This window comes from Myodes glareolus, chromosome 17 (assembly GCF_982192425.1).
Source record: "Myodes glareolus chromosome 17, mMyoGla1.1, whole genome shotgun sequence".
Classification (NCBI taxonomy): Eukaryota; Metazoa; Chordata; class Mammalia; order Rodentia; family Cricetidae; genus Myodes; species Myodes glareolus.
The window spans coordinates 64,518,439-64,590,527 of NC_142042.1; the positions used below are offsets into that span (position 1 = coordinate 64,518,439).

At 40.2% G+C, this 72,089-nt stretch overlaps 1 protein-coding gene, 5 long non-coding RNA genes and 1 pseudogene across 6 annotated transcripts; 6 read left to right on the plus strand and 1 right to left on the minus strand.

Moving 5' to 3' along the window:
* The first annotated feature begins 19,560 nt into the window (after positions 1-19,560).
* Positions 19,561-22,321, plus strand: LOC146891305 (late cornified envelope protein 1E-like). Its single transcript, XM_085677989.2, has 2 exons — positions 19,561-19,713; positions 21,634-22,321. The coding sequence occupies exon 2, from the start codon at positions 21,657-21,659 to the stop codon at positions 22,113-22,115; it is 459 nt and encodes a 152-aa protein (XP_085534115.2). The 5' UTR covers positions 19,561-19,713; positions 21,634-21,656; the 3' UTR covers positions 22,116-22,321.
* A 392-nt stretch (positions 22,322-22,713) lies between these two features.
* LOC125414728 (NADH dehydrogenase [ubiquinone] flavoprotein 2, mitochondrial pseudogene) lies at positions 22,714-23,469 on the minus strand (annotated as a pseudogene).
* An 8,975-nt stretch (positions 23,470-32,444) lies between these two features.
* LOC148119490 (uncharacterized) lies at positions 32,445-34,144 on the plus strand. The gene is made up of 2 exons (XR_015735192.1): positions 32,445-32,574; positions 33,534-34,144. It is a non-coding gene; the product is annotated as an uncharacterized LOC148119490 (long non-coding RNA).
* An 8,030-nt stretch (positions 34,145-42,174) lies between these two features.
* Positions 42,175-43,862, plus strand: LOC146891304 (uncharacterized). Its single transcript, XR_014997835.2, has 2 exons — positions 42,175-42,277; positions 43,240-43,862. It is a non-coding gene; the product is annotated as an uncharacterized LOC146891304 (long non-coding RNA).
* A 7,087-nt stretch (positions 43,863-50,949) lies between these two features.
* LOC146891303 (uncharacterized) lies at positions 50,950-52,625 on the plus strand. The gene is made up of 2 exons (XR_014997834.2): positions 50,950-51,046; positions 52,018-52,625. It is a non-coding gene; the product is annotated as an uncharacterized LOC146891303 (long non-coding RNA).
* Positions 52,626-57,909: 5,284 nt separating this feature from the next.
* Positions 57,910-59,575, plus strand: LOC148119491 (uncharacterized). Its single transcript, XR_015735269.1, has 2 exons — positions 57,910-57,986; positions 58,948-59,575. It is a non-coding gene; the product is annotated as an uncharacterized LOC148119491 (long non-coding RNA).
* Positions 59,576-66,700: 7,125 nt separating this feature from the next.
* LOC148119492 (uncharacterized) lies at positions 66,701-68,370 on the plus strand. The gene is made up of 2 exons (XR_015735194.1): positions 66,701-66,770; positions 67,747-68,370. It is a non-coding gene; the product is annotated as an uncharacterized LOC148119492 (long non-coding RNA).
* Positions 68,371-72,089: the final 3,719 nt, after the last annotated feature.

The following is a 72,089-nucleotide window of genomic DNA, read 5'->3' on the forward strand; positions in this document are numbered from 1 at the left end:
AAACAAATCAGTCACCACGTAAAACTTAAGGAATCAAATTCAGTGAAAATACACCAGCAAAAGAAGATTCTAGTTAGAAATCAGGAAAAAAAATAAATAAAATGATTTGGAAATGGAATGTGTCATTTATCCATGCATAAAATTACTGAGTTTTATTTTGTGCCACTCATTGTTCTGATAATAGGATAGATAGTGATAGCTGATAATAGGATAGATAGATGGATGAATGGATAGATAGATAGATAGATAGATAGATAGATAGATAGATAGATAGATAGATAGATAGATAGATAGATAGAGGATAGATATAGCTGATAATAGGATAGATAGTGACAGCATGGGACAGACCACCAAACAAAACACAGATACTGGCTACTAAGGAATTGAGTTTATAGCACAGAAAAATGCATGATTAATAGACATAATGTTAAATTATCTAACAGATTAAATACACAAGCCTCTTTGGAACTAAAAATAATATAACAATGTAGCCTCAGAGATGGTAAGTAAGAAATCAAGGCATCATAAAAATGTAAATACCAAACTAAATGTGTAGGACAGAGGGCTCACAGGAAGGCAGAACTGTGAACCAGAGGCAGTGGGAATGGCATCCTAAGGTAGAGATCTGAATTCAGCACCACTATTCAAAGTTGAGTGAACTTGGTTTAGGTGATTTTCTTACTATTCAATTCCTGATCTATAAAATGTAGCTAACAAGTTATACTTCTGGTCTGGATCACAGTAGAGATAAAATTAAATATAACTTAAAATATCTCACATATTATCAAGCACTAAAGATATATTTGCTTTTGGCGGTGAAATTTCAGCCCTCTGGGGAGAGGAAGAGGAAAGAGGCAATGCTTGGAGAAATGTGTGGCTACCAGGGAAGCAGAGTCCTACCTCAGAGTTGGATGACCTAAAGGGATGCAAATACGGGAATTCAGAGACACTTTAAGGAGGAAGAATTTAAGGGTTGAAAGAATGTGGAACCAGAGAGGAGCAGGGATGAGTGAGTTGGTGTGGAACACAGTTTAGGAAGACTCTAAGTCTAGGAGCAATAAAAGATTCATGAGGCAGAAAGTTCATGTGCTTTGATGGGTGCTTAGTGTTAAAGGACAGCAGGGACATTGTGAGTGCTCGTGTGCACTCTGGCCTTGCAGAGCGACTTTACCCTGGAAGGGTTCTCTGGATCAGCTACAGGAAACAAAATACAAGAGAGGAGGCCTTGTGGTCAATTCAGAATACTATTCAGGCTTGTGACTGGGTTGGATCCTTATTCATAGACAGGTATCCTGGCTTTACATGGCCCGAAGGCAAAGTCAGGGCTGAGCAATGTTAATCATCCACACCCGTAGGCTCTTGCTAGCATTCTTCAGAGGCTTGTTCGATCAGTAAGCCAGGAGCTGTTTCCAGGGCACATCATCTCATTCCTCTCACAGCAATGCACAGCTTCTCATTTCAGCTTGTGGGGTCCAAGTTCTAAAACCAAGAATGGCGGAGGGTTAGAGGAGCTTGGTAGACTGAAAAAATTTCAAGAGATGGCAGATAAACAAGCATGGCATACTTTATGGACTAGCACCCAAGCCATTAGAAAAGCACATGCCAGCCTATGTGGGCCACACACAGGTAGATACAGCCACACACAAGGACCACTGGTACATAGGCATAAAGACAAACACTCACAGTGAGACTGGTGAGCACAAAGTCCTCTACCGAAGCTCACAAATTGGGGCTTTTTTTTTTTTTTTGGCCAGGAATAGCTGTTTAACATTGCTTACTCTTGGGTTCCCCAGACATTCAATGTCAATCATTTTACCCATCTACTATGACCACCATTGGGTATCTCAGCCCATGACAGAGACTTACATCAGCACTACATTGTCTACTTGCCAACTGGCCCTAATGATCCTCTGATAATCCTGCAATGGGATGAATTTCTGGTGCACTGCATGTTGAGGAGAATCACTGATCCCAAAGATGGCAGATATTACAAACATGTTTCCAAATTCTTAGATACTGTCTTCTGGAGACAGAGTGCTACGGACCAGCTCAAGGGAGCCACTCAGACCGTAAGGGAATCAGGGCGAAGGCACAGGAGAAATCAGGATACGGCGAGGAAAAGTGACACACAGACACTCTTAATGTTTTTGAGACATGCTGGTGTGATTTACTTACTTTAGTGCAGGATTATATATTATTACAAAACAAAGGACTTGGCAAAGGCATACATCATCAGATCATAAAATAAAAAAGAACGGCATAAAACAGTTTTTTAAAGAGAATCTTTAAAGATGCTTTGGCATGAGTACAAGGACTTTTGCTTTCTTACATTTGTAAAGTTACCCCTTTTTTTTTTTTTGTTATTAGAGAGACCATTGTTCTTGAGTTAGCCCAACTTTATCAGCTTGTACCAGGTGGCTGACTTGGGCTCAGCTAAGTGACCTTGTGTGTCTGGGTGAGAAAGAAGAAGGCTACTATCTTCCTGGAAAACTTTTTGAGACTCATTTTGTACCATTAATCTTAACTCCTTTTCCTTTCCAACTCTCAGGGTCAGATGTTATAATTAGCCTAGGTTTTCTGGCCATAAGGAAGGTTGTATAGGCCTCCTGTTAAGTTGTACATAAATGCCTAATGCTGTTTTCCTGTAGAAGGCGTCTAAGGTTTTTTCTGCTAAGATTAACTCCTTTTATTTTACATCATCAAGGAATCGTCCTAATGATGATTTTGGCAATTTCCAGAACTGGCTACTTTTTTAAGGCTTTAATTAATAGTGGAGCAGAATCCAAAAATGTCCTCAGCAGTCTTGTTTATATCCACAACTGCCTGGAATAGTCTGATTTGTTAGCAATATGTAAGGATCACAAAGAACACACAGACAAGGGAAAAGACACACATATGGCTCCAAGGACAGCCAGGTCGAGTCAGTACTAATGGCGACTCAGGTAGCATTACACCACAACTGGTTGCCAAGGGACCGCCTGGAACACACAGCTCCTTGAAGCACCAATCCCAATCCTGCCGGCAATATTTGCCCATCCAGTCAGCATTTCTGCTACACTGGCGAGACAGCCGTGGATGTAGCAGGTCCCCGTTTTTTATTTTTAAAATGTAACTTGAACACATCCTGTTTCACTTGGGTTACTGAATTGAAAAGACATTTAAGGAGACAGGGAAACAGGAAAACCAGCAACAGTATTAGTAAAATCATTATTTTAATGAGGACAAAATACTGTATCCAATTTAATGGATTTAAAGCCTTAATTTTTGACTTAATTTTATTAACCAAATCTTGTAAACTTTTTATTTGTAAATGAGCTTGGCTAATAGTAGAAATATCTTTTTGTAATGTAGTTAAATATTATTATTTTGTTAGATACCTTGTAAATGTGTTTTTAACGTGTTTTATGGCTCTGAATAATTATAATTTAGTGGTGTGACACAGATTGTTTTAAAGCTTTTATGACAATGTGTGGATAGAGTAGTTTTTAAATTAGTAATGTTCTGTCCAAGAACAAGGACCACTTTTTTTGATATTTTTGAATACATGGTTTAATAGGCATAGATGAGACCTGCTCATTTTCCTAAGGTCTGCATCTGAATTTTTTAAATCCATCTCTTACCAACATTTTCCTTATCTGGGCTGTCAGTAAGAAAAGTTCCATAGCCTGAACTTAAGCAAATTTTTTGGTACCTTTTCAGAGAGTGTAATGCAAATAGGCAAGGAATCAGAACGTCCCTCAAAGGTTAGTAACGAGGACGAACTAATTTTTGTGTCAGAGTCCTGAGCACCTCCCAGTCTCCTAGTATCATTAGTTAAAATCCTGATGGGCTCTTGATCTAGCCAACCAACAGGTTGTAAAACTGGGGGATTAGGAACATAGGCCCAATAAGCCATTCCCTGTACTGTAGGGGGAGCAGATATCAAAGCTAAAAAGGCAAGAAAGTACAGGCTAGGTTTTAGGGGTTATCCCTGCTGAATAAGCAGACTTTCAGCTTCCTTGACAAGGCGTTTAATTTTTGTCTAGGTGATTTTTGGAGCCTGTGACGCAGTTGCTCTCATTTTTCTCATTTGACATGTCAGATATCTCGTCTGTCTCTGTAGCTTTCTCTTTTTTTGCTGCCTCTCCTGGCGTTGGCTGGACGAGCCTGTCTGGTATCCAGATGGGGGAGTCGGCATCCTGTGGAAATACATAAGCATACCCTCGCCCCGATGTTATTAGAACGTCTGGTCCCTTCCATTGACCAGACAGAGATCTTTCTGTAGAACTTTGGCAGGACAGAGTTAAACTCACAGGTCCAATGTACCATTGTAGGTGTCAATCCTTTATCATTAGTATTTAAATGATTTAATACAAATAAGGTATGTGATAATAAATGATGAGGAGCAAAATATTTATGTGCTCTCTGAAAGTTTTTAATTTGTAATTTTAATGTTTGATGTGCTCTTTTAATAATTACTTGGCCCTGAAGGCTATATGGGATGTCTGTAGTATGTACAATGTGTCATTGTGTACAAAAAGTCTCAAAAGCTTTAGAAACATAAGTAGGACCATTATCTGTAAAGGTGTCTATAAAGAAGTTATTATTATAATTAGTTAATAATTGTTAACATTATTATGGAAAACATCCTGCTAAGAAATTTTTTTTGTCCCTTTGAGAGTAAGGGGTGAGGGTCCTATATTTTCCCAATCCTCCTGGTCCTAAGGGTCAGCTCAATCATAAGCTAGCTTTGTTAACTTTGGGCAAATTGTTTCTTATAATTACAGATTTTTAATACATCTCTTTTGACTTAGCATTTTAACCAGGGATAATTGGGTGATGTATTCTTTTAACTGCTTTCAGCTGACTTTGGGGCGACGTTGTCGAGGGTTAACAAAGGTGAAATGCTAGTAAAGAAGAGAAAATTTTAGAAACATTGGACTTTGTTGAAGAGCCAGGAGGCATTCACATCGGCTAGACTGGTCCATATCAGTTTTTAGCAAGTCCATGGTCCACAGTCATTTAGAGCAGGTTGTAGGCAGCAATTAATGTTTGTTTGTGTCTGCCAACCAAGGAGAAACCTGTAGAGACAAATTTATACTAGGAACAGAAGTTAATACATTTAAAACTTTTAGGCCCATTATTTGTCTTTATCTGTAAAGGCATTTCTATGATTTGAAAACATAAAGTGAGATATTGAATAACATCCTTAATAGCTTCTCCTGTGTGTGTTGAGGCAACTATGGAAAAGTATCAACAGTCATATGCATATAGCATAACCTTCCAAAGGAGAGTACATGTGTTACATCCATTTGTCAGATTTTTAGAGGGAGTAGACCCCGTGGATTTATTTTAGTGCTGGGTGGATGTTGATGAGTAAGATTACCTGTCAAGCAATCTGCTCGAGAGAGATGAAATTTTTGTTATAGTGCTTTAGCATTGACATGAAAAGCTTTATGAAAAGCTCTCGCCTTCTTCAAGGTAGAACTTATTATATATATGAATATATATATTTCATTTTAATCCATTGATCAATTATATTATTTCCTTCATTTAAAGGTCCTGGCAGAGCTGTATGGACTTTTATATGTTGAATGTAAAAACAATTTTTTCTCTGCCAAATTAAATGTTGCGATTGCTGAAATAAAAGGCACATAGGGCTGGGACTTTTAATAGGTACAGCTACTTCTAAAATTCTGAGGGTATTAACATCTGTAGAATCTGATATTAGATTAAATGTTGTCTTAGATTCGTCTGTAAATACATTTGGGGCCATGGAAATAGGCTGTGATAATGTTATTTCAGAAAATATTACAGGATGCTCCTTAAAATAACATCTAAATTAATTTATATCATCTAACAACTTTTGAAAATCCTTCAAGATCTTTAAATTATTTTTTCTCAATTTTACCTTTTGTAGAATAATTTGCTTCTCACAAATTTATGCTCCTAGATAATTTATGATTTTATCCTTTTTGTATCTATTTTCTTGCGGACTTTGAAACATTGGGTATGCTGATTGCAGCTCAGTTCTCACCTCTTTCCAAACGCTTAGATAAAATGTGCTTTTGGAGCTGTCCTGACCTCCTCCCACATAAGGTGGAGGGGTGGAGGGTGTTATGGGGCAAAGCGTCAGTGCTTTTAAACCTCCTTTCTCCTTTTTTCTCATCCTTTTTCTCAGTTTTGCCTTTTCAAATTTGCTTACAATTGCTTGCAGTTGCTTATCTGACTCTTTTAACTCAGAAAGGTCCGGGTATAACTCTCCCCATTCCTGATGATTCCTTTTACTGCTTGTCTTTTCTGACTTTTTTAATCTTTTCTCTTGCAACATTTTCAGCGCTGCCTGTCCATTTTTTACTGCTTTACTGTAATATAGATCTTTCAGACAGCCTCTAATTAACTTCCAAATTGACTTGACCCCTCCCTTAAGGATCCAAACTGCCCTTGCTCTCATTTATTCCTCAAAACTTTATTAGGTAAATTAACATAAAGTAGCAGTAATAGTTGAGCAATTCTTTGTCCCTGGTTTCACCATGACCTTAATGTCATTTTCTATGTCTGCATCTATGACACCTGACACAACCTTAGAATTCTTTTGATAGTTGAAACTTTTTCCTATAAGTTCCACAGTTTGTGGCAACAATGTTACTTTCACTGATGTGGGTACTAAGGCAATGCCATCCTATTTAGAAGGAATCATATCCTTTGAGCTAGCCAAATCAAGGCCAGCATTACCTGGTGTTGCTCTAGGCAACTCATGTATGGTAAACTCTGGAGCCTCAGGATTTAAATTCCTGGCTCTGATTTCTTGACTGATTTTTCCTTTCCCTTAAGGATCCCTTGCTTAAATGCAAAGTCTAGGTCTCTCCCCTCCTTTCCCACAATGACATCGAGAGACTTCCTGAAACGGCGAGCCAGGGTGCAATGGCAAAAAATTTCTTTTAAGTATTTTGTCTTATCTTCCAGATTCTTTAAACATAGCAGTTCATTAAGAGCCTAAAAAAATTGAGTGCAATTGATTAGCACCCATATTTAATTGATATATTTTTTTTTTACTTTTGTTTTGTCGACTTGTGAAACTGCTTTTTATTCATTCCTTATTTATGGAATGGGCAATAAAATTCCCGCTTTGATAGTGGCTGCTCCCCCTTCATTTCCAGGGAAAAGTAATTAACCCCCACTTTGCCGCGGTTGCCTTCTCTCTATTTACAAAGAGAGCTCTTAATGAATTTTGTTTTAACAGCAGACGCTTTCCTTTTATTTATAGGAAAAGCAATTAATCATTCCTACTTTAGTCGTAGGATTTCCATTTATTTGAGAACTATTTTCCCCTGCTTTGGTCACAGGATCCCCAGCTTACCTGAGGACTATTTCCCCTGCTGTTTGTTCATGGTCTGGACCAGGTACTGACAGCAGGTGTTGCACTGGGGGTCATCTTACCCAGTGGTCAGCATCGTTGTTATCCAGGTGGAGACATCATGGTGTCGCATAATCTTCTTTGGAGACCTTGGGTCACTGTTAGGATCTCAGAGTCTCCGTCTAATATAAGCCTTTTAACCTTTATTTTAAATGCCATTTTGTACAGATTTTTAAAGTATTTAGGGCTATCCAGGTATCTCTGATTAGGCAAACTTTATTATTTTTATTAACTTATATTTTTAACAAACCAATAATATATACCATATCTTTGTTAAAGTAAACCTGTAAATTAATCATTTTTAGTAAAGACAATGAGGCTAAAACCTAATCATAAACAATATGAAACGTTTTATAAGTATTTGTATTGTATTTTTAAGACATAAAAATTCTCAAAAATTATATGAGTCAGAACATTTGAATATTTTACTGCAAAAAATAACTGTCAAGATATTAGAAAGTCTTTACTTAGAAAAAAGACGAATCTTAAATATAATTTCTTTGCTGAATGTGGAGAAAGCATTATTTTAGCATAAACAATTAATCAGTGATTATATTAAAGAAAACAATATATACCCAAATCAATATATGCTCAGGAAGTTTTTGGCAAGATATGGCAAAATCATATGATGTTCATAGGACAGAATTTTTGAGACCCTTACTCTGTTGAGTATACTCACCTCATATATTTTTTACTGTCATAAAGCTACACAAGCATGCATAAAAGAAATAACCATGACCTTTTCACAAGATAAATCCTTTTTAAACCAGAATTGACCATTAAACATTCAGATATAAGAAATTACAGCAAACTTCTTTTAGCCTCTTATTACCTTTTATAACATTTTATATACCTTTTGTAATTTTTAGGTTTGACTCCTTTCTTAATATTTGTTTCATTAATTAAGCCAGACACTTTTAGACAAACCCCTTTTATTATTTTTATTTATTATTATCATTATTTTAGCCCTTTTGCCCTTGGTGGTTTTTAGATAATATAGAAGCCTAATGTATCTTTAACATTTGTTTTTAAATTAATGTTTTTTAAAGTCACAAGTTGATATAATTTAAAACTTTTTATAAGCAGTATTAGGACAGGAAAGAGTTAGGAGAAGAAATTGCTGGCCAGCGGAAGAAACCTTGAGTGTTATCACAGTGAAAAATTTAACTCAGAAAAGAGAAGAAGCATAGAAAATGTCCTTTAGCTGCTAGTGCCTTTTTAAAATTCCACATTAACTTTTCTCTGATCATAATTTTAGACTTTTTATTTTATATTTGCCTGGTTTTTATTTCTATTTTTATGTTTATTTTTATTCTTATCTAAGAGCGTTCCATCCTTATGGAACTTAGATTTACATTCATTCTTCCAGTGCTTTCCCTTTTTGCATCGGGGACAAAGTCCGGGAGTTCCCCTTTGCCCTGCTCCTTTTTGCCCTGCTCCCCTGGGCCTCCTGCAGTCTTTCTGCATGTGCCCAGGTTTCCCACAATTATAACAAGTGAGAGATGAGGTGTCTCTTACACCTCCTTCATATGTCTTTTCAATATTGGCGCTGAATTTCCAATCCTTCATTGCTGCAGCATAAGCCATTCCTTGGACTAATGCTGATAAGGCATCTCTCATAGATTGCCCCATGGTTCCTCAGGATTACTTACACTGTGACCGGCAAATCTTCCGGCGGGACTGCAGCTCCCTGGTAAGAGCCGTTCCTGAAAACTAATAAAAGGAAAAGAAAGAAAAGAGAAAGATTACCTGTCCTTCAAGTCCCTGTTCGGGCGCCACCTGCTACGGACCAGCTCAAGGGAGCCACTCAGACCGTAAGGGAATCAGGGCGAAGGCACAGGAGAAATCAGGATACGGCGAGGAAAAGTGACACACAGACACTCTCAATGTTTTTGAGACATGCTGGTGCGATTTACTTACTTCAGTGCAGGATTATATATTATTACAAAACAAAGGACTTGGCAAAGGCATACATCATCAGATCATAAAATAGAAAAGAACGGCATAAAACAGTTTTTCAAAGAGAATCTTTAAAGATGCTTTGGCATGAGTACAAGGACTTTTGCTTTCTTACATTTGTAAAGTTACCCCTTCTTTTTTCTTGTTATTAGAGAGACCATTGTTCTTGAGTTAGCCCAACTTTATCAGCTTGTACCAGGTGGCTGACTTGGGCTCAGCTAAGTGACCTTGTGTGTCTGGGTGAGAAAGAAGAAGGCTACTATCTTCCTGGAAAACTTTTTGAGACTCATTTTGTACCATTAATCTCAACTCCTTTCCCTTCCCAACTCTCAGGGTCAGATGTTATAATTAGCCTAGGTTTTCTGGCCATAAGGAAGGTTGCATAGGCCTCCTGTTAAGTTGTACATAAATGCCTAATGCTGTTTTCCTGTAGAAGGCGTCTAAGGTTTTTTCTGCTAAGATTAACTCCTTTTATTCTACATCATCAAGGAATCGTCCTAATGATGATTTTGGCAATTTCCAGAACTGGCTACTTTTTTAAGGCTTTAATTAATAGTGGAGCAGAATCCAAAAATGTCCTCAGCAGTCTTGTTTATATCCACAACTGCCTGGAATAGTCTGATCTGTTAGCAATATGTAAGGATCACAAAGAACACACAGACAAGGGAAAAGACACACATATGGCTCCAAGGACAGCCAGGTCGAGTCAGTACTAATGGCGACTCAGGTAGCATTACACCACAACTGGTTGCCAAGGGACCGCCTGGAACACACAGCTCCTTGAAGCACCAATCCCAATCCTGCCGGCAATATTTGCCCATCCAGTCAGCATTTCTGCTACACTGGCGAGACAGCCGTGGATGTAGCAGGTCCCCGTTTTTTATTTTTAAAATGTAACTTGAACACATCCTGTTTCACTTGGGTTACTGAATTGAAAAGACATTTAAGGAGACAGGGAAACAGGAAAACCAGCAACAGTATTAGTAAAATCATTATTTTAATGAGGACAAAATACTGTATCCAATTTAATGGATTTAAAGCCTTAATTTTTGACTTAATTTTATTAACCAAATCTTGTAAACTTTTTATTTGTAAATGAGCTTGGCTAATAGTAGAAATATCTTTTTGTAATGTAGTTAAATATTATTATTTTGTTAGATACCTTGTAAATGTGTTTTTAACGTGTTTTATGGCTCTGAATAATTATAATTTAGTGGTGTGACACAGATTGTTTTAAAGCTTTTATGACAATGTGTGGATAGAGTAGTTTTTAAATTAGTAATGTTCTGTCCAAGAACAAGGACCACTTTTTTTGATATTTTTGAATACATGGTTTAATAGGCATAGATGAGACCTGCTCATTTTCCTAAGGTCTGCATCTGAATTTTTTAAATCCATCTCTTACCAACATTTTCCTTATCTGGGCTGTCAGTAAGAAAAGTTCCATAGCCTGAACTTAAGCAAATTTTTTGGTACCTTTTCAGAGAGTGTAATGCAAATAGGCAAGGAATCAGAACGTCCCTCAAAGGTTAGTAACGAGGACGAACTAATTTTTGTGTCAGAGTCCTGAGCACCTCCCAGTCTCCTAGTATCATTAGTTAAAATCCTGATGGGCTCTTGATCTAGCCAACCAACAGGTTGTAAAACTGGGGGATTAGGAACATAGGCCCAATAAGCCATTCCCTGTACTGTAGGGGGAGCAGATATCAAAGCTAAAAAGGCAAGAAAGTACAGGCTAGGTTTTAGGGGTTATCCCTGCTGAATAAGCAGACTTTCAGCTTCCTTGACAAGGCATTTAATTTTTGTCTAGGTGATTTTTGGAGCCTGTGACGCAGTTGCTCTCATTTTTCTCATTTGACATGTCAGATATCTCGTCTGTCTCTGTAGCTTTCTCTTTTTTTGCTGCCTCTCCTGGCGTTGGCTGGACGAGCCTGTCTGGTATCCAGATGGGGGAGTCGGCATCCTGTGGAAATACATAAGCATACCCTCGCCCCGATGTTATTAGAACGTCTGGTCCCTTCCATTGACCAGACAGAGATCTTTCTGTAGAACTTTGGCAGGACAGAGTTAAACTCACAGGTCCAATGTACCATTGTAGGTGTCAATCCTTTATCATTAGTATTTAAATGATTTAATACAAATAAGGTATGTGATAATAAATGATGAGGAGCAAAATATTTATGTGCTCTCTGAAAGTTTTTAATTTGTAATTTTAATGTTTGATGTGCTCTTTTAATAATTACTTGGCCCTGAAGGCTATATGGGATGTCTGTAGTATGTACAATGTGTCATTGTGTACAAAAAGTCTCAAAAGCTTTAGAAACATAAGTAGGACCATTATCTGTAAAGGTGTCTATAAAGAAGTTATTATTATAATTAGTTAATAATTGTTAACATTATTATGGAAAACATCCTGCTAAGAAATTTTTTTTGTCCCTTTGAGAGTAAGGGGTGAGGGTCCTATATTTTCCCAATCCTCCTGGTCCTAAGGGTCAGCTCAATCATAAGCTAGCTTTGTTAACTTTGGGCAAATTGTTTCTTATAATTACAGATTTTTAATACATCTCTTTTGACTTAGCATTTTAACCAGGGATAATTGGGTGATGTATTCTTTTAACTGCTTTCAGCTGACTTTGGGGCGACGTTGTCGAGGGTTAACAAAGGTGAAATGCTAGTAAAGAAGAGAAAATTTTAGAAACATTGGACTTTGTTGAAGAGCCAGGAGGCATTCACATCGGCTAGACTGGTCCATATCAGTTTTTAGCAAGTCCATGGTCCACAGTCATTTAGAGCAGGTTGTAGGCAGCAATTAATGTTTGTTTGTGTCTGCCAACCAAGGAGAAACCTGTAGAGACAAATTTATACTAGGAACAGAAGTTAATACATTTAAAACTTTTAGGCCCATTATTTGTCTTTATCTGTAAAGGCATTTCTATGATTTGAAAACATAAAGTGAGATATTGAATAACATCCTTAATAGCTTCTCCTGTGTGTGTTGAGGCAACTATGGAAAAGTATCAACAGTCATATGCATATAGCATAACCTTCCAAAGGAGAGTACATGTGTTACATCCATTTGTCAGATTTTTAGAGGGAGTAGACCCCGTGGATTTATTTTAGTGCTGGGTGGATGTTGATGAGTAAGATTACCTGTCAAGCAATCTGCTCGAGAGAGATGAAATTTTTGTTATAGTGCTTTAGCATTGACATGAAAAGCTTTATGAAAAGCTCTCGCCTTCTTCAAGGTAGAACTTATTATATATATGAATATATATATTTCATTTTAATCCATTGATCAATTATATTATTTCCTTCATTTAAAGGTCCTGGCAGAGCTGTATGGACTTTTATATGTTGAATGTAAAAACAATTTTTTCTCTGCCAAATTAAATGTTGCGATTGCTGAAATAAAAGGCACATAGGGCTGGGACTTTTAATAGGTACAGCTACTTCTAAAATTCTGAGGGTATTAACATCTGTAGAATCTGATATTAGATTAAATGTTGTCTTAGATTCGTCTGTAAATACATTTGGGGCCATGGAAATAGGCTGTGATAATGTTATTTCAGAAAATATTACAGGATGCTCCTTAAAATAACATCTAAATTAATTTATATCATCTAACAACTTTTGAAAATCCTTCAAGATCTTTAAATTATTTTTTCTCAATTTTACCTTTTGTAGAATAATTTGCTTCTCACAAATTTATGCTCCTAGATAATTTATGATTTTATCCTTTTTGTATCTATTTTCTTGCGGACTTTGAAACATTGGGTATGCTGATTGCAGCTCAGTTCTCACCTCTTTCCAAACGCTTAGATAAAATGTGCTTTTGGAGCTGTCCTGACCTCCTCCCACATAAGGTGGAGGGGTGGAGGGTGTTATGGGGCAAAGCGTCAGTGCTTTTAAACCTCCTTTCTCCTTTTTTCTCATCCTTTTTCTCAGTTTTGCCTTTTCAAATTTGCTTACAATTGCTTGCAGTTGCTTATCTGACTCTTTTAACTCAGAAAGGTCCGGGTATAACTCTCCCCATTCCTGATGATTCCTTTTACTGCTTGTCTTTTCTGACTTTTTTAATCTTTTCTCTTGCAACATTTTCAGCGCTGCCTGTCCATTTTTTACTGCTTTACTGTAATATAGATCTTTCAGACAGCCTCTAATTAACTTCCAAATTGACTTGACCCCTCCCTTAAGGATCCAAACTGCCCTTGCTCTCATTTATTCCTCAAAACTTTATTAGGTAAATTAACATAAAGTAGCAGTAATAGTTGAGCAATTCTTTGTCCCTGGTTTCACCATGACCTTAATGTCATTTTCTATGTCTGCATCTATGACACCTGACACAACCTTAGAATTCTTTTGATAGTTGAAACTTTTTCCTATAAGTTCCACAGTTTGTGGCAACAATGTTACTTTCACTGATGTGGGTACTAAGGCAATGCCATCCTATTTAGAAGGAATCATATCCTTTGAGCTAGCCAAATCAAGGCCAGCATTACCTGGTGTTGCTCTAGGCAACTCATGTATGGTAAACTCTGGAGCCTCAGGATTTAAATTCCTGGCTCTGATTTCTTGACTGATTTTTCCTTTCCCTTAAGGATCCCTTGCTTAAATGCAAAGTCTAGGTCTCTCCCCTCCTTTCCCACAATGACATCGAGAGACTTCCTGAAACGGCGAGCCAGGGTGCAATGGCAAAAAATTTCTTTTAAGTATTTTGTCTTATCTTCCAGATTCTTTAAACATAGCAGTTCATTAAGAGCCTAAAAAAATTGAGTGCAATTGATTAGCACCCATATTTAATTGATATATTTTTTTTTTTACTTTTGTTTTGTCGACTTGTGAAACTGCTTTTTATTCATTCCTTATTTATGGAATGGGCAATAAAATTCCCGCTTTGATAGTGGCTGCTCCCCCTTCATTTCCAGGGAAAAGTAATTAACCCCCACTTTGCCGCGGTTGCCTTCTCTCTATTTACAAAGAGAGCTCTTAATGAATTTTGTTTTAACAGCAGACGCTTTCCTTTTATTTATAGGAAAAGCAATTAATCATTCCTACTTTAGTCGTAGGATTTCCATTTATTTGAGAACTATTTTCCCCTGCTTTGGTCACAGGATCCCCAGCTTACCTGAGGACTATTTCCCCTGCTGTTTGTTCATGGTCTGGACCAGGTACTGACAGCAGGTGTTGCACTGGGGGTCATCTTACCCAGTGGTCAGCATCGTTGTTATCCAGGTGGAGACATCATGGTGTCGCATAATCTTCTTTGGAGACCTTGGGTCACTGTTAGGATCTCAGAGTCTCCGTCTAATATAAGCCTTTTAACCTTTATTTTAAATGCCATTTTGTACAGATTTTTAAAGTATTTAGGGCTATCCAGGTATCTCTGATTAGGCAAACTTTATTATTTTTATTAACTTATATTTTTAACAAACCAATAATATATACCATATCTTTGTTAAAGTAAACCTGTAAATTAATCATTTTTAGTAAAGACAATGAGGCTAAAACCTAATCATAAACAATATGAAACGTTTTATAAGTATTTGTATTGTATTTTTAAGACATAAAAATTCTCAAAAATTATATGAGTCAGAACATTTGAATATTTTACTGCAAAAAATAACTGTCAAGATATTAGAAAGTCTTTACTTAGAAAAAAGACGAATCTTAAATATAATTTCTTTGCTGAATGTGGAGAAAGCATTATTTTAGCATAAACAATTAATCAGTGATTATATTAAAGAAAACAATATATACCCAAATCAATATATGCTCAGGAAGTTTTTGGCAAGATATGGCAAAATCATATGATGTTCATAGGACAGAATTTTTGAGACCCTTACTCTGTTGAGTATACTCACCTCATATATTTTTTACTGTCATAAAGCTACACAAGCATGCATAAAAGAAATAACCATGACCTTTTCACAAGATAAATCCTTTTTAAACCAGAATTGACCATTAAACATTCAGATATAAGAAATTACAGCAAACTTCTTTTAGCCTCTTATTACCTTTTATAACATTTTATATACCTTTTGTAATTTTTAGGTTTGACTCCTTTCTTAATATTTGTTTCATTAATTAAGCCAGACACTTTTAGACAAACCCCTTTTATTATTTTTATTTATTATTATCATTATTTTAGCCCTTTTGCCCTTGGTGGTTTTTAGATAATATAGAAGCCTAATGTATCTTTAACATTTGTTTTTAAATTAATGTTTTTTAAAGTCACAAGTTGATATAATTTAAAACTTTTTATAAGCAGTATTAGGACAGGAAAGAGTTAGGAGAAGAAATTGCTGGCCAGCGGAAGAAACCTTGAGTGTTATCACAGTGAAAAATTTAACTCAGAAAAGAGAAGAAGCATAGAAAATGTCCTTTAGCTGCTAGTGCCTTTTTAAAATTCCACATTAACTTTTCTCTGATCATAATTTTAGACTTTTTATTTTATATTTGCCTGGTTTTTATTTCTATTTTTATGTTTATTTTTATTCTTATCTAAGAGCGTTCCATCCTTATGGAACTTAGATTTACATTCATTCTTCCAGTGCTTTCCCTTTTTGCATCGGGGACAAAGTCCGGGAGTTCCCCTTTGCCCTGCTCCTTTTTGCCCTGCTCCCCTGGGCCTCCTGCAGTCTTTCTGCATGTGCCCAGGTTTCCCACAATTATAACAAGTGAGAGATGAGGTGTCTCTTACACCTCCTTCATATGTCTTTTCAATATTGGCGCTGAATTTCCAATCCTTCATTGCTGCAGCATAAGCCATTCCTTGGACTAATGCTGATAAGGCATCTCTCATAGATTGCCCCATGGTTCCTCAGGATTACTTACACTGTGACCGGCAAATCTTCCGGCGGGACTGCAGCTCCCTGGTAAGAGCCGTTCCTGAAAACTAATAAAAGGAAAAGAAAGAAAAGAGAAAGATTACCTGTCCTTCAAGTCCCTGTTCGGGCGCCACCTGCTACGGACCAGCTCAAGGGAGCCACTCAGACCGTAAGGGAATCAGGGCGAAGGCACAGGAGAAATCAGGATACGGCGAGGAAAAGTGACACACAGACACTCTCAATGTTTTTGAGACATGCTGGTGCGATTTACTTACTTCAGTGCAGGATTATATATTATTACAAAACAAAGGACTTGGCAAAGGCATACATCATCAGATCATAAAATAGAAAAGAACGGCATAAAACAGTTTTTCAAAGAGAATCTTTAAAGATGCTTTGGCATGAGTACAAGGACTTTTGCTTTCTTACATTTGTAAAGTTACCCCTTCTTTTTTCTTGTTATTAGAGAGACCATTGTTCTTGAGTTAGCCCAACTTTATCAGCTTGTACCAGGTGGCTGACTTGGGCTCAGCTAAGTGACCTTGTGTGTCTGGGTGAGAAAGAAGAAGGCTACTATCTTCCTGGAAAACTTTTTGAGACTCATTTTGTACCATTAATCTCAACTCCTTTCCCTTCCCAACTCTCAGGGTCAGATGTTATAATTAGCCTAGGTTTTCTGGCCATAAGGAAGGTTGCATAGGCCTCCTGTTAAGTTGTACATAAATGCCTAATGCTGTTTTCCTGTAGAAGGCGTCTAAGGTTTTTTCTGCTAAGATTAACTCCTTTTATTCTACATCATCAAGGAATCGTCCTAATGATGATTTTGGCAATTTCCAGAACTGGCTACTTTTTTAAGGCTTTAATTAATAGTGGAGCAGAATCCAAAAATGTCCTCAGCAGTCTTGTTTATATCCACAACTGCCTGGAATAGTCTGATCTGTTAGCAATATGTAAGGATCACAAAGAACACACAGACAAGGGAAAAGACACACATATGGCTCCAAGGACAGCCAGGTCGAGTCAGTACTAATGGCGACTCAGGTAGCATTACACCACAACTGGTTGCCAAGGGACCGCCTGGAACACACAGCTCCTTGAAGCACCAATCCCAATCCTGCCGGCAATATTTGCCCATCCAGTCAGCATTTCTGCTACACTGGCGAGACAGCCGTGGATGTAGCAACAGAGGAAAGTTACAGAATTCATTTACCCTCTTCTACCCTTGAACACGCTGAATGGAAGAAACTCGGGTCTTTTCCTCAGGACATTCCCAATCCAAAAGAGTCAAGTCTTGAAGTCTTGGCCTTTCTTCTTCCCCATCCAAATCACCAGATATTAAAAATAAAAAGGTTCTAAAAAGTAAACAGAAAAGTACATTAAATACAAACAAGCAGTCACAGCATTAGGGATCTGTAGAAGGTATTTGTTTTTAACCCAAGGGATCTTCAGATATGTCATGGAATGATACATTATTTTACAGTAGATTTTATATATGATTACATTCATTATCCTTATTTAGCATGATCCAGTTATATAACTCTTGAGCATACAGTCAAATTAGCTGTGTATTGTACTACAGAGGTAACTTGCTCATTCATGTTCATTGCTGCTCAATTCACAACCTCCAAGAAAAAAAAACAGATGCCTAGCAACTGATAAGTGGATAATGATGATGTGGTAAATTTATACAATTGAATATTATTCAACTGTTAAAAAATAGAATAATGAAATTCACAGGTAAATGGATGGAGCTGGAACACACTATTCTGAATGAGATAACCCAGACCCAGAAAAGCAAATGCCACATGCTCTTTTCACGTGTGGATGCTAGCTTTGAATATTTTTTCTTTAAAATTGTCCTTACATGATCAAAATATAATTACACAACTTTTTCAATGTCCTTTCCTCCCATCAGCATCTCCTATGTGCCTCCCCACTCTCAAATTGATTGCTTCTTTTAAACTCATTTTTGTGTGCCATTCACTTTGCTTATATGTGCTGAATGTGTCCAGGACTGACCACATGGGATTAGACCTATGAGGGAGGTCATCCCTGAAGGCAATTGATGCTCCTTCTTTCAAGGGCATTGACCACCTGAAGCTCTTTACCTCAGGGTGTGACCAAGTGAAACTCCCCTCGTTCCCACTGGTGTTGCCATCATGGTGGTCTTCTCATTCGGGCAATCGTATTATTGAGAAAATACTCCTGGCTGCATTTTCCCTCTCATTTCTAGGGGATTCAATCTAGTCATAGACTCACGGGGCTTCTGGCTCTCAGAATCTTTCAACTCTCTCTTCCACAAGTTTCCCTGAGCCTTAGGTTTAGCAATTGTGCTGCCAAAGTATCAGCTGGGATCGGCATCCTGTAGTTACCTGTTTTCTGCATTTCTGCCAGTTGTGAATCTTTAATGGTCTCTATCTGTTGTACGATGGAGCTTTTTTGACACTTACCTGTGGATATAAGGTAAAGATTCAGAAAACAGTCATAAATTATATTGCTTTAGGAGCTTGGCAGTAGTAGGGTCTCCTCTTGGGTCTGTGAATTCTCCAGAAAACAGGCAATTTATGTCTCTAAGCATAAATTCCCTCCCACTGACTGGGCCTGGTGTCCAATTAGACAGTTATTGCTTACCCACAAGATAAAAGCACCGCCATTTCACCGTTCTGGGTATTTTGCCAGTCTAGTCGCTGGGTGGGACAACTGATTGTTCCTCTACCTTGGCAGCGTACACAGAAACTTCTGAGATTATTAAAACCACTCCTCTGGGAAGAGGCTTCCAGGTGAGCCACAACTTGACTGCTCCAAGCCGTGTGCACAAAGCTCACTGTGCCTTCAGAAACAGGGTCTTACCTTCAAATTCCGGGAGACAACTAAAGGCAATGGTAATAGCCTATATTGTTTTGGGGGATGGTTTCTTGGTTTTCCCTGACCAACAACTCAAGGAAACATTTCTCATATGTGGTACTGGGGTGTTTTTATTTAGGGAGTCCATGGGCTTTGGGGAGAATCATTATCATCAAGTAGTACAACTACTTCACACACACACACACACACAAACACATACACACACAAACACACACACACACACCCCTCAAACGTGCATTTCACATAAAGCCATTAGAATCAGTGGTCTAGATGAAAAATTAGTTTTATCTAGCATGGACAGGAAGAAGGAATTGGGAGGACTAGAATCCTTAAGTATTAGCACATTGCCAGGGTGGAGGGAAACCTAGGAATGAAGGGTGAAGAGGCCTCCTGGGATGGTTCATCCATACCTTCTGTCCAAACACTCCCATACCATGCGAACACATTCCTAGATGGGAGCAGGCAGGCTAAGCCCAGTGGAGAGTGGCGGATGAGGAACATCCAGTCATGACCTGTCACAAAGTCACGTGGGCGTTGGAAGGCTGTCCTCCATGCCCAAGCCCTGTCTCACGGGCTTAAGAGCAGGATAAAAAGACTGGTGACCAGAATGCTTCCATCCACTCACATCTGGAGGTGTCTACAGAGTCTGGACTGCGTGTCTCCCCGGTAAGTGTCCCAAGCACAGGAGCAGGTAATTCTCCAGGATGGCCAGGTCAGAGCAGGGAGGCTGTCCAGGCTGCAAGAAGCATTGAATTGTGATGAGAGAAAAGTAGGGGTGGGGTAGTATTTCAAAGTAAAGAATGAGGTAGAATCTGAGAGTATTCGGAGATGTGTGCTACATTTTCAAAGAAACTAAATTATTTTCTGTTGTTTGCTGTGTCCCTCTGGTTTTGAGGAACGTGGGCCACTTGATTATGCAGGGGGTCACTGGAATGCAGTTTTGAAAGTCAGTCAGCCATGCTCATTTTTGGAAAAGATGCACTGAGGACCCTGGTATTAGGGGAAGAAAAAAAAAAGAGCCACTTGATTACTCAACAGGAAGACTACTGTGGGAGCCTTGTGCAGGGAGGAGCCAGCAGGGAGGAGCCTTGTGCAGGGCGCCAGCAGGTCTGGAAAGGCCCCCACAGGCTGCCTGGGGACCAGCCAGTGACAGCAGCTGCACTTCTCTTTAGTTTCTTCATGAATAAACTGAAGGTTACAAATCAATCCCAAGGGCCTTTTGTAATGGTAGCAGTTCCAGAAGTTCCTTGAGGGGCACAGTGGGCCACAGGGGCAACAGGTTCCAGGCAGAGAGCCTCAGTGTGGGTGGGAGGCCTCTGCAGGTCTGCTGGTCCCACAAGGAGCCACTGCGGGTGAGACAGAGACAGATAGGCACTCCAAGCAGAGAGAGGGTTTGGGTGTAGTTTATTCAGTAGCTTATGGGAGGAAAGAGAAGGGGGGAAGGGAGGGAGGAGGAGAGGAGAGAGGAGAAGAGAATCTACCTCTTTGGGAAGGAGAAAGAGCTTGCAGGCTGGAAGCAGAAGGAAGATCTGCTTGCCTAGGTGGAAGAGGAGGGGAGTGGGCAGGGATTGTCTCTTAAAGGGACAGGACATACCATTACATCTTTTGCACTTTATAGCTTGCTACATTTCTGTAAAATCAAGTATTTCTGAAATCCCTCCAGAGGGAACGCCTTTGTTCTTTTCTGAAAGAGCTTTTCACCTCTAAACTGTCCTGAGTGTTTTCAGAAGTCTGGGTGATGTGACAGATTGAGCTCATCGACTAGACCCTCAGGAGATTCTAAATGTAATGATCTGTCCTGGCCCTTTAAGAGACAAGCCACATCTCCGCACCTCCACCAAGGCAAGCTGATCTTCAGCTTCCAGCCTGAGTCCTTTCCTTTACCATCTCCCTCTCAAAGAGGCAGCTTCTGTCTCTCCCCACTTCTCTCCTTCCCCATCTCTCTTTCTCTCTCTCTCTTCTTCTCTTCTCCCTTCTCCCCTTCCTTTCTATAACCCACTAAATACATATCCAACCTCACTCTGCATGGCGTGCCTATCAGTCTGTCTCTTGCCTGCCCCGTGGCTCCCTGCCCAGGACTAGCTGCCTTCAGAGACCTGCAGAGTAGTCTCGTGGCATGCCCATCTGTCTGTCTCTCCTCGTGGGATCCCTCGTGACCCACTGCAGTCCCTTGGGAACTGTGCCATCCCTGCCTGGGACTGGCTGCTCTCGGGAACTGCTGCCCACTGCTGCTGTTTGAGGACCTGTGGCATTTCTGCCACTGCAGCCACTCGGGGATCCACAGCACAGGCTTTCTGCTGCTGAGCCCCTCGGGGATCTGCAGCATTTTCACTTAATCCATTACACTAATGATCAACTTTCTGCGTGTATTTGGAGACTGTGTTGCTTAACTGATTCTAAATGGAGTTTGGTGTGAGACACTGAAACAAAGCACTCAGTAAATGGTGAAAGTGGTGAATACCTCATATGCGTTCTTCCTGTGTCTGATTGCAAGACTCACGAGGGAACTAGAAACGAAGCTGAAAAGACAATACTAAACAAGGTGGTCTTGGAACTTGGGTCTGACTTATGTGTAACTCTCCACAGCTCCTGAGCACTCACCAACCGAGATGTCCTGCCAGCAGAGCCAGCAACAGTGCCAGCCCCCTCCCAAGTGTGCCCCTAAATGCCCTCCCAAGTGCCAGACCCCAAAGTGCCCCCCAAAGTGTCCTCCTAAGTGCCCCCCTAAGTGTCCCCCTGTCTCTTCCTGCTGTAGCCTGGGTTCTGGGGGCTGCTGTGGCTCCAGCTCCGGGGGCTGCTGTGGCTCAAGCTCCGGGGGCTGCTGCAGCTCTGGCGGTGGTGGCTGCTGTCTGAGTCACCACAAGCCCCGCAGATCTCTCCGTCGCCATCGTCACAGCTCTGGATGCAGTAGCAGCGGTGGCAGCAGTGGCTGCTGTAGCAGCGGTGGCAGCAGTGGCTGCTGTGGCAGTAGCGGTGGCAGCAGTGGATGCTGTGGCAGCAGCGGTGGCAGCAGTGGATGCTGTGGCAGTAGCGGTGGCAGCAGCCAGCAGTCTGGGGGCTGCTGCTGACCTGGGCTGTGAGGACACTGGAAGCTGTGCGGGAGGAAACCATGTTCAGAAGACTAACCTCACCTGCCGTTCTGCTTTCTCCTCCTGTCCTCCATTTGGAGGTCACTACAGTACTGAAGTCTAACTGTGGAGCTTCTAAATTTGTTCCTATATTGCTTCCTCCCTTCTGGGTTTCAGAGAAATAAAGACTTTCCCCATGATCCTCACCAGACTCTTGTTTGTTTTGCATCCCCAGCAGTCTATCTTGGCAGCTATGGATTAGAAGTGCACCGATAGCATTTTGTAAGCCAAAATGACAGGGGCGGGGGCTCTCTCCTTACTCGGGAAAACCTATGTTGAGGAAATCTATGTTTTAAAATGGGTAATTTCTTCCACGGTGGATAAGAAACCACATAATACTCACCCTGGAGGTGAAAAATTGTCTCTGTTGTTCTTTACAGTCCCCATAAAATCTTTCATGGCCCAGAGCTCAACTATGAGGTTGTTGTAAACTTCTCTTGTCTTTTCCTTTTGGCTCTCTGATCAGTTCTTTTTCTTTCTTTCTTTCTTTCTTTTTTTTTTTTGGTAGGCTCGTGTTTTATTTCTCCAGTGACAGTTTTTACAGTTGAGCATAAGTGAAAGGCCTGCTTGCACAAAAGCCAGGTCCTTTGGGTGGTTTAGTCAAGGAGGCGAGACCCCCAGCTGGCTCACAACAGAAATGCCCACTCCTTGGCCCAGGCTTTGGAACTTTTCCAGCTCTGAGTTTATCAATAATCTCTTCAATATCCTTGGGTGTTAGGTCTTCATAGTAGTTGTCATTTATTTGAAGCATTGGTGCATTTACATAGAACACCCCACTTCTATAAGAGTGAAGAGTTTGTCAGGTGTGGTCTCTCCAACCTTTATTCCAAGCTTTCTTTGAAGGGTCTCCAATATGCTGTCAGAACCTCGAAGCCTACAAGGTGTGGTAGTGCAGTACCTGAATGTGGTACTTTCCAACTGGCTTTTGATTATATTTTGTATAAAAAGTTGTTAGTTAATATACTCTCATAGCAGGTACTTGTAAAACTTCTACCACCTTGTTCATAGCAGATATGGACAACCATCCATTCTGCCTTTGGGCTAGATCCAGGACTGGAAGCACAGCTGCTGCGTTGTGCCCTTCTGGGTAGTTTTTCACTATTGCCTCTATCCTCTTAGAATTTTCTGGTGTGAAGTCAGATGGAGTATCTGGGTCATTCTCAGGGCTATCTCTATGCACAAATAAAGCTCCTCCAGCCCCATTTTGCACAGTTGTCTTATACAAATTCCCTATATGTCTTACCCACTGAGTGGTGAGGCCAGTTGCCCTGGCCCGCAGTGCCAAGGAAAACATGGCGGGACATAAAGTTCTTCAATCCCAGCCTCTCTAGGCTGATTCCGGAGGAACGGGACTGGCCTCTGATCAGTTCTTGACCCAGTGTGACTTGTCAGGGTCCAGCCTTGACTGTCCCTACGTTCCAGGGTAGGGTGTGTGGATCAAAAGTGTTGGGCAGAAGAAACAGAGATACAAAAGAAACACAGAGACACAGGACAGTACTGGGAGGGCAATCCAGTGAATATTGAATGTGCCCACATTTATTTCTTATTATCTTTTAATATCTCAATTGACAAGAGGGGAAGAAAACAAAAGACTTTTTTAAAAAAAAATCATGATACAAAGAAAAAGCAAAGCAAGTACCCTCTTAATACCCCAAACACCAAGTAACCACACCCTAGGTCAAGATATCCTTGTTACTAGCCAAACCTTAAGTCAAACCTCTTGTCATTAGCCTTGAAGGAACAAGAATAGGCCTGAACTCTCTTTTAGTCAGGGTGGAATGGGCCCACTTCTGTGGCCCCTACAAAAACTGGATGTGAGTTATTTTTCTACCTCTTTCATGAAAATACCTCCTTCTCCAACAGAGAATTCCCCACAATTCCTATCTGTTTTGGAGGCCAGGATCTTGATGTAATCTGAACAATACAAGAAGCTCCTGACACTTCTGTGAATACCACTCCCTGTTTCAAACTCAGTTTACCAAGGATCCCCAGGGTACAGTGTTTCCAGAGAATGGTCCAGAAGGATGGGATGGGACACAGGGCTCCTCATTCTCTGAAGACCACACCTTGTCTTGTTCTCCGCATTCTGATTGTGAACTGTTACAAGGGCTGCCACTGACTGGCTAATCCTAAACAAGCAGGTTCATGAGCCTTATTGTGCACCATTCATGTCTGTGAAGACGAGACCATGTCCAGTCTATTCTTCAAGATCAAAACAGAGGCCAGAGAGGCTTAGAGTTATCAAGGTGTCTGCCATGCTGACCTATGCTGTCATGATATCTGCCACGACTCACCTATGCCAGCCCTTCCATGTGGAGGCAGAGGAACCACATGCCTCCTGTTGGCACTTGAGTAAGCATAATTAAGGATCTTAATCAGTCCTTTAGGTTCCTTTCCTGCTCTTTGCTTCCTGGAAACCCAAGGTAGTACTTCATTTATGCAGATCCAGCCAGATAAAGAAGGTTGTTTTTAAAGTCCTTATGACCTCTCCAGCAAAGTGCAAATCCTTCAGGTGCCAAAACTAGATCTTATTCCTGAAAAAATACAACAGAGGCAAAGTGGGTAGATAGATTACCCAGAAAGAGACCCATCATGTGAAATAACATCAAATACATTAACTAGGGCATCGTGTCAGTAGAGTTGCTTAATAAATAAAGCTCAAAAAATTCATACAATATATTAGGGTGACACTTCTGGGTCCATGGTCCAGCTGCAGCTGGGGTCTGTGTTGATGTCTGTGGCCTGTGTCACCTCAAGAGGCCTTAGGAACCATGAGAAATGAAATCAAAGGGCCATGCTGAGTCAGTCCTGCCCTTCAATGACCTGGGAAAGCTGGCTATACCTCTCGCCCACTACAGAAAGATATTTGGCCCTGACCTTCAAGGGATGATAGGCCCCACCCTTCACCACAGGAGAGGCTGAACCAACCCTGAGGGTGCACACATAGGGGAACTGACTCTGCCTCCTTGCCTGAGGCAGTGGCGGCTGTTGACCAGGCTCACAGCTGGGTCTTGGGTTGACTCACCCTAACATCTACCTTACCTAGGATTTGCTGGAGCTCCTGAAGCGATTGGACCTGTGGAACAATAGCTACAAGATCTCCAAGACTGGGGGGCACCATAGGATATTCCAGAGAAAGCCACAGGATATCCCAGTTTTGGTGAGGATCCAGTGAGAATGGTATACCAGAAACCAAGAGGCCTTGAACCAGACCAGTGACTCATTGCAGTGAGCATTTGCCAGTAGAACTGATGGACAAAGGGCACACTATATGGTACACAGCTCCCAATGCCACCAGGAGGAATGAAGGGGTACTGGGGAAGCAGGAAAGAAGGAGAAACAAAGAGATTTTTCTATTTTTTTTTTTTTTGCTGCTGTTGTTGTTGTTGTAACTTTTGTTTGGTTGCATACTGGTTTGTTTTTTTTTTTGTGGAGGGGGCATGACAGGGATAGGGGAGGATATGGGGCACCAGGATGTGGGCAGAATTGGAGTGCATGATGTGAAACTCCCAGGGAGTCAATAAGGAAGTTAAATTTTAAAAAAGAAAAACAATACATTACCTAGAAATAGTTTCCTGTAAAGAATGAAATTTTAAAGTAATCGAAAAAAAAAACCAGGATTCACACTAAAATATTTGTAACTTGTCATAGGACGTTTATGATTAAAATTTATATTTATTACAAGAGTAAATTCTTGTTCATTAACCAAATGCAGCATAAACAGCCTCATTTATTTGATGTCTATCTTCTCCAACTCATTAGGACTTAATTTTTTATATGTGTTTTGCAGGGTATTTAAAAATATGTGTTATAGCTTACATATCCTTATATTAAATATTGCACACTTGATGACTCCTGATGTACTCTTGTTTTCCTGTTATGGAATCATTTATAAAATATTATATTTATCTCTATGCTGTAGCTCACCTGCCAACCACACTTCCAGGCATTTCAGGACATCCCGTCAAGGACTTCTTATGATCTTTCCAATTACCTTGCAGTTTTTTTTACAATTTATTTATTTTTTATTTGAGTGGTCTGTCTTCGGGTACACCTGCAGACCAGAAGAAGGCACCAGACCCCATTATATATGGTTGAGAGCCACCACATGGGTGCTGGGAATTGAACTTGGGACCTCTGGAAGAGCAACTGGTGTTCTTAACTGCTGAGCCATCTCTCCAGCCCCTGCCTTGTACTTTTCATCCTCAAAAGGTCTCTACATCTTGTCTACATGAAGAATACCCTCTCTAGGTAGTATGGTGAGGAATTAAATCCTGAATTCTGGAATGCACCTATTTAAAATTGCAATGTGATGTATGTTGCATTATAATTTACACTCCATTGAGGTCAAAGAGTTGCCTGTTGCTCCATATCCTGGGAACAGTTTCTAATATCAGATGCTTACTGCAAGCCCTGGTCTCTGGCCTCCATCTTTGGAGACTCCATCCCTGTGCCTGCCAAGTTTTGACCTCTCCATGGAGGAGGGTCAAGACGAGCCCACCAAAATCTTGACCACGCTCTCAGTCTATTTAAGCTGCTTCCCTGGGAAGTTTCCTCATGGTCTCTTTTCCTTCCTCCTAGTGGTCACGTTAGCAGCCTCCTGGTTCCCCCTTGGGGTCATCTGAGAGCATAGGAATCCCATTAAACCTGGATATTTTTTAATTTGGTTTGTTGTGATTTGGCTTGATTGGGATTTTTGCATGGGCAGAGAACTCACGTTAGGAAAAATTTCTAACATTTTGTGAAAGACTCCCGTGGGCGTCTTCCCTCGGGAGAGACCCCCGTGCCCAGAGATCAGTCGAAAACACGCAGCCGGATGCAAACAGCAAGAGGTTTATTGGGGATACGCAGGTACCTGGGGCGACCAAGTCTCTTGGAGGACTTGCGCGCCTGCAGGTTGGGGGTGAGGGGTTTTTATAGGAGAGCAAAAAGCAAGGTTTACAGAAGCGAGATGCAGGGTGGTAAATTCTTAACCTAGATAACAATGAGGGGACTACTCAGCGGTTTACTGTTCCTCTCATCCTGCCCCCCCTTTTCCTGGCTGGCGACCAGATGTCTGATTGCACAGCCCCTGACTCGTGACAAGCCCCGCTTTATACGTGACTCAGGCCTCGCAATCCTCTCTTTCTTTGTTTTCTATGGCCAGTTCATAAATTCCCTGTTTTGCAGCCAGATAAGGCTGTTCTTGCTCTAACCTCAGGTGTCTTTGCTCAACATTCCGGAGGCACTGAATTCCGGAGGCCTTTAATGGAGCTTGTTATCAGCTCAGCATTCCGGAGGCCCTGAACTCCGGAGGCCCTTAATTAAGCTTGCTATCTGAAAACCTTTGCAGAACGGCATAACTGTGGTTAAGACGAGTTGGGGTCCTTCATTTGGAGGTCCCACCTGGTAGAGCAGTCTTTCCGTGTGGCCCTAGGCCACGCGCCGAAAGCCCCCAATCCACAATCTGAGCTCTCCACACCACGCTAAAACCAGCTCCTGGGCTACAGCAGCTGCATCTTGGTGTATCCCTTTTTCTTGTCTATGCTATAGGGTTTTGGGGGGACCCATTCATACTTACTTTTGTTGACTATCAGACTCTTGTTGAATTTGCGAGCTTGTGCCAAGAGTTTGATCTCAGCAGTGGCTAGACTGGCAAGACTGGGCTTGACGGGTGGGCTTTATTTGTTCCAGGGATGCCTAGTATTCAATTTCCACAGTCCTGTTAGGCCTAAGAGCTATTTTAGCAGATGCACTGTAATAGACTTAGGCCACATGGTTGGGCATAGACTTTAAAATGGTAGCTTGCAGTTCAAAGCCAGATTTGCTGTTGCTTCTGGGATGCCTTTTACAAAATCTTTGTAAATTGGGCCTGTCTGATACAATCTGTCCTGAATGGCTAATTTCCCTCTGAACTAAGATTTGCTTCAGTACAATCTTGACAATGGGACGCTACCGCAAAAACATTTGATATTTTGATGTCTCTTCATATCTTTGGAAATTGCTTCTCCTAGTATCATAGTCAAATGACTCCACATTGGCTGTGTGCAGGATTCATTCATCCATTCATTGGTGCTGATTTGATCTCTAAAAGTCCAAGTATCTTTTTGCATTCTAAGTTGGCATTGTCAAAATCCAGAGATTCAATAAGTACTTGTTTATCTTCTGGATCTCTTACCCCTATTTGTACAGCTTTAGTTAATCTTTGTAAAAAGTCACTAAAGGGTTCTCTTGGGTTTTGTATGATTTTAGTATACAATTCAATTCTTCCTCGTTCTTGAATCCTGTCACAGGGACAAGATGTGTTCATTATAAACAGCTTGACTCTCTGAATCAGCCTAATGGCCCTCACCAGGAATTTGATCTTGAGAGGACTCAAATCTTTTGACTCTACCTTGATGTTCCAGAACTTTAGCCTCCTCTCTCCGATATCACTTCCACTGTAACTGTGGCCCATCTTCTAGCACTGTTGAGACTAATTGAAGCCAATCATGTGGTGTGATCCTATTGCTTGAAGCCCATGTCTTTATCAATTCCCTGACAGTGAATGCATGTGATAAAATACTATTGCTGGCTTAATATCTTTTAGATATTTCATACCTTATAGGTTTCCATTTACATTCTGTATATCCATTTGGGTATTAAATATTTGCTGACTTTTCAGAGGTAATAACAGGATAAGTATCTAAAACACTTGGTCCGTCATCTCTGACCCTGAGAGGTACTAGCAACGCTAAGTTCTTTGCCTGTACCTTCTCTCCTTGCTTATCAGTTCTGACAAGTTTCTCGATTGATTGGGATCTTTTTAACACTGTCTTTTGTAAAGCCTGAATCTCTTGACCTGTGAATATTTCTAATGATTTTATCAAATCAATTAATTTTTGGTTCTCATTCTGCACATGTGATTCCAAGATTTTAAATTTTTCCATTAATGATATCTTCTCATCCTTAGATATAATTTGGATGGCTTGTAGATTGCTTTCCTGGAGGGATGTTTTATCTATAGTTTATCATTACTTTTTTTTTATAGATTTTGATTGTTAGTTTCAACAGTTTGAATCCTTTCAGAAAACTCAGTACCATTTTGTAAAGTTTTATAACCCATTGACCTGGATTGAATTTTACCTGTCAAATTAAGGTTATCATTTTCAATAGTATGAATCTGTTCAACTAAAGACTGTACCATTCCTAAAAGTTTCTCATTCTTGACTCTCTTATCAAACCATTTCTTTAAGGATATAATATGAAGAACAAAACTAACAGCTACCATAACCACAAAAATATTTGTACCATGTAGGTCGTATAGCTCTTGCAGAATTTCAACCATGGTATAAACAAACAGGTTGCTAAATTTCTGTATGATGATACTATCTGAAATTATCTTGTGGTTGGTTTACAAACTAAAATTTATTTGTTTATCAAACTAACTTACCTCTGTTATAATTTTCAGAAAATTGCTGTTGGTGTAACAATCTTAATTGGCCAGCAGGTGTCACAGTTGTGGCACAGGAGAACTCTCCGATGCTTAGAAAGAAGGAGAGCTGGTGGGTTGTTAACACAGCAACCGCCGGGTCTTCACGAAACTGAATAGCTTCTGCAGGGCAAATGACACCATCACTTCAATGAGGTGGCAGGCTACAGAATGGGAAAAGATACTTTTTTAGCAACTACACGTCTAATAGAAGGGAAATATACAAAAAGAGAGCTAAAAAAAAACCCTGAATTCACTTGCAAGAGCATTGTTTCATAATTTGTAATTGTTAAATAGTTTAGCAAAACAAAACAATAAAAATCTCTTTTGTATTTACTTGAAAGAAGAACATTTTTCATTTGAATTGCTTCTTGCTTAGAACTGTCATTGTTCACCTATCTTCAATGTGACAGAGACAATTTGCCTTTGTTTTCCTTTTAGGAAACACCTTGATAGCTGAAAACCCTGAGTGTGACAACTGCTACTTAGTCAAGATGTTAATATTACTTGAAGCCTACATCCACAGGGCCCTAGTCTTCTTTCAGCAAGCATGCTACTCACACATTACATACCTATACCCATGCGTTTCAGCTGAGGTGAGGACCTGGGTGTTGTCATGTACAGAGACACAAGTTTGGACCAGATACATCTCATGGAAGTCACCTTAGAAGTCAAGAGCCCAGCCGAAAAGAGCTGTCATTATGGAAGCCAGGAACCAATTCCTGGTCTCTCCCTGTTACTAATGACTTTGGAACAACCTGAATGGAGAGCAAACATCTGTCCAAGTGTGACACCGGCAGGCCTGTCACCGTCATTTGGAAACACATGCCTCAGTCTGTTCAGTAGGTCACCTAGGAAGTGACCTGACTCATAAGGAATAGCTCTTTATACATTGAGACATCAATGATGACGCTAGTGTGAGGCTGTGACAGCATAAAACCACTACTGTATACAAAGTACCATGTTCAGCTACTGAAGATAAGAAAAGCACAACCTTAACAAATGCTGCCAGTGAATGAATGATAACTGCATTAAACAGGATGAATTAAAAGATCAAAAGTGGAGCCCAGCTGCATTACCCTGGCAGTTAAAGGGTGTGGCATATGTTTAAGGGAAAACCATAACCAAAGTATCAAAAATAGCATCATTGACCTAAGAACGGTGTTGAGAGCAGGTGGAAAAAGGCTATCTGTTGTAAGGGCTTTCCTCCTGATATGTGGGATGCAGTCCTCAACAACTCTTTGTCAGCAACTTAGTATTAGTTAGGACTGTTAAGATTTTTTTTTTAATTGGGTCTGATGTTGCAATAGAACCGCTACTAGACAAAGGAGACTTGGGTGCCATATTTTGATATAGGATTTTGGATATGTGTAAAGAGTAGATGCATTTAGAAAAGGAAGGCAATAGACAGAAAGATGATAAATAGACAGATGGTTGAAGATAGAGAGGTATGCATCTCTCTATGTAGACTCTCTACACATGTTTAGAAATATCCATGAATCTCTAACGCATTTCACTCGAGCTCATCCTTCTCAGGTTACCCAACTTCATTTTGTTCTTAAGATTTTGGCAATTCCAGAGTCAACCAGCATTCACGGAGAAGAGATTTTCTTCATTACCAACTCTGAACTAAATTCCCTTCGTCTACACTTCATTGATTTTTTTTTCTTTTTGAGTAATGTTAAGATATGATTTTCTATAACCATGACATTCTATAATGAACACAGACTATTTCCATTAAATGTCAACAAAAGTACAAGTTCACAGTAGCTTCATGTGCAACCTGTGCACATGGAGAAAACCAATGAAAATCAAGAGATAGAGAAAGAACACAGAGGTCTAATAACAACACAGACACATTCTTGTGAATTACTAAGGACTGATTCCTTTGTATTATTTCTTTATTTTTGAGAATATATATAATTACATCATTTTCCCCTTCTCTTTCCTCCATCAAAAGCCTCCTATGTAACCCAATGCAACTCTCATTCAAATCTATGACTTCTTTTTTCAGTAATTGTTGTTACATGTAAGAAACCCAGGCCTCAGCAGAACTGCAGCCATAGCGCAAAGACCTGAGCTGGATTCAATGCCCCTGACTGCCCCTGACCTTAGCCCTAGTTATAGAAAGAACCATAAACAATCCTCCACAGAGAGAAGCCAATCAGAAACTAACAACTCTCATGCTGAGCCTAAAAAGTTGCAGTTCCCCCGACCCAAGATAGTCAATCAACTAAGTCCAAATAGTCCTAACAAGGGTTTGAGCCAATTCCAAATCTGTAACTGTGCAAGGTTTTGGAGTCCCCCCAAACTCCTCCTGCCTAGCCACTATAAAAGCCCATGTCCTGTGCTGTGTGAGGTCTCTCCTGCTCTGTTGCTGCCGCTTCAGACTGATGGAGAGACCCAAGTTAGCTTGCATTAAAGAGTCTTTGCTTTTGCATCAAATCAGGTCTCTTGGTGGTGGTCTTTTGGGGGTTTGGACTTTGGACACAACAATATATACATACATATATACATTATAAATACATATCACACACACACACACACACACACACACACACACACTTGGGCTACAGGCTGTAAATATCACATTAAGAACCAGCGGGAAATGGAAGAAGATGGAGAAATGACTGGTTACTAAGGCAGATACTCTGCTGGTCTGCCAAGTTTAAGGATCCAAGAATCCACTTCCTCCCTTTATTCATTAGCCGTGGCCTAAGAAAGAGGCAGCAACTAGAACTATAAATTTACATATGAGTAAGGCTGATGAGAAACATCTAGTCATCACCAGTCACATGACCATGTAGGGGTAAGAGGCAGAGCATCCCATGTTCAGACACTGATGCGCTAAGGCAGAGCCCAGGATCAGAATAAAAGGGCTGAGGGACAGGGCACTTCCATCACTCACCTCCTGAGATACCCACAGATTGTGAGCTGCCTGTCATCTTGGTAAGTGACCATGGGAGACAAGAGCAGAGACTTTTCCAGAGGGATTACCAGACTAGACCTGGAGAGGAGCCTCAGAAGGGTCTCCCCACTGAGAGTCCATATTGATAGATCATAAAACATGGTGAAGGGTGAGGGGTGAGGCAATAGGGATATGGACACACAGAAGCCACAGCCTTGATGTTGAGAGAAATGAGAAACAGTTGGGGGCTTCTGGCTCTGGAGAGAACAAAGTATCTTCAGTGTATAGGAACCATCAGGATGGGACACTAAGCACAGAGAACTGTGCATCTGAACAGGCTCAGAGGGGAGATGGCCTGTGAAGAAAATGCTTCCCCTAACTCCTGAAGAAGAGCTGGAGTCAGAAAAGGACAACAGGGTCTCACTTTTACTTGGGGAAGAAAGAGAGCCCTGGTTCTGGGATCTGCTCACAGCAGGATGACACCTTGCCTCCCTTAGCCTAAGAAAGGGATGATTTGGATACTTCTGAACTTTGATCTCAAAACAGGGATTTGTACTCCCATGTATCTCTGAGAGGTTTTGCAGTTTTCTCTTTCAGGGGCTGAGCTTACTCCCTCAGTGACATAGAAGGTACATTGATTATTGACCTTAAACTACAATCATTGTCGAGTCCCGACTGCTCTTTCTGTTTGCAGTCACTGTTCGGAGAAATAACCAGTGTACTGGCACATCCAGGAGGACTAAGAAAGGCAGACGTTTTGCCATGTCCTTAGTTGTTCATTTAGCATGCTGGATACAACTTGACAATTAGTATCTCACTTGCATGGTTGTCTGAGGTTCTGAATTCATAATGAACACAATGTGACAGATTGAATATTTTATAAGCAAAGTAAAATAACTGTAGAAGTTATTTGATGCTGACCAGTGAAATTTCTATGTGGCCAGAATAGTTTGGGTGTCCACAGTATCTGGTGTCTGACATGTGTGTGATTCTCCTGCAGCTCCTGAACACCCACAGACCGAGATGTCCTGCCAGCAGAGCCAGCAGCAGTGCCAGCCCCCTCCCAAGTGCACCCCCAAGTGCCCTCCCAAGTGCCAGACACCAAAGTGTCCCTCAAAGTGTCCTCCTAAGTGTCCCCCTAAGTGCCCTCCTGTCTCTTCCTGCTGCAGTCTGGGTTCTGGGGGCTGCTGTGGCTCCAGTTCCGGGAGCTGCTGTGGTTCAAGCTCCGGGGGCTGCTGCAGCTCTGGCGGTGGTGGCTGCTGCCTGAGCCACCACAGGCCCCGCAGATCTCTCCGTCACAGACACCAGAGCTCTGGATGCTGTAGCAGTGGTGGCAGCAGTGGCTGCTGTGGCAGCAGTGGTGGCAGCAGCTGTGGCAGTAGCCAGCAGTCTGGGGGCTGCTGCTAAAGTGGTGAGGAAGACTTCATCAAGTGTCACAGGAGGAAGCCATGCTCAGCAGACTCGTCCAGACCTGCTTCCCTTTCCTCTGGTTTCTCTCCTTGGGCTTTGCTCCGAGATTCTGACATCTCCTCTGAAAGGTCCTGTATTCCACTCACCAGATGACAGTGCCCCTTCGCCTCTTTGTTACAAATAAAAAAGCCTTGGCCACCAGTCCTGACGAGACTCTTGTTCATTTCTCAGCATTGTCCTCATCCCACGTCTTAGTCATCCGATGTAGGCTTTCCCTCTGTACGCTGTGATTACCATTAATGAATAAAGAAACTGCTTTGGATCAGTAGCAGCGCAGAACTTGGCTAGGCCGGGAAAACTATACTGAACTCCCGGAGAAAGAAGGGCAGAGTCAGAGAGAAGTCTCGTAACCTTGCCAGAGACAAATGCCGGAACTTTAGCCGGTAAGCCACAGCTGCGTGGCAATACACAGATGAATGGAGATGGGTTAAATTAATATGTAAGAGTTAACCAATAAGAAGCTAGAGCTACTGGGCCAAGCAGTGATTTAAATAATATGGTTTCTGTGTGATTGTCTCTGGGCTAAGCAGCTAGGAACCAGAAAGCAGCCCTCCAAACAATAGCCATCTTTTCCTGCTAGCAAAGAGTGACACTGAGTTCTTGCTCCCTTTTAGACGCGTCAGTGCATCTATGCCTTTGTACCAGCTGTTCAACTGTATCTATAAGAACTACGACGCTTTTGGGGGGGAGATGGTCTTGTTGATAACTTAAAAATGGCAGTCATTCTTCACAATTATAAAACTTGGGGACAAATCCAGTGTTGATGGACTTGAAGGAGAATGTTCACGATGAGACACTCACTAGAAGGACAAAGAACAACCCTCTGAAGAAAGGAGGACAATCAAGACATCGGCCACTTTTCTTCAAAATTAGCTATTAGTACTGGTTTTAGACAAAATTTTAACTAGAACTGTAAAAATTAGCATAGTTTCCATCCCTTTATTTTACTACTTTACCTGAGTTGCTAGAATGTGGGAACTTCTGCACAGCTGACCACCGCAAGGGTTTCCCTCCCTCCTTCTCTTCTGCTGGTGGCTGCTGAAATCTTGACGTTGAGATCAGCACTCAAGAGTGAATTGTTTGGCAACCTTTGCCTGTTCCTGCTCCATTTTCTGTTACTTGTTTTCAAATCAAGTCACTAATAAAATGATTTCATTGAACTGTGGACACCTTCAGGTCTCTAACTCTGCCCCCGTCCTTAGCAGGAAACAGGCTTTGTTGTCATTTCCCAGAGTCACATCATACTTTAGTGGCACCCAAAGGCAGTCATTCATCCTTCAACCTTCTGTTTAAGTTTATATATTCATGTGTAATAATATTTAAAAATGTCCTAAAACATTTAAATCACAGTGTTATACATAATTTAAACACAATGAAATTCATTAATTTAAATGAAAAGTTGAATTGCTCTCTTCCAATATCATTTAGAGTTATATGCCATAAAGAGTAATGATGTACACACACACTTAGAATATTGTGAGAACTTGTCATTTAATATTTGAGCAATTTATAAAAAAGAATAGCCCTCCTAGAACATACAAATAAAATTGCAGCTGAACATAATTTCAATAAAATTAATAATATGTTATTGAGAGCACCATTGAATTGATAGAAAATATCAATTTAGAAAAGTTTAATGCATATTACACATTTCTACATATGCACAGGTATTTCAATATAAACTCCATAAGTGATAGAAAATGTGCAAGGTTTTTCCTTTCATGTCTGACAAGTCTAATTTGATGCTATGGCTGTGCTCATATATTCAACTTCAAGTCACTTATCTTTTTTTTTTAGGACTCAATACAATTTCATTGACTATGAACACCACATTTTCTTTTGTTTTATGAAGGCTTCATTGAAGAACTCTTACACCTCCTTGCTCCTATTTATTCCAAGGTTTTCTTTATTTTCTTTTTATGATTCCATAAATGTGGCTTATCCCAGTTTCTCTGTTAAAACTTTCAGTGTTGGCTTACAGAGATGTCACTGAACTTGGAATATGGTTTTGTACAATACCACTTTGTTGAACATTGTATGGAAATTTTTTTCAGTTAAAAATTAGGGCATTTTACATACTATAGTCTGCAAACAAAGACAATTTATCTTCTGTCTTTCTCTACGAGACCTCTAACTGAGACTTTGAGAGTGGAGGAAGTTTATACTCTTATCTTAGTACACGTTATAAAGGAAGTCATTTGACATTTATCTCACCCAGGAAATGACTGAGGTATCTTTTCTATTTCTAATTTCCTCAGGACTTTTTTCCCTCCAAGACAGGGTTTCTATGTAGCTTTGGAATCTGTTCTGGAACTTACTTTGTAGACCAGGCTGGCTTTGAAATCATGGAGACCCACTTGTCCCTGCCTCCCGAGTGCTGGGATTAAAGGTGTGCACCACCAACACCCGGGTTCCTCAGGGCTTTAATCATGAATGATGTTTGATTTCGGTGTGTCATTTTGTCACCAGTGGAGAAGATTTTCACAATCTTGTCTAAGTCTATCCAAACACTCTATTTCATTTAATGTTTCAGTAAATGAAACATTTCAGTAATTGCTCAAGCATCTTAGCATCCATGAAGTCATAATAAACACCATGGTAAACTATTTTTCCATGTGATCTATTTTCAATGTTGTAACAAAATATTTATTCATTCATTAATTTTCTCATGTGTATGTCTTGTACTTTGATGATATTTACCCATTTTCATCATACTAAGACCTACAAGACATCCTTTTATGTCTTTTTCCAAAGTCAAATTCTCTTATTTGTTTTGTTTTCTAACGTGAAAGCCTGTTCTGCTCATAGACTCCTGAGTGTGGAGACATCCTCTGGAGCAAGGCAGCCTGGAGTGGCCACAGCCATGCAGAAAACCTGAAGTCAAAACTGTCTACATCAGCTCAGCTTGAAGACAACCATATCTACTGTGATTTTTTTTGAAGGAGCCTGTTGACAATGTTTTTCTTTGTCCTTGCCTGACCTCTGATTGTGACAATCTTATCACAACCCCCTCTGCAATGGTCCTTGAGTCTTGAGAGGAGTGTGACACAGATGTCTCATTGTTGGATATAACATATGGATACTTCTTCTCTGAACTTTGATCGGCTGTGATGCACTGCATGAACCATTGTCGATGGCAGAAAATTGTTGCCCTGTTAAGCTCTGAGGAGTCTGATCCAGAGTGTAGTCGTCTCTGCAGTCTACAAATGCCAGGGCCAGCAGAAAAAGCATCCTTGTGTAGCAGGAAGGAAATAAACTGCGTGTGGGTGTGGACTGGCCAACAATTAGATGCCCTTACTTGATGCTGCTCATCTTTTTGGGGCAGAAGGAATGAGGTTTATGGTAAACAGAAATGTGCTTTATTAGATTCCCAAGGAAAACGGGATTTGACTTCTGGTCATCCAGTAAGAATTCTTCTACCTGGCCCAGGGTCCTTCTGTTCAGGATATTGTCACCAGCACTCCTGTTGTGAGGGATGGGACACTTTGGATCTAACAGGCAGAGCCCCCGTCCTTGTTCCAGAAGCCATCTCCAAGCATCAGGTGCCAGCACGAGAAGAACTGGCTTTCTCCTAGGGATCTCACTGGGTATAAAAACCAGACTTAAGGGCAGGCTGCATGCCAGCATCAGATAACCAGCAATGAGCTCAGTGGTATTTTGGATACTTTCGACTCATAATGTTTTAGCTGTACATTTGTAAATGCTAATGATCTTTTACTTAAATATTATGGCTTCTGATTTTGTGTTTGTAGGAATTTTACATCTGAACAAATGTTTTTGCATATATATATATATATTTCTAGTGCGTTTTCTTTTTATATCTTTTTAGAATTATTTATTAATTATGTATTATTGCATGTGTTCATGCAGGCCAGAAGAGGACACCAGATCTCATTACAGATAGTTGTGTGCCACCATGTGGTTGCTGGGAATTGAACTCAGAACCTCTGGAAGAACAGTCAGTGCTCTTAACCTCTGAGCCATCTCTCCAGCCCTCTTTTTATATTTTTAAATTTATTCTATTTGATTTTATTTATTTTACATAATGATACAGTTTCCATTCCCTCCTGTTATCTCCTCCCCTCGCCTGCCTTGTTTATTCTGTTTTGTTTGTTTTTCACTTGCCTGATTTCTTTCTAAAGAGAAAGAAAAAGAAATCATAGATTTGGAAGGAGGTGAGGAGTATCTGGGAATATACAAAGGAGGAGGGAACCTGATCCGAATATATTCTATGAAAAAATATTTTCAATTAAAAATGAAAGTTCTGCCTACACTGTCATATAAGTATCACGGGCTAACAAATTGCGCCACATGGAGTTAGAAAACTTCATTTTGAGTGAGGTAACCCAGACACAAAAAGACAATTATCACACGTACTCACTCTTAAATGATTTTTATATATAAAGTAAAGAAAATCAGCCCACAAATCACAATCCCTGAGAACTTGGACAACAATGAGGACCCTAAGAGAGACATACATAGATCTAATCTACATGGGAAGTAGCAAAAGAAAAGATCTCCTGAGTAAATTGGGAGAATGGGACACTGGGAGAGGGTGGAAGGGGAAGGGAGAGTCAGAGAGGGGAGTAGAGGAAAAGGTGGAGCTCAATAAAAATTGATAAAATAGAAAGCTAAGAAAACAAATTGCCTTTGCTGTATTTGCATTTATTTGATTTTACAAATTGAAATTTCTTCCTGCTAAATTTTCTATCACACACTTTTTATTCAAGAGTTTATTGTTTAGTCTCAATTGTTTTTATGTGGTTTCTTATTTTGTGGTTATATTTGATTTCTAGTCTGATAAAGCAAAATTATTTTAATTCTTTCATATTTAAGATATTCTTAATGTCAAAGTATGCTATATTTTTAAGACAGTTCTAATGGCTACAGAGAATAAACTATACTTTGCATCTGGTGATGTTTTGTCCATCTATGTTGAATCAGCTTGACCTAGTGTTATGCTTTCCTTTGTATCTTTATTGCTTAGTTTTAGCTTTTATGACCCATCTATTGATGACAGTAGAATACTGAAGTGAACCAATTAAAGCTGATGACTGGACTATACATAAACACACACACACACACACACACACACACACACACACACACACGCAATCACATACACACAGGAGGAGAGAGAGACTGAGAGAGATGGGATAAGCATTACTGCTTCTGTAATGTTTTAATGTTTTGTCACTATTTGAAGAGTTCTTCCAAAAATAATGAGAGATTTTTCAATAGTTTTATTACATGTCATCAATGTATTTAATACCACAAGCAATAATCCAATAGTATTAATTCAGAAGATGTTACTTAAAATCGAGTCATTTACAGATTTTTTTACTTTGAGTATGTTGATATATCATGTGTGATTGTTAAACAGGCAGCAAAGAACAAACATCTCAAAAACAACATCAAATTCTCTTGATATGGCTTCTGGTGTGCAGAGAAAAATAATATTTCTTATTTGAATTCCTTTTAGAGTTTTCAGGGTTCTCTTATATTCCATGATATGAAAAAATGGCATTATAAAAGAGAAATATCTGACAACTGAAACTCTCAGGAGTTTTACAATTTTTATTGTCTTGCTACCTAAGTCTCCAGAGCTCACACTCAAGGCTGACTCTAGTCTTTTCCAGCTAGCGTGATACACATACACGCTATGTGTATCACATATGTGTATCACATTACCCCCTGTACACATGTACAGGAGGTAAGCCCAGAGCCTGGGTGTTGCCATGCTCAGAGACAGAAGTCTGATTCAGCTGGCATCTCAGAGACATGACCCTAGAATCCTGAGGTGAGCCATTCTTAATTACCGTTGGGGAAACCAAGGATTGTGTCTTGACCTCTTCCAGTTGCTAAGCCTTTTGAAACAACTGAGGAGGAGGCTAAAATCAAAGCAGTGAGACAGTGAAAGATCTCTCAAGGTCATGTGAACACATACCTCACTCTGGCTCAGGATAAAATGGATGAACCAAATTCTTAGGAGCATCTATTTCTAAGGTTCCACATCAATGAAGATGCCACTGAGAGGATTAGACATCACCAAGTAGCTACAGGATGAATGTGTTCAACTACTGAAGAAAAGAAAAACAGAAACCCAAAGAAAGGTTGTTAAAGATTTCATCTGAATACATTAAACATCATGGATTAAATAGAAATAAAACTGTTGAATTAAGCTGCTTTACTGTAGCAGCTAAAGTTTGTAATCTTTAGTATAGAGAAAATAATGACCAATGATCAGAAAATGACTTCATTCACCTAAGAACAGGTTTGAGAGCAGGTAGGAAAAGCTTCAGGTACAGTCACACTAAAGGCTCTATGTCATAAGATTGTCTGCTTGTGTTAATTGGTATACAGTCCTGAACAAGTCTTAGCTACTGACTCTGTGGCAGCAATCATTGGGAGTGTTAGGGTCTTCTATGTGTCTGATGCTGCAACACAATCAAGGAAAGAACATGGGACTTTAGAGGCCATGTTTTCAGTTAGAATTTTGAATATGTATAAATACTAGATGTATTGACAAAGGGAAATGATATTCAAACATGCAGGCAGATTATAGATGATAGAAGGTAGAGAGGCACATATCTCTATATTCAAAGCTCTCAACACATTAATAAATGTTCGTGCTTCTCTATTACATTTATTTGTGCTCAACGTACTCATGTGTCCCAGGCACAATTTATTCACCAAGTATGGGACTTTTAGGTCAACCAGCTTTTACAGAGAAGAGATTTTGCAAATTTAGTCTAGATATTTTTTGCCTTTTGTCACTGACATTTTTTATTTTTGGTGTAGTCTTAAAGTATGACACTTTACAAGCATATCTGTCTATAATGAATCAACTATTTCCATTAAATCCTGAAAATATCAAAACTCAAAGTATGATGTTCATACATTCAATGGGCATGTAGAATATAAATGGAAATCAGGCACACAGAGAAGACAAATGACCCCAGAAACACATCTTATGTACTACTAATGAGAGAATCTATTGAAAATAACCTGACTTCTGTCATTGGGGGTAGGACCCACAGCCATTTGTCTCACATGAAGGAGTAGATTGATTCTATTTCTCTATTTCTTATAGGTGAATAACATGATTTCTTCTACTTCATGTGAACACTTCTCCTGATTTTCTTCTTACTAATGAGCCATCTGACTTTACCACCAATAACACACTGGTTCCTAGAGGGATATACTGGCTACTTAAGTTTCCAGAAACATTGAAATGCCAAAGACAAGAATAGCATATTCCTAAAGTAGAATTACTTGTAAATTCAAGAAATATTCAATATCAATTTATATGCCAAACAAATTAAAGAAGCAGACCAAGTGAGGATACCCACTCTCTCTGGTATAAAAAAACCTGCATTTTTATAATTAATGCATATTATTTTTCAAGTCTTAGATTACCTGGGAAATTATATACATATCAATAATTTTACATCCCCATATACTTTGTTTTAATAAATTAAATTTTTATTTTTAAGGATGTTTGTGTTTGTGTGTGTGTGTGTGTGTTTATGAAACTGTGATGTACCATGGAGGTAAGAAGAAAGTGTTAGAGGCCCTCAAGTTGGAGGTGCAGGGGGCTGTGAGCTGTCCAGTGTAGATGCTGGGAACCCAGCTCAGATCCTCTATAAGAGCAGTGTGTATTCTTCACTGAGGAGCATCACTCCATTTCTGTCTCTAGAGAGCAGTGTCCTCACCCTGTATTTAGCAATTTGAACATATGTCTGTTGTAAAGCTGTGTACCATTATGCTCTATTTTTATCAGGCACATTTTACTGCTTCAAAATTTCATTCATTTTCATAATATTCTATAAATATTCTCCTTTACATTCCACTGTAATGGTTAAGGGGGAAATGAAGCAGGGCCGATAGATTTTCAGAATCAAATCAACTAAAGATATCACACAAAGAACCAGGAGAAAAGGAGGAAGCCAGCAGTATGATTGGTTCATGAGGCAAGTACTCTGCAGGTATGCCAAGTTTAAGGATGCAAGAATCCACTTCTTCCATCATGGCTAAAGCATGTCCTAAGATAGATGCAGCACATCTTGGCCCCATGGAAGAAGGCTGTTGGGATCATCTGTTCATCACGAGTCACATGACAATGTGGTGTCACGAGGCAGATCCACCCCTGTCCACACACTCTCTGACAGGTTGAAGCAGAGCCCAGGATCAGAATAAAAGGGCTGAGGGACAGGGCACTTCCATCACTCACCTCCTGAGATACCCACAGACTGCGAGCTGCCTGTCAACTTGGTAAGTCTCCATGGAGGCAAGAGCAGAGTCTTTTCCAGAGGGTTTGCCAGACTAGATTTGGACAGGAGTCTGGGAGGGTTCTCCTCACCTAGAGGACATTAATAGATCATAAAACAGGGTGAAGAGTGAGAGGCGAGGAAATGGAGACATGGACACACACAAGCCACAGCTCAAAGACACTGGAATACTTGGGTCATTCTGACTCTAGAGAGGACAATATACCTTCACTGTATAGGAACCCTCAGGATGCAATGCTGAGCACAGAGACCTGTGCATCTGAACAGACTCAGGGAGGTACTGGTCTGTGAAGAAAATGCTTCCCCTAACTCCTGAAGAAGAGATGGATCAGGAAAGGTCAACAGAGTCTTACTTAGGCTTGGGAAAGAAATAGAGCCATGGTTCTGGGATCTGTTCACACACTTCTGTGATCAAGAGTACACCACCAGGATGTCACTAACTTTGCTGCCCTTAACCTGCGGAGGTGGTGATTTGGATACCTCTGAACTCTGAATTCACAACAGAGGCTCATAGTCCTATGCAAACTTAAGTGATTTTGCATATTTTTCTTCCATATTTTTCGCTGATCAGTAATCTAGAAGGTCTTAAAATGCTGACTTTAAACTAAAATCACCCTCAAGTAGTGATTACTCTTTGCTTTTCAATTACTTTTCTCTGACATAATTCATATTCTGTCACTCGTGTGAAGACTAAGATCAGCACACATTTTCCATTGTTCCTAGAAAATCATTCAGTGTTTCTGGATACTGGGTGACTATGAGAATCTTTTTGCATGGGTTTCTGAGGTTCTGAATTCATGATGAACATATTGTGACAGTGTGAGTATATTATAAAAGAAATGACTACGAATGGTTGCTTCCAGGCTTATAGGTGAAATTCAGGTAGGCAGAATGTTTTAGTGGCTACAGTGTCTGGTGTCTGACATGTGTGTGATTCTCTTGCAGCTCCTGAACACCCACAGACCGAGATGTCCTGCCAGCAGAGTCAGCAGCAGTGCCAGCCCCCTCCTAAGTGCACCCCCAAGTGCCCTCCCAAGTGCCAGACACCAAAGTGTCCCCCAAAGTGTCCTCCTAAGTGTCCCCCTAAGTGCCCTCCTGTCTCTTCCTGCTGCAGTCTGGGTTCTGAGGGCTGTTGTGGCTCCAGTTCCGGGGGCTGCTGTGGTTCAAGCTCCGGGGGCTGCTGCAGCTCTGGCGGTGGTGGCTGCTGCCTGAGCCACCACAGGCCCCGCAGATCTCTCCGTCACAGACACCAGAGCTCTGGATGCTGTAGCAGTGGTGGCAGCAGTGGCTGCTGTGGCGGCAGTGGTGGCAGCAGTGGCTGCTGTGGCAGCAGCGGTGGCAGCAGCTGTGGCAGTAGCCAACAGTCTGGTGGTTGTTGCTAAGCTGAGGAAGACTTCACCAAGTGTTGCAGGAGGAAGCCATGCTCAGCAGAGTCGTCCAGGCCTGCTGCTCTCTCCCCTCCTGCTGCCCTCCTTGCCCTGCCCTCTGAAATGCTGACATCTGTGAAAGGTTCTGTATTCCACTCACCAGACGCCTCTTTGTTACTAATAAAAATGCTTCTGCAACCAGTCCTGACGAGACTCTTGTTCATTTCTCAGCATTGTCCTCATCCCATCCCTTCATCATCTTTTCTACTCTCAGAGAGTCCTGCTCTGAGTTCTTTATTTATGTGTGTGCTCCCGATAACTTTGTAACAACTCTTCTACTGTATCTGTAGGAAATACAATGGTGTTTTTATTTGTATTCTGATGTGAGAAATGACAGTCACTTTTCACACTTTAAAACCTGGGGAAAACCCAGTGTCAATGGACTTGAAGGTTAATGTTCATATTAGACACTTATTAGAAGGATAACGACCAATACTCAGGTTAATTGAGGACAAAGACCACCTCAGCCAGTCACTTCTCTTCACAATTGTGTATTTCTTCCTCTATCATAAACAAAGTTTTTAAAGAGACCTACAGAAATTAACATTGTTTCCATCTCTTTATTTTGTCTCTGTAGCTAAGTTGTTACAATGTGGGAACTTCTGAACAGCTGTCCACTGCAAGGGTCTCCCAACTTTCCTTATGCAGATTGAATAGTTTGGCAATATTTGCCTGTTTCTGCTCCCTCTTCTGTGATTTCTTTTCAAATCAAGTCACTGCAGTTGTACTAAGACAATGGTTTCACTGAACTGTGGACACCTTCAGGTCTCTAACTCTGTCCCTGTCCTTAGCAGGCTTTATTGTCATTTTCCAGAGTCACCTCACACTCTAGTGGCACCCAAAAGGAGTCTTTCATCCTGTCAACCTTCTGTTTTAAGTTTATATATTCATGTGTAATAATATTTAAAAATATCCTAAAAAATTTAAATCACAGTGTTATACATAATTTAAACACAACGAAATTCATTAATTTAAATGAAAAGTTGTAGTGCTCTTCCAACATCATTTAAGTTATATGCCATAAAGAGTGATGATGTACACACACACTGTGAATATTGTGTAAACTTGTCATTTAATATTTGGGTAGTTATAAAAGAGAATAGTCCTCCTAGAACATACAAATGAAACTGCAGCTGAACATAATTCCAATAAAATAAATTATATGTTATAGAAAGCACCATTGAACTGATAGAAGATTTTAGTTTATAAAAGTATAATGCATATTACACATTTCTGCATATGAACAGTCATTTCAATCTAAACTCCATAAATAATAGAAAATGTGCAAGATTTTTCCTTCTGTGTTTGATGAGTCTAACTTGGTGTTATTGTTGGGTTTATATATTCAACTGCAAAGGACTTAATTTTTGGTTAGGACTGAATACAATTTCATTGATTATGCACACCAGTTTCATTGTCCACACTGATGGTCATCTAGGCTGGTTCTATATGGTGGCTGTTACCAATAATTCAGTGAGAACCAACAGTCTGCAGGTGTCCCCGTGGGATGCTGACTTTAAGACTTTGGTTGTGAGACTGGAAGAGGTGTACCTGGATACTAAGGGAATTCTCCTTTTAGTTTTGAGATTCCTTTTCCCCACGATCCACAATAGCACTAGATACCATTGTTTCTGCTGATGGTGGCCATGATGACTTCTATGTGCTAGAATGTCAGTAAGTCTCATTTCCATTTTCCTGATGTCTAACAAAAGTAATTATTTTCCGTAAATTGCTAGTCATTTCTCTTTTGAATCCTGACTGCTTATTTCATTTTTCCTTTTATTAATTGCATGATTTTAGGGTAACTTTCAGTTCATGTGTCTTCTAGGTATTAATTCCCCAACAAATGTACTTTCTCATCCTGAGAGCTGTCTCATTACTGGTTCTTACCTTTCCTGAGTATTCACTCTTCAAGGACATGGAAATCTTCACAGTTCTCTTTCCTGAGCATGAAGAGCATTTTAGAAAGTCATCACTGTGCCCTATACCCTGAAGTCTTTTCTTCCTGAGTGTCTCAATATGCTTAACTTTAGAGTTTGACTCATTTGAGATGACTTTGTGCAGGGGAAGAGAAATGGATCCAGTTTATTCTTGAGTATAAGGATATTTCTCGGGACCATTTCCTGACGAGGCACTGTCTTTTTCAATGTGTGTTAGTGACACTTTAATCAATGATTGCATGGTTCTCTCTGTGCACGTTTAACTTGGGTTCTGATGTCTACATTCCTAGTGCACACATTTGTTTTCTTGCAGTATGAAAGAACAAAGTTTTTGGCATTTAATCTAATAACTATGCTCTGTAATATAATTTCAGCAGGTTTTTTGATGCTTGTGACATTAACCTTTCTGTGTTTGATTTCTTTGCTGGTAAGAGCTATTTAAAACACCACTGGTTTTTTTTAAAGATTGCATTGTGTATTTCTGTAAAAATTTCCACTGTATTATATTTGATAACTATTAAAATTAATTGGGAGTTTGCTTTCTGTAATACAGTTATTTTGACAATATTAAATCTAGCTATATGTGAGAACAGTAGGTCTTCCCATCTTCTATTGTATTTTCAAATATCTTTCTTTGATTTTATGAAGTTTCATTGAAGAATTCTTTTACCTCCTTGCTCCTATTTATTCCAAGGTTTTCTTTATTTTCTTTATCTGATTCCATGAACATGGTTTTGCCCAGTTTCTTTGTTAGGACTTTCAGTGTTGGCTCACAGAGATGCCACTGAACTTGGAATAGAGTTTTTTACAATACCACTTTGCTATACAACGTATGAATTTTTTTTCCAGTTAAATTTAGGACATTTTACATATGGAATACTATACTCGGCAAACAGAAACAATTTATCATCTTGCTTTTGTCCTTGCATCCCTTTTTTCTTTCTCTACCGGACCTCTTGTTAAGACTTTAGAGTGGTGGAAGTCTATACTCTTATCTTAGTACAAGTTATAAAGGAAGTCATTTGACATTTACCTTACCCAGGAAATGTTTGATGTATCTTTTCTATTTCTAATTTTCTCAGGACTTTTTTTTTTGTCTGAGACAGGGTTTCTTTGTAGCTTTAGAATCTGTTCTGGAACTCACTCTGTAGACCAGGCTGGCCTCGAACTCATGGAGACCCACTTGCCCCTGCCTCCCGAATGCTGGGATTAACGGTGTGCACCACCAACACCTGGGATCCTCAGAGCTTTAATCATGAATGATGTTTGATTTCGGTGTGTCATTTTGTCACCAGTGGAGAAGATTGTCACAATCCTGTCTAAGTCTCCCCATACACTCTGTTTCATTTAATTGCTCAAGCATCTTAGCATCCATGAAGTCAAACCAAACACCATGGTAAACTATTTTACCGTGTGCTCTATTTTCAATGTTGTAATAAAATATTTATTGATTCATTAATTTTCTCACATGAACATCTTGTAGTTTGATGATATTCACCCCTTTTCATCTTACTAAGACCTACAAGACACCCTTTATGTCTTCTTCCAATTTCAAATTCTTTCCTTGGTTTTGTTTACTAACATGAAAGTCTGCTCTGCTCATAGACTTCTGAGTGTGGAGACGTCCTCTGGAGCAAGAGAGCCTGGGTGTGGCCACAGCCTGAAAGAAAACTGGGTCTTTTATATCTGAAGTCAAAACTGTCTACATCAGCTCAGCTTGAAGACAACCACATCTAGTGTGACTTTTTTGAAGAAGCCTGTCGACAATGTTTTTCTTTGTCCTTGCCTGACCTCTGATTGTGACAATCTTATCACAACCTCCTCTGCAATGGTCCTTGAGTCTTGAGATGGGTGTGACACAGATGACCCATTGTTGAATATAACATGTGGACACTTCTTCTCTGAACTTTGATCGGCTGTGATGCACTGCATGAACCATTGTCGATGGCAGAAAATTGTTGTTCTGATAAGATCTGAGGAGTCTGATCCAGAGTGCAGTCGTCTCTGCAGTCTGCAAACACCAGGGCCAGCAGAAAAAGCATCCTTGTGGAGCAGGAAGAAAATATTACCCTGTGTGGGTGTGGATTGTCCAACAATTAGATGCCATTGCCTGAAGCTGCTGATCTTTGGGGGCATAAGGAACAAGGTTTATGGTAAACAGAAATGTGCTTTACCAGATTTCCAAAGAAAGTTAAATTTGACTTCAGGTCATCCAGTAAGAATTCTTCTACCTGGTTAGGGTCCTTCTGTTCAGGACCTTGTCACCAGCATTCCCATTGTGAGGGATGGGACACTTTGGACAACCAGAACCCTCAGAATGTCAGCAGATTTTGGTCAAAATACTCATCTTGTCTTTCAGCCTAAGTCTCCAGAATTCACACTCAAGGCTGACTCTAGTCTTTTTCCAGCTAGCATGGTACTCATACATACCTGTAGAGATTGGGTGTTGCCTGCACGGAGGCAGAAGTCAGGCCTAACTGGCATCTCAGCCACATCATCGTAGAAATCCTCAGGTGAGCCATTCATAACTACCATTAGGGAAACCAGAGATCAGATAATGGCCTCTCCCAGTTGCTAAGCAATTTAGAATAGATGAGTAGGAGACTAAAGTCAAGCCATGTGAGACGGTGAAGTATTTCTCGAGACAATATGGACACGTGTACCTAACTCTGTCTCAGAGTTCAGGTCCCCATGGCATGAGCCAAGTGTTAGGAGGATCTATTTCTAAGCTCACACATCAATGAAGAAGCCAGTGAGAGGATTTTCATCACCAGAGAGCTACTGGGTCAATGTGTTCAACTACTGAAGATAAGAAAAGCACAAAACCTAAGAACGATTGCTAAGCAGTGTATCAGGACTACATTATACACCATGGATTAAAAGAAAAATAATGTGGACCTAAGCTACATTATCATTCTAGCCAAAGTTTGTAACATATAATTTTGAGAAAATTATCATCAAAAATCAGAAAATCACATATTCAAGCAAGAACAAATTTGAGAGCAGATGGGAAATGCTTCAGGCAGAGAAGCACTAAAATGGCAGGACATAAGGAAGAGTTTCCATTGTCGTCAGTGGTGTATAGTCCTGAACATGGCTGAGCTACTGACTTTGTGCAGTTTCCTTTGGGAGTGTTACTGTTATCTATGTTTCCGGTGCTGCAACACAATCTATGAAAGATAAAGGAGCTTCAGGGCCATATTTTCAGTTAGAAATACAGGTATGTGTAAATGTTACATGTAGTTTTAAAAAGTCTTGGGGACAGATAACAGATGAAAAGAAATGTCAGAAGACAGGAAGATATACATGTCTCTATATGAAGACTCTGCACATTTATAAGCACCCATGTTTCTCCACCATATTTTCTTGGTGCTCACCATGCTCCTGTGTGCCACGCTCATATTATTCCCAAGGCTTGGAAATTTCAGAGTCCAACAGCATTTAAAGGGAAGAGATTTTTATTAATTTACTTTGTATTATTCTTTGTCTCTTTTCACTGATATTTTATAGAGTCATGGTACTCTTAAATCATGGCTTTAAACAACCATATCCTTCTATGATGAGTTCCAACTATTCTACTAAATTTTGAAAAAAGAAAATTGTTCTAAATGATATGTTCATATAGCCTATGATCACATAGAATATAAATGAACATCAAAGGCATACAGAGAGAAGAGAGGTCTTATGACCACAGGAGCACATTCTTGTGAACTACTAATGACTAATTCTTTTTAATAGAACCTGCCTTCTGTCAGGGCCACAGCCCATGAGCGCTGTGTCTCACTTGTGAGGGTAGACTGACTCTATTCCTCTATTTCCTATAGGTGAACAACATCATTCCCTGGACCTCATGTGAACGCTTTTCCTGATTTTCTTCTTAAATATGCCATCTGACCTTTCCTGTAATAGCTCATAGTTTTCATGAAAGAGATGTGCTGGCTTTTGCAGAGTATCTATCAATCAATCTTAAAATAGTAAAGACAAGAGTAGTATATTTCTAAATGAGTATTATATGTAAATTCATAAAATATATGATATAAAATATATTTACTTAGGGGGTTGGAGAGATGGCTTAGCCGTTAAGAGCACCGAGTGTTCTTCCAGAGGACCTGAGTTTGGTTCTTGGAAACCACATGGCAGATCACTGATCAGTAACTCCATTCCATGGGACCTGACACCCATTCAAATTTTTATGGCAAAAGTTTTATCCAAAACACTAAAACACATAAGAAAATATTTACTGAAACAAATATATAGAAACAGATAAAATAATGATTTCCACTATCTCTCAACACAATTTCTGCTTTATTATTACTAATTCATATTAAGTTTGCCAACTTTTGGTTTTCCTTGGTACATTTTCATAAACATTACCTATTGAATCTCTTTATACTCTTTCAATTAATATTTTTAGATAGTATTTTTATTTTTAATTGTGTGTGTTTCTGTGTTTGCTTTTCTGCATAGTGCTCTCTCTGTTTGTCTCTCTGTGTGATTATGTGTCCATGACTACTTGTACATTTGAAGGTAAGAAGAAGGTGTTAGACACCATGAAGCTGTTGTTACAGGAGATTGTGAACTGTTCGATGCAGATGCTGGGAATCAAACTCAGATCCTCTAGAAGAGCAGTGTACATTTTTCACTAACCAACCATCTCTCAAATTCTGTCTTTAGCAAGCAGTATCCTCATGATATAATTAATAGTATGTACATGCCAGATGTAAATGGTATATCATGATGCTCTTTTACTGTGAGCAATATCTTTGATCAGTTTCAATATTCTATTCATTTTCATAATATTCTATAAATACTCTCCTTAACATTCAGTGTCAAGTTTATTGGGAAATGAAGCAGGACAGATAGACTTTCAGAACCACACCTCAGCATATGTTTGGGCTGAACCAGATGCATTATGAGGCTTTTGATAATGTTGGCATCTACACTGCACCCATACAGGCACAGGTGGGAACTACCAGACACCCAACAAAATTAAGGTTTTATTAGCTCAACTTGTACTATAAGCTGCAGATATCACATGAAGAACCAGCAGTAAAGGAGGAAGCCAGAGGCATGACTGGTTCCCGAGGCAAGTACTCTGTGGGTATGCCAGGCTGAAAAATCCAGGAATCCACTCCCTCCCTTCATACCTCACCCATGTGCTAATAGATAAAGCATTCCTGGACACCATGGAGGAGAGTTGTTGAGGAACATCTAGTCACCACCCATCACATTACCATCTAAGTGTCATGAGGCAGAGCCACACATCTGACACTGTCTGACAGGCTGAGACAGAGCTCAGGATCAGAATAAAAGGGCTGAGGGACAGGGCACTCCATCCACTCACCTCCTGAGATACCCACAGATAGGAAGCTGCCTGTCATCTTGGTAAGTGACCGTGGGAGGCAAGAGCAGAAACTTTTCCGGAGGGGTTGCCAGACTAGAGCTGAACAGGAGACTGGGAAAGGTCTCTCAGCCTAGAGGCCATATTGATAGATCATAAAACATGGTGAATTGTGAGAGATGCGGCAATTGGAACATGGACACGCAGTCGTGGCAGTTCTGAGAGACACTGGAATGATTGGGACCTTCTGACTCTTGAGAGAGCAAAATACTTTCAGTGTAAAGGAGCCTCCTCAGGATGAGATGCTGAGCACAGAGAACTGAGCATTTGTGCATGTTATGGGGGAGTTGGTCTGTGAAGAAAATGCCTCCCCTCAGTTTTGAAGAAGAGATGGATCAGGAATGAGCAAAAGAGTCTCATTTTGGCATGGGAAAGAAAGAGAGCCCTGGTTCTTTATCTGTTCATCCATTTTTTGATAATAAGACACCACCAGGATGACACTTGGCCACCCTCAGCCAGAGCAGGTGGTGATTTTGATACCTAAAAAGCCTGAACTCACAACAGGGACTTGTAGTGCCATCGTAGCTCTGACAGGGTTTAAAAATATTTGTCCTTCAAGAACTGAACTTTCTTCCCCATCAGTAATCTAGAAGGTCAAAAAATTCTAACTTTAAACGAAAATCACCTTCAAGTAATGGTTTCTCTTTGCTCTTACAATTACTTTTCTCTGAAATCACCTGTATACTGGCACATCGATGAGAATTAAGAACAGTACACAGTTTCTAATGTCACTAGATAACCATTCAGTGCTTCTGATGCCAGGGGACAATGAGCATCTCAGTTGCATGGGTTCTGCTGTTTTAGAGTCATGATGTACATAATGTCATTGCTAGATTATATTAGATTTATGGAATTATAGATGGTGTTTCTATGACTACCAATGACTCCTCCGTGTGTCAGGAGAAGCCAGGTATCCACAGTGTATGGTGTCTGACATTTATATATTCTCCTGCAGCTCCTGAACACACAAAATCAAAGATGTCCTGCCAGCAGAGCCAGCAACAGTGCCAGCCCCCTCCCAAGTGCACCCCCAAGTGCCCTCCCAAGTGCCAGACACCAAAGTGTCCCCCAAAGTGTCCCCCCTAAGTGCCCTCCTAAGTGCCCTCCTGTCTCTTCCTGCTGCAGCCTGGGTTCTGGGGGCTGCTGTGGCTCCAGTTCCGGGGGCTGCTGTGGTTCAAGCTCTGGGGGCTGCTGCAGCTCTGGGGGTGGTGGTTGCTGCCTGAGCCATCACAGGCCCCGCAGATCTCTCCGTCACAGACATCAGAGCTCTGGATGCTGTAGCAGTGGTGGCAACAGTGGCTGCTGTGGCAGCAGTGGTGGCAGCAGCTGTGGCAGTAGCCAGCAGTCTGGGGGCTGTTGCTAAGCTGAAGAAGACTTCATCAAGTGTCACAGGAGGAAGCCATGCTCAGCTGACTTATCCAGGCCTGCTTTCCTCTCCCCTCCTGCTGACCCCCTTGTGCTGTCCTCTGAGATGCTGACATCTGTGAAAGGTTCTGTATCCACTCACCAGATGACAGTGCCCCTTTGCCTCTTGTTACAAATAAAAAGGCTTTGGTGAACATTCCTGACAAGACTCTTGTTCATTTCTCAGCATCATCTCTTTGTCATGTTTTCTTCTTCCAGAGAGTCACACCTGATCTTCTGTCCCTTTTAGACATATTTATTTCCTTTGCTTTCATGCCGACTGTATGAAAGCTTGTAACCCACAGATTGAGTTGACTAGGAGTATGTGTGGGGCTGCACCCTCACTTCCCTGCATCTCATAGCAGCCTCTGAGACAGTGGGGGTGACTGTGCCACTAGTGTTGTGAAAGGATCTGGAGTTTAAAATATTTACAAACTCTTAAAATTTCTGTGTTCACTGTTGCTGCCCCTGAGCTCCTATGACAACAATATATCTCTAAACAATTGTTCGGACCATTGTGTACTTTTTCCCTTCCTTGTAGCTACAATTTTATTTACATTTTTTCTTATTTATATATTTATTTATTAAAAATTTCCACCTCCTCTGTTATTCTTTTTCTTGATTAAGTCTTTGTATAGTTTTCGTATCAGGGTAACTGTAGCTTCATAAAGGAGTATGGCAATGTCTCTTCTGTTTCTATTTTGTGCAACACATTAAGGAGTAAGGTATTAGCTCTTCTTGGAAGTTCTGGTAGAATTCTGCATTGAAACCATCTGGTCCAGAGCATTTTTTGGAGGGAGGTTTCTAATGATAGCTTCTAAATTATTGCGACTTACAGGTCTATTTATATTGTTCACCTGGTCTTGATTTCATTTTGGTATATGGTACTTATCTAAAATAGTGTTCACTTCTTTCACATTTTCCAATTTTGTGGCATGCAGGCTTTTGTAGTGAAATCTAATGATTCTCTGAATTTCCCTTTGTCTGTGGTTATATGTTGGTAGAATATTCGCACAAAGGTCATGGAAAAATCCAAGGACTGTTTCATTGAATTTAAGACCTAGTCCTTGAGATAGATCCAACGCATGACCCTGCTTTGTTGGCCATAAGCCTGAGACTAAATAGGCCATGGGACTAGAGAGAATCAAATACTACTGTATTACTAATGGAACACTGCAACTAAATGACTACCAAAGACATTCTTAAGTCTCCATAGATCAGTTTCTCAGTCACCCAGCATTGGAGAAAGTTCACCATGTAGAGACCCATACTGGACAAGTCACTGAGAGTCCTCAGTGGAATGTCTTTATCAAACCCTTCCAACCAGGGTTCAGGGAGCTACGCTGAAGGGGACATGGAAAAAGTCCATGAGCTGATAGGGACAGAAGATACAAAAGAAACAATCCACTCCAGACTCAACAGCACTGAAGCTCATGTGAACTGACAGACACAGTGGTAGTAGACACATGGTCTGCACAAGGTCAAGACAGATGGTTTCCAGCATAGAGAAGGGACATAGACCTTGCAAGCAAAGCTGCAGTAAGATCACTAAAGGGGATCACTTAGTGGGTAGAGAGAAAGGCTTAGTGAGGATTAAAGTGTCAAGGTTGTCCCCAAGGAGCAGGAAGAGAGAAACAAAGTGGTGGAAAATCACATGGATTTAATACGACAGTTGGCAGAGTCGGGCACTTGGGCATATACAGGTTGTTTGGGTTGACCAGGAACTAGATGCCCTTGCCTTAGGTAGTTTTCCTTGGAGGAAAAATTAAGAGATTTGTTTCTAGTAAATAGAAACATCCTCTAGGAGGTTCCTGAGGAATTCTGAATTTAGCCTTCCATTTGCTGAATACTAAGGTTTCTGTTACCTTGTCAGAAGGCTCGTCAGAGGGCTTCTGTGTAGGACGTTGACACTAGCACTGCTGTTTGGGTGGCTTCTTCTTACATATGAGACAGGAGCCCCCATTCATCTCCCAAAGCTATCTCCACGTGTCTACTCCTAGCAAAGTAAAAAATTAATTTTCCCCAGTGGAGAACCACTTGACATACAAACCACATGTAAGGGCAACTGCAGATCTAGCAGTAGGTGAAAGCACAAAAAAATTGAGTGGTATCGATGAAGATTTATGTTTTTGTTTCCTAATTCTTTGGACATTGGTCACCTTAATGACAGTTTGCTGATATATTATGGTTTGTGTTTCTCTGTTCCATGGGTCCTGTGTGTGCAATCTCCACTATTGTTGTGTAAGCATGTTTCCAGTGTTATTCTTTCTTTTTTCTCCTGTTTCTTTTCATTCATTTTGATTTAGTGGTTCTTTCTCTTTATTTTTATGTTGCCTGTTTGATTTTAAAGGTAAAGAGTAAGAATGGATAGAGTTAGAATGGTGAAGATTTAGGGAGTATCTACAAAGAAATGAAGAGGAGGGACCATGTTAGGAATATATTGCATAAAATGAATTATTATTAATTAATGAACTGAAATGTCAGGAGAAAGATGCCCCTAAAACAACATTGTATTTTCTCAATTCTCCCTCTGAAGTGCAGAGAAATACCGTTTTCTTTTGGATTTCTTTTAGAGCTCTTAGTGTTTTCGTATGATCTAGAAGATAGGGAAATTGCCTTCACAAAGTAGAAACAGCTGGTATTCCTAGCTCTCAGAATGCCAACAGTTTGCTATTCATGACATGTACATTGTCTGGAGACAGTTGACTCAATCTCCAGAGGTGACATCCAAGACGGATGTTACTGTTACAGCTAGCATTATACTCACACACACACACCTATGCATAGGAGGTGAGTAGATGACCTGGGTGTTGTCCTGCACTGGGGCAGAAGTGTGAACTAGCTGGCATCGCAGCAACATAGCCCTTGAATCCTCAGGTGAGCTATGTGGAAACTATTGGGAAATCAGGGATCATGTTTTGGCCTCTCCCAATTGCTAAGCCTTCTGGAACAACTGATGAGGAGACGAAAATCAAACCACGTGGGACAGGGAAAGGTTTCTCAATGTCATGTAGACACTCAAACCTCAATTCTACCTTAGACTTCAGGTTCCAATGGGATGAAACAGTTCAGAAGTATCTATTTCTTAACTTAGATACCAATGGAGATGTTAGGGAGAGGATTAAACATCACCAAGTAGCTACAGAATGATTATGTTTAACTCCTGAAGTTAAGAAAAACAAAAACTTTAAGAAAGGTTGTTAAGGATTTCATCATGACTACATTAAACATCATGGATAATAAAATCAAAATGTGGAACTAAGCTGCATTATCACAAACTAAAGTTTGTTGTATATAATTTAGAGAAAATCATAATCAAAGAACAAAAAAATGACATCATTCGCCTGAGAACAAGTTGGAGAGCAGGTAGGAAAAGTTCAGATAAAGTACTACTAAACGCTCCACAGTGTAAATTTCTCCTTGTGTTAACTGATATACAGTCATGAACAAGTCTTAGCTACCAACTTGGTGGAAGTTATCATTGTGAGGGTTAGAGTCTTTTATGTGTCTGATGATGCAACACAGCAAATGAAAAATCAAGGGGCTCTAGGGGCTGTATTTTGAGTTAGAACATTGAATATGTATAAATACTAGATGTATTTGAAAGAGAATATGATATTCAAACATGCAGGCAGATTATAGATACATTAAATTAGATGATGTGAGGTAGAGAAGCACATATTTCTCTGTGTGAAACTATACATTAATAAATACTCATATTTCTCTATTGCATTTTGTTTGTGCGCAACATGTTTATGTGTCCCCGGTACATTTTATTTCCAAGGATTGAGACTTTCAGAGCCCACCAGCATTTAAGGAGAAGAGATTTTGCCAGTTTAGTCTGTACTTTCTTTGTATTGACATTGTTTTTCTCTTTGGATTTGCATGAACTTAACGATTCTCTAGAAACATATTATTATACAATGAATCACAACTATTTGTACTAAATACTGAAAATAAAAATATTCAAAATAATTGTTCATATATAGTCTATAGACGTGTAGAATATGAATGAAAATCAGAGGCACACAGGGAAGACAGTGCTAATGACCACAGAAACACATTCTTGTGAACTACTGATCAATGATTTTATTTAAAACAGTCTACTTTCTTTCACTCAGGGATACAGTCTACCAGTGCTTTATCTCACAGAAAGGAGTAAGCTAACTCCGTTTTTCTATTACTTATAGGTGAAGAACATGATTCCCTCTACCTCATGTGATCCCTTTTCCTGATTTTCTTCTTACTAATGAGCCATCTGACCTCTCCAGTGACATCACACCGGTTCCTAGAAAGGGATATGCTGGCTGCTAAAGAGTATCCAGAAACTTTGACATGGTAAAGACAATAGTAGCCCATTCCTAAAGCAGGATTACATGTAAATTCAAGAAATATCCAATATAAAGTAATATGCCAAACAAACTAAAAAACAGACCAAGTGAGGATACCCTCTATCTCTGGTAACAACTACATTTCTATAATTAATGCAGAGTATTTTTCAAATCTTGGATTTACTTGGGACATTTTTATACATATCAATAATTGAACATCTTCATATACTTTGTTTTAGAAGATTACATTTTTATTTTTAATTATGTTTGTGTGCGTGTACGTGTGTGTGTGTGTGTGTGTGTGTGTGTGTGTGTGTATGCCTGTGTTTATACCTTGTAGGTAAGAAGAGGGAGTTAGATGCCCTGAAAAATAGTGTTGCAGGAGGTTGTGAGCTGTCCAATGTAGATGCCGGGAACCCAGTTCAGATTCTCTACAAGAGCATTGTGCATTCTTCACTGAGGAGCATCTCTCTGCTTCTGTCTCTAGAGAGCAGTGTCCTCACCCTGTATTTAGCAATTTGAACATCTGTTTGCTGTAAGCTGTGTACCATGATGCTCTTTTTCTGTGAGCCACATTTTACTGTTTCAATATTTCATTCATTTTCATAATATTCTTCAAATACTCTCCTTAACATACCATTGTAATAGTTACATGGGAAATAAAGCAGGACAAAACCACACCAGCATTTCTTGGTGCTGAACAAGATGCATTATGCACACCTCTTATAACATAGGTGTCTACAATGCACTCATATATGCACAGTTGGGAACTACATGGATGGAACCAGACATCAAAAAACCCAATGTTTTATTGTATCAACTGGACTATCAGCTACAGATATCACACAAAGATCCAGCAGAAAAGGAGGGAGGCAGAGACATGACTGGTTCCCAATGCAGGTACTCTGTGAGTATTCCAGGTTTAAGGATTCAGGAATCTACTTCCTCCCTTAATGCATAAGTCATGTCCTAAGATAGACGTAGCCTTGGCCCCATGGAGGAAGGCTGTTAGGATCATATGGTCATCATCAGTCACATGACAATGTCACGAGGCAGGGCCAACCCTGTTCACACACTCATTGACAAGTTGAGACAGAGCCCAGGATCAGAATAAAAGGGCTGAGGGACAGGGCACTTCCATCACTCACCTCCTGAGATACCCACAGATCGTGAGCTGCCTGTCAACTAGGTAAGTGACCATGGGAGGCAAGAGCAGAGACTTTTCCAGAGGGGTTGCAAGACTAATTGGACAGGAGCCTGGTTGGGGTCTCCACAGCTAGAGCCCATATTGATAGATCATGAACCGTGTTGAAAAGTGTGGGGTGAGGCACTGGGGACTTGGACACACAGAAGTCACAGTTCTGTGAGACACTAGAGTACTTGGGGCATTCCGACTCTGGAGAGAACAAGGTACCTTCAGTGGATAAGAACCCTTCGTATGTGATGCTGAGTACAGAGACATGCACATCTGGACAGACTCAGGGTAGAGCTGTCCTGTGAAGAAAATGCTTCCCCTAACTCCTGTAGAAGAGCTGGATCAGAAAAGGTCAACAGAGTCTCACTTAGGTTTGGGAAAGAAATAGAGCCATGGTTCTGGGATCTGTTCACACACTTCTCTGATTAAGAGGACACTGCTAGGGTTATATTGACTTTGTCACCTTTAACCTGTGGAGGTGGTGATTTGGATACCTCTGATCTCTGTACTCACTACAGGGCCTCACAGTCCCATAGCAAATTTAAGTGAGTTGGCATATTTTTCTTTCAGTACTGAAATTACTCCCCCATCAGTAATCTAGTGGGTATCAAAATGCTGACTTTAAACTAAAGTTAAATTTTAGCAGTGATTACTTTTTGCTTTTACAATTGCTTTTCTCTGAAATATTCTGTGTACCGGCACTTGCGTGAGCACTAGAGCAGCACACATTTCTCAGTGTCACTAGGTAGCCGTTCCGTGCTTCTGGATACTGGGTGACATTGAGGATTCTTGCATGGGTTTCTGAGGTTCTGAATTCATGATGACAGCATGAGTGTGTTATAGGCGAAAGGACTATGGATGTTTGCTTCGGGGCGTATAGGTAAAATTCCGGCAGCCAGAATGGTTCAGGTGGCCACAGTGTCTGTTGTCTGACATGTGTGTGATTCTCTTGCAGCTTTTGAACACCCACAGACCGAGATGTCCTGCCAGCAGAGCCAGCAACACTGCCAGCCCCCTCCCAAGTGTGCCCCCAAGTGTCCTCCCAAGTGCCAGACACCAAAGTGTCCCCCTAAGTGTCCTCCTAAGTGTCCTCCTGTCTCTTCCTGCTGCAGTCTGGGTTCTGGGGGCTGTTGTGGCTCCAGTTCTGGGGGCTGCTGTGGTTCAAGCTCCGGGGGCTGCTGCAGCTCTGGCGGTGGTGGCTGCTGCCTGAGTCACCACAGGCCCCGCAGATCTCTCCGTCACAGACACCAGAGCTCTGGATGCTGTAGCAGCAGTGGCAGCAGTGGATGTTGTGGTAGCAGTGGTGGCAGCAGTGGCTGCTGTGGCAGCAGCGGTGGCAGCAGCTGTGGCAGTAGCCAACAGTCTGGTGGTTGTTGCTAAGCTGAGGAAGACTTCACCAAGTGTCGCAGGAGGAAGCCATGCTCAGCAGACTCGTCCAGGCCTGCTGGCCTTTCCCCTCCTGCTCCCCCTTTGCTCTACCCTCTGAGATGCTGACATCTGTGAAAGGTCCTGTATGTATTCCACTCACCAGATGACAGTGCCCCTTTGCCTCTTTGTTACAAATAAAAAAGCCTTGGCCACCAGTCCTGATAAGACTCTTGTTCATTTCTCAGCATTGTCCCCATCCCATCCCATCCTCATCTTTTCTTCTCTCAGAGAGTCCTGCTCTATGTTCTTTGATTATGTGTGTTCCCTATAACTTTGTAACAACTCTTGTACCTTATCTGTAAGAACTACAATGGTGTTTTTATTTGTAATCTGTTGTGGGGATTTAGAAATGGCAGTCACTTCTCAGTTTTAAAACTTGTGGAAAACCCAGAGTCAATGGACTTGAAGGTTAATGTTCATATTAGACACTTAGAAGGATAATGATCAATACTGAGATTAATTGAGGACAGAGCACATCAGCGGATCACTTCTCTTCACATCTGTGTATTTCTTCCTCTATTATAAACAAAGTTTTAAAAGAGACCTATAAAATTTAACATTGTTTCCATCTCTTTATTTTGCTTTTGAAGCTGAGTTGTTACAATGTGGGAACTTCTGCACAGTTGACCTCTGCAATGGTCTCCCAACTTTCCTTGTGCCAGTGGCTGCTGAAATCTTGAAGTTGTGATCAGCACTCAAGAGTGAATGGTTTGAAAATCTTTGCCTGTTTCTGCTCATTGTTTTGTGATTTGTTTTCAAATCAAGTCACTAATACACTGATTTCGCTGGACTGTGGACACCTTCAGGTCTCTAATTCTGCCCTCGTCCTTAATAAGAAACAGGCTTTGTTGTCATTTCCTAGTGACACTTCACACTCTAGTGGCACCCAAATGCAGTCTTTCATCCTGTCAACCTTCTGTTTAAGTTTATATATTCATATTTAATAATATTTAAAATGTCCTAAAACATTTAAATCACAGTGTTATACATAATTTAAACACAATGAAATTCATTAATTTATATGAAAAGTTGAATTGCTCTTCCAACATCATTTAGAGTTATATGGTATAAAGAGTAATAATGTACACACTGTGAATATTGTGAGAACTTGTCATTTGCTATTTGGGCAATTTATAAAAGAGAATAGTCCTCTTAGAACATACAAACGAAACTGCATATGAACATAATTTCAATAAAATTAATTATATGTTATAGAAAGAACCATTGAACTGATAGAAGATTTCAATTTAAAAAAATTTAATGCATGTTACACATTTCTACACATGTACAGGTATTTCAATCTAAACTCCATAAATGATAGAAAATGTGCAAGATTTTTCCTCACATGTCTGATGAGTCTTATTTAATGTTATGGCTGTGCTCATGTAGTCAATTGCAAGTGACTTAACTTTTTACAAGGACTCAATACAATTCCATTGATTATGCACACCATATTTGTCCACACTGATGGTCAGATACTTGGTTCTATATGGTGGCTGTTACCAATAATGTAGTGACACCCAATAGTCTGTAGGTGTCTCCATTGTACACTGACTTTGAGTCTTTGGTGTATAGAAGTGGTATAACTGTATCCTAAGGGAATTCTCCTTTTAGTTTCCCAAGATTCTCAACAGCACTAGTTACCATTGTTTCTGCTGATGGTGGACATGATGATTTCTATGTGCTAGAATGTCAGTAGGTCTCATTTCCATTTTCCTGTCTAAAAATGGTAGATATTTTCCATAAATTGCTAGTCATTTCTCTTTTGAGTACTGGTTGCTCATTTCACTTCTCCTTTTATTAATTTCATGATTTTAGGGTAACTTTGCAGTTCATGTGGCTTCTAGGAATTAATCCCCCAACAAACATATTCTCTCATCCTGAGAGCTGTCTCATTACTGGTTCCTACCTTTCCTGAGTACTCACTCTTCAAGGATATGGAAATTTTCACAATTCTCTTTCCTGAGCATGAAGAGCATTTTAGAAAGTCCTCATCATGCCCTATGCCTTGAAGTCCTTTCTCCCTGATAGTCTCAAATTGCTGTAAGTCTTAGCTTTGGAGTTTGACTCATTTGAGATAACTTTGTGCAGGGGAAGAGGACTGGATCCAGTTTATTCTCATGTATGAGGATATTTTCTCGGACCATTTGCTGAAGAGGCACTGTCTTCTTCAGGGTGTGTTAGTGCTGCTTTCATCAACGATTGCATGGTTCTCTCTGTGCAGGTTTAACTTGGGTTCTGATGTCTACCTTAGTGGTACACACATTTGTTTTCTGGCAGTATGCAGCAGTTTTGTCATTTAATATAATAACTATGCTCTGTAATATAATTTCAGTAGGTATTTTGAGTTTGTGACATTGTTCTTTCTGTGCTCGATTTCTTTTCTGGTATTAGCTATTTTACATACCACTTTTTTTTAAGATTGTGTTTTGTATTTCTGTAAAAATTCTATTGATAACAATTGAAATTAATTGGGAGTTTACTTTCTATAATATAGTTATTTTCACAATATTAAATCTAACTATATATGAGAACGGTAGGTCTTCCCATCTTTTATTATATTTTCAAATATCTTGCTTTGGTTTTATGTAGCTTTCATTGAAGAACTCTTTTATCTCCTTGCTCCTATTTATTCCAATGTTTTCTTTCTTTATTTTCTTTATCTGATTCCATGAACATGGTTTTTCTCAGTTTCTATGTTAGGACTGTCAGTGTTGGCTTACAGAGATGCCACTGACATTGGAATAGGGTTTTGTACAATACCACTTTGATGTACATTGTAGGAAAGTTTTTTCCATTTAAATTTTGGGTATTTTACATATGGGATACTATAGTCATCAAACAAAACAATTTGTCATCTTGCTTTTGTTCTTGCATCCCTTTTTTGTCTTTCTCTACCAGACCTCTAGCTAAGACTTTGAGAGTCGAGAAAGAGTATACTCTTGTCTTGGTACACATTATAAAGGAAGTCATTTGCATTTACCTCATTCATTCAGGAAATGTTTGATGTATCTTTTTTATTTCTAATTTTCTCAGGACATTTTTTTTTGTCTGAGACAGTGTTTCTTTGTAGCTTTGCAAAATCTGTTCTGGAACTCACTCTGTAGACCAGGCTGGCTTTGAAATCAGGGAGACCACTTGCCCCTGCCTCCCGAATTCTGGGATTAACAGTGTGCACCACCAACACCCGGGTTCCTCTAGGGCTTTAATCATGAATGATGTTTGATTTTGGTGTGTAGTTTTGTCACCAGTGGAGAGGATTTTCACAATCCTGTCTGTGTCTATCCAAACATTCTGTTTCATTTAATGTTTAGTAATTGCTCAAGCATCTTAGCATCCATGAAGTCATACCAAACACCACGGTAAACTATTTTTTAATGTGCTCTATTATCAATGTTGTAATAAAATATTTATTGATTCATTGATTTTCTCATATGAACATCCTGTAGTTTGATGATATTCACCACTTTTCATCCTGCGAAGACCTACAAGATATCCTTTTATGTCTTCTTCCAAATTCAATTTCTTTTCTTGGTTTTGTTTACTAACTTGTACATGTGCTCAGTTCATAGACTCCTGAGTGTGTAGACGTCCACTAGAGCAAGGCAACTTGGGGGTGGCCAAAGCGTGAGAGAAAACTGGATCTTTTAGACCTGAAGTCAAAACTGTCTACATCCGTTCAGCTTGCAGACCTACTGTGATTTTTGGAAGGAGCCTGTTGATAATGTTTTGCTTTGTCCCTGCCTGACCTCTGACTGACATTCTTATCACAACCCCCTCTTCAATGGTCCTTGAGTCTTGGGAAGGGGGTGACACAGGTGTCTCATTGTTGGCTGATAATATGCGGACACTTCTTCTTTGATCATCTGTGATGCACTGCATGAACCACTGTCGATGGCAGAAAATTGTTGTTCTGATAAGTTCTAAGGAGTCTGATCCAGAATGTAGTGGTCTCTGCAGTCTTCAAACACCAGGGCCAGCAGAAGAAGCATCCTTCTGAAGCAGGAAGGAAATATGACCCTGTGTGGATGTGGATTGGCCAGCAAGTAGACGCCCTTGCCTGAAGCTGCTGATCTTTGGGGAAAGAAGGAATGAGGTTTATGGTAAACAGAAATGTACTTCATCAGATTCCCAAGGAAAACTGGATTTGGCTTCTGGTCATCCAGTAAGAATTCTTCTACCTGTTCAGGGTCCTTCTGTTCAGAATATTGTCTCCAGCACTCCCATTGTGGGGGATGGGACACTTTGGACAACTAGAACCCTCAGAATGTCAACAGGCTTGGTCAAAATATTTATTTTGTCTTTCAGCCTAAGTCTCCAGAATTCACACTCAAGGCTGATCCTAGTCTTCTTCCAGCTAGCATGGTACTCATACATACCTGTATATAGGAATAAGCCTAGAGTTTGGGTGCTGCCCTGCGTGGAAACAGAAGTCTAGACTAGCTGGCATCTCAGCCACATCATCCTAGAAATCCTCAGGTGAGCCATTCATAACTACCGTTAGGAAAATCAGGGATCAGATAATGGCCTCTCCCAGTTGCTAAGCAATTTGGAATAGCTGAGTAGGAAACTAAAGTCAAGCCATGTGAGACAGTGAAGTATTTCTCGAGACAATATGGACACGTGTACCTAACTCTGTCTCAGAGTTTAGGTTCCCATGGGATGAGCCAAGTGTTAGGAGGATCTATTTCTAAGCTCACACATCAATGAAGATGCCAGGGAGAGGATTAGACCTCACCAGGTAGCTACAGGATGGATGTGTTCAACTACTGGAGATAAGAAAAGTACAAACCCTAAGAAAGGTTGTTAAGCAATTGACCATTACACATCATGGATTAAAAGAAAAATAATGTGAACCTAAGCTGCATTATCATAGCAGTCAAAGTTTGTAACATATAATTTCGAGAAAATTATCATCAAGTATCAGAAAATCCCATACTCAACCAAGAACAAATGTGAGAGCAGATGGGAAATGCTTCAGGCAAAGTAACACTAAAATGGTAGGACATAAGGTAAGCGTTTTCATGTGTCATAAGTGGTGTATAGTCCTGAACATGGCTTAGCTACTGACTTTGTAGCAGTTTCTTTTGGGAGTGTTACTGTATCTATGTGTCCGGTGCTGCAACACAGTCTATGAAAGATAGAGGGGCTTCAGGGCCATATTTTCAGTTAGAAATACAGGTATGTGTAAATGTTACATGGACTTTTAAAAAGTCTTGGGGACAGATGACAGATGAAAATAAATGACAGATACAGGAAGATACACATCTCTCTATATGAAGACTCTGCACATTTATAAGCACCCATGTTTCTCCTCCATATTTTCTTGGTGCTCACCATGCTCCTGTGTCCCACGCTCATATTATTCCCAAGGCCTGGAAATTTCAGAGTCCAACAGCATTTAAGGGGAAGAGATTTTTATTAATTTACTTTGTATTATTCTTTGTCTCTTTTCACTGATATTTTATAGAGTCATGGTACTCTTAAATCGTGGCTTTAAACAACCATATTCTTCTATGATGAATTCCAACTGTTCTACTAAATTTTGAAAAAAGAAAATTGTTCTAAATGATATGTTCATATAGCCTATGATCACATAGAATATAAATGAACATCAGAGGCATATACAGAGAAGAGAGGTCTTATGACCACAGTAACACATTCTTGTGAACTACTGAAGACTGATTCTTTTTAATAGAACCTGCCTTCTGTCAGGGCCACAGCCCACGAGCGCTGTGTCTCTCTTGTGGGGGTAGACTGACTCTATTCTTCTATTTCTTATAGGTGAACAACATCATTTCCTGTCCTCATGTGAACGCTTTTCCTGATTTTCTTCTTAAATGTGCCATCTGACCTTACCTGTAATAGCACATAGTTTTCATGAAAGAGATGTGCTGGCTTTTGCAGAGTATCTATCAATCAATCTTAAAATAGTAAAGACAAGAGCAGTATATTTCTAAATGAGTATTATATGTAAATTCATAAAATATATGATATAAAATATATTTACTTAGAGGGTTGGAGAGATGGCTTAGCCGTTAAGAGCACTGAGTGTTCTTCCAGAGGACCTGAGTTTGGTTCTTGGAAACCACATGGCAGATCACTGATCAGTAACTCCATTCCATGGGACCTGACACCCATCCAAATTTTTATGGTAAAAGTTTTATCCAAAACACTAAAACACATAAGAAAATATTTACTGAAACAAATATAAAAAACAGATAAAATAATGATTTCTACTATCTCTCAATATAATTCCTGCTTTATTATTACTCATTCATATTAACTTTGCCAACTTTTGGTTTTCCTTGGTACACTTTCATACACATTACCTATTGAACCACTTTATACTCTTTCAATTAATATTTTTAGACAGTATTTTTATTTTAAATTGTGTGTGTGTGTATTTCTCTGTGTGTGTTTCTGCGTAGAGTTCTCTTTGTTTGTCTCTCTGTGTGATTTTGTGTACATGACTACTTGTACATTTGAAGGTAAGAAGAAGGTGTTAGACACCATGAAGCTGTTGTTACAGGAGATTGTGAACTGTTCAGTGCAGATGCTGGGAATCAAACTCAGATCCTCTAGAAGAGCAGTGTGCATTTTTCACTAACCAACCATCTCTCAATTTCTGTCTTTAGCAAGCAGTATCCTCATGATATAATTAATAGTATGTACATGCCAGATGTAAATGGTATATCATGATGCTCTTTTCCTCGGAGCAATATTTTTGATCTGTTTCAATATTCTATTCATTTTCATAATATTCTATAAATATTCTCCTTAACATTCAGTGTTAAGTTTATTGGGAAATAGAGCAGAACAGATAGACTTTCAGAACCACACCTCAGCATATGTTTGTGCTGAACCAGATGCGTTATGCAGGCTTTTGATAATGTTGGAGTCTACACTGCACCCATACAGGCACAGGTGGGAACTACCAAACACCCAACAAAATTAAGGTTTTATTAGCTCAACTTGTACTATAAGCTGCAGATATCACATGAAGAACCAGCAGTAAAGGAGGAAGGCAGAGGCATGACTGGTTCCAGAGGCAAGTACTCTGTAGGTATGCAAGGCTGAAGGATCCAGGAATCCACTCCCTCCCTTCATACCTCACCCATGTGCTAATAGATAAAGCATTCCTGGACACCATGAAGGAGAGTTGTTGAGGAACATCTAGTCACCACCCATCACATTACCATCTAAGTGTCATGAGGCAGAGCCACACATCTGACACTGTCTGACAGGCTGAGACAGAGCTCAGGATCAGAATAAAAGGGCTGAGGGACAGGGCACTCCATTCACTCACCTCCTGAGCTACCCACAGATCAGGAGCTGCCTGTCATCTTGGTAAGTGACCATGGGAGGCAACAGCAGAGACTTTTCCAGAGGGGTTGCCAGATTAGAGCTGAACAGGAGACTGGGAAAGGTCTCTCAGCTTAGAGTCCATTTGATAGATCATAAACATGGTGAAGGGTGAGAAGTGAGGCAATGGGAACATGGACACACAGTCGTGGCAGTTCTGAGAGACTCTGGATTGATGGGGACTTTCTGGCTCAGAAGAGAACAAAATATCTTTGGTGTATACGACCCCCGATCTCCCAGGATGAGATGCTGAGCACGAGAACTGAGCATTTATGCATGTTATGGGGGAGTTGCTCTGTGAAGAAAATGCTTCCCCTCAGTTTTGAAGAAGAGATGGATCAGGAATGAGCAAAAGAGTCTCATTCTGGCATGGGAAAGAAAGAGAGCCCTGGTTCAGGATCTGCTCATCCATTTGTTTGATCAATAGGACACCACCAGGATGACACTTGGCCACCCTCAGCCAGAGCAGGTGGTGATTTTGATACCGAGGAAGTTTGAACTCACAACGGGGAGTTGTAGTGCCATGGTAGCCCTGACAGGGCTTAAAAATATTTGTCCTTCAAGAACTGAACTTTCTTCCCAATCAGTAATCTAGAAGGTCTTGAAATTCTGACTTAAAACTAAAAGTACCTTCAAGTAATGGTTTCTCTTTGCTCTTACAATTACTTTTCTCTGAAATAACCTGTATACTGGCACAGCTGTGAGAATTAAGAGCAGTACAGAGTTTCTAATGTCACTAGATAACCATTCAGTGCTTCTGATGCCAGGGGACAATGAGCATCTCAGTTGCATGGGCTCAGATCTTTTAGAGTCATGATGCACATGATGTGATTGGTAGAGTATATTAGATTAATTGAATTATAGATGATGTTTCTGTGACTACCAATGACTCCTCTGTGTGTCAGGAGAAGCCAGGTATCCACAGTGTCTGGTGTCTGACATGTGTGTGATTCTCCTGCAGCTCCTGAACACCCACAGGCTGAGATGTCCTGCCAGCAGAGCCAGCAGCAGTGCCAGCCCCCTCCCAAGGTTGCCCCCAAGTGCCCTCCCAAGTGCCAGACCCCAAAGTGTCCCCAAAAGTGTCCCCCTAAGTGCCCTCCTGTCTCTTCCTGCTGCAGCCTGGGTTCTGGGGGCTGCTGTGGCTCCAGTTCTGGGGGCTGCTGTGGTTCAAGCTCCGGGGGCTGCTGCAGCTCTGGCGGTGGTGGCTGCTGCCTGAGCCACCACAGGCCCCGCAGATCTCTCCGTCACAGACACCAGAGCTCTGGATGCTGTAGCAGTGGTGGCGGCAGTGGCTGCTGTGGCAGCAGTGGTGGCAGCAGTGGCTGCTGTGGCAGCAGCGGTGGCAGCAGCTGTGGCAGTAGCCAGCAGTCTGGGGGCTGTTGCTAAGCTGAAGAAGACTTCATCAAGTGTCACAGGAGGAAGCCATGCTCAGCAGACTTATCCAGGCCTGCTTTCCTCTCCCCTCCTGCTGCCCACCTTGTGCTGCCCTCTGAGATGCTGACATCTTTGAAAGGTTCTTTTCCACTCACCGGATGACAGTGCCCCTTTGCCTCTTGTTACAAATAAAAAGGCTTTGGTGAACATTCCTGACAAGACTCTTGTTCATTTCTCAGCATCATCTCTTTGTCATGTTTTCTTCTTCCAGAGAGTCACACCAGATCTCCTGTCCCCTTTAGACATATATTTATTTCCTTTGCTTTCATACCGGCTGTATGAAAGTTTGTAATCCACAGCTTGAGTTGACTGGGAGCATGTGGGGCTGCACCCTCACTTCCCTGCATCTCAAAGCAGCCTCTGAGACAGTAGGTGTGACTGTGCCACTAGTGTTGTGAAAGGATCTGGAGTTTAAAATATTTACAAACTCTTAAAATTTCTGTGTTCACTGTTGCTGCCCCTGAGCTCCTATGACAACAATATATCTCTAAGCAATTGTTCGGACCATTGATTACTTTTTCCCTTCTTTGTATCTACAATTTTATTTACATTTTTTTCTTATTTATATATTTATTTATTAAAAATTTCCACCTCCTCTGTAATTCTCTTTCTTCATTAAATCTTTGTGTGGTTTTGGTATCAGGGTAACTGTAGCTTCATAAAGGAGTATGGCAATGACTCTTCTGTTTCTATTTTGTGCAACACATTAAGGAGTATAGGTATTAGCTCTTCTAGGAAGTTCTGGTAGAATTCTGCATTAAAACCATCTGGTCCAGGGCATTTTTTGATAGGGAGGTTTCTAATGACAGCTTCTAAATCCTTGCGACTTACAGGTCTATTTATATTGTTCACCTGGTCTTGATTTCATTTTGGTATATGGTACTTATCTAAAATAGTGTTCATTTCTTTCACATTTTCCAATTTTGTGGCAGCAGGCTTTTATAGTGAAATCTAATGATTCTCTGAATTTCCTCTGTGTCTGTGGTTATATGTTGGTAGAACAGTCGCACAAAGGTTGTGGAAAAATCCAAGGAATCTTTCATTGAATTTAAGACCTAGTCCTTGAGATAGATCCAATGCATGACCCTGCTTTGTTGGCCATAAGCCTGAGACTAAATAGGCCATGGGACTAGAGAGAATCAAATACTACTGTATTACTAATGGAACACTGCAACTAAATGACTACCAAAGACATTCTTAAGTCTCCATAGATCAGTTTCTCAGTCACCCAGCATTGGAGAAAGTTCACCATGTAGAGACCCATACTGGACAAGTCACTGAGAGTCCTCAGTGGAATGTCTTTATCAAACCCCACCCTCCAGGGTTCAGGGAGCTACGCTGAAGGGGACATGGAAAATGTCCATGAGCTGATAGGGACAGAAGATACAAAAGAAACAATCCACTCCAGACTCAACAGCACTGAAGCTCATGTGAATTGACAGACACAGTGGTAGTAGACACACGGCCTGCACAGGGTCAAGACAGATGGTTTCCAGCATAGAGAAAGGACATAGACCCTGCAAGCAAAGCTGCAGTAAGATCACTAAAGGGGATCACTTAGTGGGTAGAGAAAAAGGCTTAGTGAGGATTAAAGTGCTAAGGTAATCTCCCAGGGAGCAGGAAGAGAACAACAAAGTGGTAGAAAATCACATGGATTTAATATGACAGTTGGGCACATACAGGTTGTTTGGGTTGACCAAGAACTAGATGCCCTTGCCTTAGGTAGTTTTCCTTGGAGGAAAAATTAAGAGATTTGTTTTTGGTAAATAGAAACATCCTCTAGGAGGTTCCTGAGGAATTCTGAATTTAGCCTTCCATTTACCGAATACTAAGGTTTCTGTTACCTTGTCAGAGGGCTTCTGTGTAGAACTTTGACACTAAAACTGCTGTTTGGGGGGCTTCTTCTTACATATGAGACAGGAGCCCCCATTCATTTCCCAAAGTTATCTCCACCTGTCTACTCCTAGCAAAGAAAAATTAATTTTCCCCAATGGAGTACCACTTGACATACAAACCGCATGTAAGGGCAGCTGCAGGTCTAGCAGTAGGTGAAAGCACAAAAAAAATTCAGTAGTATTGTTGGAGATTTATGTTTTTGTTTCCTAATTCTTTGGACATTGGTCACCTTAATGACAGTTTGCTGATATATTATGGTTTGTGTTTCTCTGTTCCATGGGTCCTGTGTGTGTAGTATCCACTATCTCTGTGTAAGCATGTTTCCAGTGTTATTCTTTCTTTTTCTCCTGTTTCTTTTCATTCATTTTGATTTAGTGGTTCTTTCTCTTTATTTTTATGTTGCCTGTTTGATTTTAAAGGTAAAGAGTAAGAATGGATAGAGTTGGAATGGTGAAGAGTTAGAGAGTATCTACAAATAGATGAAGAGGAGGGACCATGTTAGGAATATATTGCATAAAATGAATTATTATTAATTAATGAACTGAAATGTCAGAAGAAAGATGCCTCTAAAACAACGCTGTATTTTCTCAATTCTTCTCCCTCTGAAGTGCAGAGAAATACCATTTTCATTTAGATTTCTTTTAGAGCTCTTAGTGTTTTCCTATGCTCTAGAAGATGGGGAAATTGCCTTTACAAAGCAGAAACAGCTGGTATTCCTAGCTCTCAGAATGCCAACAGTTTGCATGTACATTGCAATTCATGACATGTACATTGTCTGGAGACAGTTGACTCAATCTCCAGAGGTCACATTCAAGGCTGATGTTACTGTTACAGCTAGCATTATACTCACACACACACCTATGCATAGGAGGTGAGTAGATGACCTGGGTGTTGTCCTGCACTGGGGCAGAAGTGTGAACTAGCTGGCATCGCAGCAACATAGCCCTAGAATCCTCAGGTGAGCTATGTGGAAACTATTGGGAAATCAGGGATTATGTTTTGACCTCTCCCAATTGCTAAGCCTTCTGGAACAACTGATGAGGAGACAAAAAATCAAACCACGTGGGACAGGGAAAGGTTTCTCAATGTCATGTAGACACTCAAACCTCAATTCTACCTTAGACTTCAGGTTCCAATGGGATGAAACAGTTCAGAAGTATCTATTTCTTAACTTAGATACCAATGGAGATGTCAGGGAGAGAATTAAACATCACCAAGTAGTTACAGAATGATTATGTTTAAATACTGAAGATAAGAAAAACAAAAACTTTAAGAAAGGTTGTTAAGGATTTCATCATGACTACATTAAACATCATGGATAATAAAATCAAAATGTGGAACTAAGCTGCATTATCACAAATAAAGTTTGTTGTATATAATTTAGAGAAAATCACAATCAAGGAACAAAAAAATGACATCATTCGCCTAAGAACAATTTGGAGAGCAGGTAGGAAAAGGTTCAGATAAAGTACTACTAAACGCTCCACAGTGTAAATTTCTCCTTGTGTTAATTGGTATACAGTCCTGAACAAGTCTTAGCTACCAACTTGGTGGAAGTTATCATTGTGAGGGTTAGAGTCTTCTATGTCTCTGATGCTGCAACACAGTAAATGAAAAATCAAGGGGCTCTAGGGGCTGTATTTTGAGTTAGAACTTTGAGTATGTATAAATACTAGATGTATTTGAAAGAGAATATGATATTCAAACATGCAGGCAGATTATAGATACATTAAATTAGATGATATGAAGTAGAGAAGCACATATTTCTCTATGTGAAACTATACATTAATAAATACTCATATTTCTCTGTTGCATTTTATTTGTGCGCAACATGTTTATGTGTCCCAGGTACATTTTATTTCCAAGGATTGAGACTTTCAGAGCCTACCAGCATTTAAGGAGAAGAGATTTTGCCAGTTTAGTCTGTACTTTCTTTGTATTGACATTGTTTTTCTCTTTGGATTTCCATGATCT

Excerpts from the sequence above, each read along its gene's own strand:
- LOC146891305 (XM_085677989.2), top strand. The coding sequence starts at position 21,657 with ATGTCCTGCCAGCAGAGCCAGCAACAGTGCCAGCCCCCTCCCAAGTGT.